The 72,089-nt window shown below is 37.2% G+C and overlaps 2 protein-coding genes and 2 long non-coding RNA genes across 15 annotated transcripts; 3 read left to right on the forward strand and 1 right to left on the reverse strand.

Annotated features, from left to right (window-relative positions):
• Nucleotides 1–1,896: 1,896 nt before the first annotated feature.
• LOC110918417 lies at nt 1,897–4,880 on the forward strand. 3 transcript variants are annotated; one of them, XR_004883149.1, is made up of 4 exons: nt 1,897–2,035; nt 3,368–3,452; nt 4,309–4,464; nt 4,618–4,880. It is a non-coding gene; the product is annotated as an uncharacterized LOC110918417 (long non-coding RNA). The 3 variants fall into 3 exon arrangements; XR_002581293.2 differs by having other exon boundaries at nt 2,021–2,035; nt 3,396–3,452; XR_004883148.1 differs by lacking the exons at nt 1,897–2,035; nt 3,368–3,452 and having other exon boundaries at nt 3,459–4,464; nt 4,618–4,870.
• Nucleotides 4,881–16,236: 11,356 nt separating this feature from the next.
• On the reverse strand, nt 16,237–17,740 carry LOC110920124. The gene is made up of 2 exons (XM_022164358.1): nt 17,650–17,740; nt 16,237–16,943 (listed from the first exon to the last, which is right to left on the reverse strand). The coding sequence occupies exons 1-2, from the start codon at nt 17,738–17,740 to the stop codon at nt 16,237–16,239; spliced, it is 798 nt and encodes a 265-aa protein (XP_022020050.1).
• Nucleotides 17,741–19,352: 1,612 nt separating this feature from the next.
• Nucleotides 19,353–31,563, forward strand: LOC110918413. Of its 10 annotated transcripts, none has more exons than XR_004883154.1 (5): nt 19,353–19,668; nt 20,986–22,888; nt 26,925–28,829; nt 30,195–30,749; nt 31,341–31,563. It is a non-coding gene; the product is annotated as an uncharacterized LOC110918413 (long non-coding RNA). The 10 variants fall into 10 exon arrangements; XR_004883156.1 differs by having other exon boundaries at nt 30,195–30,715; XR_004883158.1 differs by having other exon boundaries at nt 30,195–30,279; nt 30,645–31,563.
• Nucleotides 31,564–55,408: 23,845 nt separating this feature from the next.
• LOC110918410 (glucan endo-1,3-beta-glucosidase 14) lies at nt 55,409–58,780 on the forward strand. The gene is made up of 3 exons (XM_022162736.2): nt 55,409–55,610; nt 56,213–57,288; nt 58,387–58,780. Exons 1-3 carry the CDS (start codon nt 55,475–55,477, stop codon nt 58,459–58,461), a joined length of 1,287 nt encoding a protein of 428 aa, XP_022018428.1. The 5' UTR covers nt 55,409–55,474; the 3' UTR covers nt 58,462–58,780.
• The last annotated feature ends 13,309 nt before the right edge of the window (nt 58,781–72,089 follow it).

Consider the following 72,089-nt stretch of genomic DNA (forward strand, 5'->3'; position numbering starts at 1 on the left):
TAAGGGTTTGAAAGGCAGTCTCTTGTGCGTTTCCCCACACGAAAGGCTTGTCCTTATGGGTAAGAGCGGTGAGCGGTACAACGATCTTGGAGAATCCTTCGATGAATCGTCGATAATAGCCTGCTAGTCCGAGAAAAGAACGAACTTCTGACGGGTTCTTAGGCGTAATCCAGCTTTTGACAGCTTCAATCTTCGCAGGATCGACATCGATACCCCGACTATTCACTATGTGACCCAGAAATTGAACCTCCTCCAACCAGAATTCGCACTTGGAGAATTTGGCATAGAGTTGGTTCCCCTGAAGTAACTCGAGAACCAAACGTAGATGTTGCGCGTTTCGGCTTTCGATTTGGAATAGATCAAGACATCGTCGATAAACACGATGACGAAGCGGTCAAGATAAGGCTTACACACACGATTCATAAGATCCATGAAAACCGCGGGTGCGTTGGTTAAACCAAAGGGCATGACAACAAATTCGTAATGGCCATAACGAGTTCGAAAAGCGGTTTTGGGTATGTCTTCCTCTTGAATCCGTAGCTGATGGTATCCTGAACGCAGATCGATCTTAGAAAAACATGCTGCACCTTGTAGCTGATCAAACAAATCGTCAATTCGTGGCAAGGGGTATCGGTTCTTGATGGTTAGCTTATTCAATTCCCGATAGTCGATGCACATCCGGAACGACCCGTCCTTCTTTTTGACGAAAAGGACTGGCGCGCCCCAAGGAGAGGTGCTTGGGCGAATAAAGCCTTTTTCGAGTAATTCCTGGAGTTGGTTCGAGAGTTCCCGCATTTCGGATGGGGCGAGTCAATAAGGGGCTTTGGCAACGGGGTTAGCTCCAGGAATGAGGTCGATACGAAAGTCGATATCACGACTTGGAGGTAGTCCGGGAAAATCATCAGGGAATACCTGAGGAAATTCACGAACCACTGGAACATCTTTGACTTCAACTTTCTTTTTCTTTCCCTTCTCCGCTACTACGATGTTGGCCAAGAAGGCTCGGTATTCCTTGCGGAGATACTTGCTGGCTTGAATACATGACATACGCTTAAGACCTTTCGACGTTGTTTCACCGTATACACATAGGAGATCACCATTCGCGAGCGAGAATCGAATCATCTTTTCAAAGCACACAACTTCAGCATGGTTTTCACGAAGAAAGTCCATGCCGATTATGACATCAAAACTTCCAAGTTGCATCGGAATAAGGTCGATCGGAAAGATGTGATTGTTGAGTTCGAGAGTAAAATCACAAAGTACTGAGTTAACGGCAATAGTTCTCCCTGTAGCAACTTCGACTTCGAATGACGAGGATAGATAGGAGCGCTTACGACTAAGGAGCTTCTCGAATTCAAATGACACAAAGCAGTTATCGGCTCCAGTATCAAACAAACATGATGCATAAATACCATTCACAAGGAACGTACCATTAACCACGTTGTTATCCGCCTGAGCCTGGCGGGCATTGAGGTTGAAAGTTCGGGCATGGGCTGCTTGCTGCTGCTGCTGAGGCTGCTGTTGTTGCTGTTGCTGCTGGGGCTCTTGCTTGACTACCCTGTTCGGGCATCTATTGGCAAAGTGGTTAGGGTCACCACATGCAAAGCAGACTCGAGCATTGACTGCTGGTGCTGGAGCTGCTGGTTGGCCTTGACGAGCAGGGAGTAGAGCTTGGTTGACAGTAGCTTGAGCTGGGGCTTTGTAACACCCCAAAACTTGTGTGATAGAATATTTTGATGTTTTAATGTCCTACATGATTAGTTAAATTTTAAATGTAAAGGAAGTTTATAAACTTTGAGTAAGTATATGAAAATGATAACAAAGAGTAACCTTGGGGGTTTAATATGTAAAATTTGACAATTTATATAAAAAAAAGGGGAAAAGAAAACCCAGTGTTGGGTGTGGGGGTTGCGACGCAGGGAGAGCAGGAAGGGGGAGAACCCTTCTTCTCCATCTTACCAATTGAAGGCGATTTTGGATGAATTTCGTTTGCATGTGAACAATTTCTCAATCATCTAAGAGTTCCTAACCTAGGGTAAGTTTTATTATGTCATATGATGTTAGATGATAAGATGAGTTTGAGCAATCCATGATAATTGAATGAATTGAACCTGTAAATGAGTTAGAATCATCATGATGAAGATGAATTTTGCATAAATCCGGTTGTATTAAACACTTGTGATAAAACCCACTAGTAGTAGTAGTAAGAATGGTGACATGGGTGAACCATTCATGTCTAATCTTTGTGCTAAGTTGATGAACTAGGTAGTATGTGATGCATTCTTATGTTAGCTAGTTGGGGTATGGTATAAATTTATTTGATTTTAGTAGTGATGATTAGATGAATGCAAGAAGTGGAAAGTTAAAGCATATAAATACTTGTACATAATGTCTTACAAATGCGAAACCCGCCAAGTGTTTGATAAAATGCCTACAAAGTTTGTGTAAAATAGTTACTTTTGACAGCCTTAGATAGTCACCTTGTAAAGGCCGTATCTCATTCGTTATAAGGAGTTAGACAACGAGCCTTATATCGTTGAAAAGGTTGTTTCACATATTACATTTCATATTTGGTCATAAGAGGCTGGTTATGAGATTTAGTGGGTCAAAACAACATGAAAAGTTAGTAAATTCGTTTTGACAGCAAGCTGTTTGGAAGCATTTCAGCTTCTGTGCTGATTTTGTAAAAATCATATAAAATCATAGGAATGTCCGATTTTTACGATCTTTATATGCTTAGAAAGATCTCTGAGTGTAGATCATTTCATATTTGAACATGAAGAACTGAATCAGAAGATAAATGGGTTAAAATGTGTCGTGAACAGCTGCTGCGCAGAAAGTTGCTGCACATTTTTTAGTATAAATATTAAGTAAAAATAGTTGTATTGTTATGCACACTTGTATGAATCATGAACTACTGATTTTAATAAATTATTAGTAAGTTATTTGATTGTTTTAAGTGTCTAAAACACTTACCAACTAGTCTATGCATATGATTGCACCAACGGGTCGAAACGGGTTGTTGATAGAAAATAGTAGAATGGATGTGTAAAAACCAAGGTGTTAAGAAATGGTATGAAATGTTTAATGTATGAAACAAGTTGCCTAACTTAGAAAATGTTATCATTCTAAGTATGGAATTTTGAAAGAATAATGAACATGATGTAAATACATAATTATGCATGCTAGAAGCTCATGTATGACTTTTGTGATGATGGAATGATAAATTGTTAGATTGATTAGCATTGTAGTATTGTGATACATGTTGAACTCGTTAAGCGATTGACACGTGAATAGAAGTGTGATTAGTGATGCGTATGATTACGTATACTAACTATTGAATGGATGTAATGGAATGAGATAATAGGAACGTGTCAAGGAGAGCTCAAGCATAGGAGGATAACGGGTCAAGATAAGGCAAGGTGACAAATACACTTATTGGAGTACTCAAGGTAAGTGATTTCTATAATCACTTCTTTAGTTGTTTAAGTAATATAATGTTTTAATTATTAAGTTCATATGAAGTTGAGGTCAAATCAATAGATTATTTTGATAAATGCACGAATGGGTCGAATGATTCATAGATGAATAACAAGCCGAATACGTATAAGTTAAGAAATTCCTTAACTCGGATGTTGGACTTCAAGATCACATGATAGAATATTAAATTACAATCATATAGGAAGTAACGTGACGCAAAACGGATGAAAAATGAGAGAGTTATGTCCGTTTCGGTAAGGATTAATGGCTAGGAAAAAGTGCAGAGTTGACACGGCCGGGTGGTGAACTGACACGGCCGGGTGAAGGTTCTATCAAAAATATTATTTATGTGATTTATGCACCGTAGGCTTCGGTATATTATCCGTGAACTACGACGGGCCTCCCAAACATGATTTCGAGTGTTTCCTTGACGATTATAAGTTGTAAACCCAAGTCTAAGCCTCATGTAATTTATATAAGAGTGTGATAGATGTATGTAATGAAGTTGGACATGTATTACATGTAAATGTATACAAAAATACGTACGGAACACGTAGGTATGAATACATGATTGTAGGTATGATTAAATGTATATTAGGTATGTAGATGTGTATGATTGTAAGTTTGTATGTGTGCAAGTATGTGCGAATGCATGATTTGGATGCATTTGAGAATTAGCGTTACTAATAATGCCCTTGGGTTTGGAATATAAGTTAATTGGATGCATTTAAATGGTTGACGTTCTTTTTATGAAGATGTAGTAAATGAATATGTTGAGATTACGGGTTTGGCTAACCAAGTTATTATTGAGTATGTTTGAAAGTGCAGGTTATGAATGTCGGACTTTCGAAGTGTTGATATAATAATGAAACGGTTGAATGTTGAAAGGATAATCGGATTGAAGTAACTTATGCGGTTAGAATATGCTATGGACGTTTTAGTTTATACAACATTTTATGTTTGGTCGTCATCATCTACCAACGGGTTAGTTGTTTGAAAATATATATCATACCCATTTAATTGGGTAATCGAATGCGTGAGAGAAATGAAAGTACATGCACGAATGGAACTAAAGTGACGGTTTTATAAGTAAATAAGTAAATGACTAGCTTTTTAAAGCTTTGTTGTTGAATGTAGGTAAATCCTCAATTCAGGCGACTTGGAGAATCGGAGCGAGCGCGTGTTCATGTTATGTCATACCAAACGCTTCCGCTAGCTTGTTCAAATGTTTTTAGTCCAAAATTTGTTGTTTTGGTTCTTAGTAGTATTTTGTCGAATGAATCGTAGAATTGTATCTAGTTTGTTTATGTTTAAAACAGGGGTATGCTTGTTTTATGGACGGGTCATGCCCAATTTTTGTTAAATTAATGCACCTGCGTTATTGATATTATCATTTAAAATTCCGAAAAGTTGGACACTTTTAAGAAAATTTTTATATTTCTAGTGTCCTTCAGTCGTCTTTTATTAGACGCAAACGCGGACGTAACAGGCTTGGCGAGGACCATAGCGACAGTTCGCAGTGAAATGACCGTAGAGGTTGCAGTGAGCGCAAAATCGACAAGCTAGACCCACTGGATGATGATACGAACATGTCGGGCAGAGTGGGTGAGGGCCTGTGTATGCACGCTTTGCTGGCGGTGCATTGATCACTGGAGCTGAACGCTGGTGCTGCTGCTGTTGAGCTGGTACAGATTGTAGGGGAGCAGCATTTGTTGCGGCAGCACAGCTCTTGTTGCTGGAGCTGTTGTTGTTGTTGTTCTTCTTCCTTCTTGAAGACTTGGAGGATTGAGCAGATGAGTCGGTGGGTGTTGTAGTGGCTTGATGCAGAGACTTGGTTTGCTTATCCCAAAAACCTGACTTGACTCGCTTATCGTTGATCTCAGCGGCGAGTAGGTAGGTTTCCTCGATTGTTGCCGGCTTGGCGGCGTGAACGAAGTCGGCTACACAGTCAGGTAGAGCTCGGATGTACTTCTTGATGGCTTGATCTGAGGTCTTGACTTGATCAGGACAGATAATGCTAAGCTGCTTGAAGCGAGCAGTGAGAGCAGCGTTGTCTCCGTCCTTCTGCTTGATTCCCCAGAACTCGTCCTCCAGCTTTTGGCGTTCATGAGGAGGGCAGAATTCTTCGATCATAATCGCTTTCAACTCCTTCCATGATAGCCCGTAAGCTGCATCATTTCCGCACTTGTTTCGTTCGGCCGTCCACCAGTCTAGAGCACGGGACTGGAAGACGCCTGTAGCATTGAGAGTACGGAGATGCTTAGGACATCCGCTCTGGCGCAGAGTGACTTCGATCGAGTCGAACCAGTGAAACATGGCTGTCGGACCATCTTCGCTAGTAAACTCCTTTGGCCCGCATGCTTTGAACTGCTTGAAGCTGAAAGCAGCCTTGCTTGAATCCTTAGGGATTTCAGCTCGTGATTCTTCAGACGACTTGCTGGCGTTCTCATACACCTCACTCACAGCTTTCGCCACAGTTTTGGAGATGATAGCAGCGAGACGTCTGTCCCTCTTTTCCTGACGGGTAAGTGGGGCTCGAGGTCGGGATCCAGACGACGACATGGTCTGCATTAGACATCGTCACGAGTCTCAACACAACGAAATCGAATCTCACCTCACACGTCTACTACTATCTAAAGCTTAGAATCACGTCGAAACACATATCACGTAAACACATATGCACAAAACCACAGATGCACGTAAGCACAGAAGCACATAAACACAGAGGCACATAAACACGAAAACACGTAACCATTTAATCACAGAGCAGTCAGAAAACATAAACCTATCCTTCAAAGTTCGAGTGCCGTTCGAATATTGCATCGAATAACCTAACTTAGTCGTATAGCATAGTATAGTATGATATCGTCTAGATTCGCGTTGGCTGGGTGTCAATTAGGGATAGAATAACAGTACGAGTCGTGTGATGTTGATTAAAACGATAGCAGAATCGAATATCATCCCAAAATAAAACAGAGAAGCAAATATAAACACAAAGCAGAGAAAGCACACATAAACACATAAAATCAACAAGTGTACCAGACGACTTTGTCAAGTTCGAAACATATAAAATTGAGAGATAGATTGTCTGCGGCTACTAGACATCGACTAACCAAGGCAACTCAACTATTCACAGTAGACTTGTCATCATTTCCGACTCTAGCGGTTGTGTTTCTGCCTCGATTCTTGGGCATTCCACACGCGCCTCCTAGGTCATACTTGTGAGTTCAGGTCGTTGGAGTCCATCGGAGCCTTGGTGAGATTAATAAAATCCAGAACAAACTGCCAAGGTCAGGGTTTCACCCTTTGGCTTAGCAATTTCTTAAGCCCCTTGGTTTGTTGGTAAAAATAACGAGATGAGCATAAATAAACGAATAGAATCAGCATAAGTCAGGCAGCTCGGTCAGGAGTTTGCGGCTTTCACACCTATTCCCAACCAAATCTACTGATTTATTTGGAAATTCGAGGGCAGTGATAGGGAAGAATTACAGAATAAGGCACATAAACTGGGTCTGATGGTTCCCAACTATAGTCTAGGTCTCTAAGACAGCGACCCGGACTAGGTCGTGTCTGCCTAATTCCCTATAGTTATGGCTCTGATACCAATCTGTCACACCCCAACCGATGGCGGAATCATCGGGGCGCGGCACTGAGCGAAACAGATTGTCCAGAAGTTTCCACAACAACTATTATTACAAATTCAGTTAAGTGATACGTCCCATACCGTATCACAAATAAATAAACAATTTATCATAGAATACAACTAAACAAACAGTACTGTTTCGACAACTCAGATTCAATTTATTACAGACCAAATGTTTAAAAGTACTGCCCAGAGTCATTAAGACTCATCCGGACAAGATCTACAGACAACAAATGCCATAGATGCTTGATCGAACAACTCCAACGGCTCCATGGCTAGAGTTTATTCGCTTCTAGAGAGCCCTAGGTAGGCTACGACCTACAACTGCTAGATGGGCTCTAAAGCTTTATTATTGCCTCGCTTTCCTAGCAAGCTAACACCTTAAACACCTGTCACATACGTTAAAATAAAGTCAACACATAAAATGTAAAGGTGAGCACACAAGTTTAGTAATAGCATATAGAGTTCGAATAGTTTACACATAATCAGGCACGTATACAGAGGAAAACGATGCATGTTAATTATCGACATGAGACCATCGATACCAACGACTGCGGGTTGACCGTCCGAGACGGTTCGCAATACATGATTACCACCGTAATCCATGCAAGTATTTGTCCTTAACAACCCCCATGTGAACGGGTGCTGAGTCCAAACTATAGTACTATGTTGCTAAGGCAGGTAGATAGCATTCCACGTGTAAACATAATAAACAGCATACATTTAGTCAAGTAGCACATGCAAATGGTCAGCGTTCAAATAGTTTGTGTTTGATTGTGATTTGATAGGTAACGTATGTAACACCCAAAAGTGCTAAAAGCAAAAAGGGATCGAGTATACTCACAGTGATTGTTTGTGGATTGAAGGGAGCGCTGAGAGTAAGATTAGCCTGAATAGTTCGATAGCATAACGATAAGTAACGCGGAAAAGTAAACAAGTATGGATGGATCGAATGGGCTGGTCGATCGAACGGCAAGTTCGATCGGACGGCCTGTTCGATCGGCTGGTATATCCGATTGGACAGTCCTGTTCGATCGGCCGGTTGGCTCGATCGGCTGGACCATTCGAGTGGATTGTTTCTTCCTCTAGTGTGTTTGTGTTAGAGGATTTGAACTTTGGAAGTTTTTGTTGCAGTATTTGAGAACACTGAAGTGTTCCTACCTTTCAAGTCGGTCGATCGAGCGGTTCGCTCGATCGGCTAGCTCACTCGATCGGCTAGGAGTTTCAGGATTAGTCCTCAACTGAATATCACTCGATCGAATAGTCTGTTCGATCGGCTGGCATTCCCTACTACGAACAAGTTGTGAAAACGATTAAGTGTTGAAGCATAGTATCTCATGATCCGAACAGTAATGTTTACCCATCGAGTGACCCATTCGATTGAACATTACTTCGTCAATACTATTCTTCAAAAGTTTGGAAGTGTGAGACCTTGTGCTAACCGATCGGCTGGCCCGGTCGATCGGCTGGCATGTCCGATCGGCTGGGCTGTTCGACAGCCTAGCCGTTCGGCCAGCATTTCTGACCTGGTCGGGCTTTCGTCTAACACTTGGTTGTTTGTTTATTTGTCATTCTTTCAAGGTATCTTGACAACGTGTTGAACTATGATAACCTTCGTTCCTACCCGTTCCCTTGGCTCGAACAGGAATCACCCAAGTCCGGCCGGTTGAACGGTTTGGAATGTCGGTTTAGAGTTTAACTCGAAATCGGTGAACCTTGTTCATAGAACCCGAATCTTGAACCTTTTAATCCATTTGAGTGATTGATTAGCCGGTTCAAGCTCCGTTTCTACCGGTTTGAAAACATTGAGTGTAAAAGAGTTGAAAGAAAGTTGGAAATTCCTTCTTTCAATCCTTCACAACTTGTGGATGTTTAGATCTTTGATAGATCTTAACTTGTTTATATAGAAATCGGTTAGATCTAAGCTAATCATAGTGGAATGAGGCCAAAACATGATGTTCTTCAAGAACACCATGATGACATCACCCAAGAACACTTAGATCTTAGTGATTTCAAGGTTAGAATCCAAGTTTTGAAAGATAGAAAGGTGTAGAATCAAGTAATGACTACGAACGTACAAGAATTAGAGTAAGAACTTACCGGGATTGAGAGAAATCTGAGAAAAGGTGAAGAAGATAGCTGGTTCGGTCAAAGCTTTCCAAAAATGGAAAGTATGATAGTGACAACCCTATTTATAGGCTTCCAAAAGAGGAAAGTGGCAGCCGATCGGCTGGGAGATCCGATCGAGTGGGCTGCTCGATCGGCTGGAAAGGTACTAGCCGATCGGCTGGCCTGTTCGATCAGGATGCTTCCTGTTCGATCCGCCACGCACTTCGAGCATTTTGCGACGATTTTCGACGTTTCGATTCCGATGTACGATGATACGATTTCGATAGAGTTCCTAGTCAAATTACTTTTAATCCCAACCACTATATCTAACATACAATCTTCGTTAAGTCACGTGTCGATGTCGGTTTCGATTTAGTTCGATTGCTTTTCGAGTTTCGATTCGATTTTTCGATTGATTTGCTTGAATACCATACCAAACATAAAGTAAGCACGCACAAGTAACACATAAGGCACACACACACGTATAACAATACCACAATTCAATAATTCGAGTCTCGAGTTTGATTGATTGTTAGATCGGTTTGATTACTGATTAGGTTAACTTTATCGCATTGTTACTTCCTATCATTCACAGTCGTAGATCGGTTCGCATTAAAACACGTTCGATTACTTCGATTCTTGCTGATTACAACACTTACTCCACATAATACAACTAAAACACAAAATCGACTATCTACAGTCAAAGAAAGTCAAAGTTGACTTGGACTTTGACTTTGACTTTGACATTCGAAAACACGGGGTGTTACAGCCTCCTCTTGTTTAGGGAATTTCATCCCGAAATTAGGCTCGAAGGCTACACGACACCGTGATTTACAAATTTGATGCTTCAGATCTATTTATTTAAACAACTGCGGGTACTTGGCCTTCATGTTGCTTTCGAGTTCCCAAGTGAACTCAGCACCTCGTTTGCCTTCCCATCGGACTTTCACGATCGGGATGCGAGAGCGCCTGAGCTTCTTGGTTTGGCGATCCATGATTTCGACAGGCCTTTCCACGAAGTGTAACGTTTCGTTGACCTGAAGATCGTCGAGTGGTACGATTAGATCATGATCAGCAAGGCATTTTCGGAGGTTAGAGACGTGGAAAGTCGGGTGGACGTTACTGAGTTCCTCCGGTAATTCGAGTCTGTAGGCGACTTTTCCGATTCTTTCCAGAATCCTAAAAGGTCCTACATATCGAGGCGCGAGTTTCCCTTTCTTGCCGAATCGGACTACACCCTTCCAAGGTGATACCTTTAGGAGTACGTAGTCACCAACTTCAAATTCAAGGGTTCTGTCTATTCCGAGCTTTTACCAAGTTGTCTCTTATCTGGTGGATTTTGTCAGTCGTTTCTTGTAGAATCTCGGGACTGGTTAGTTGCGAGTGACCGATCTCGTGCCACACAATAGGCGATCGACATCTTCTACCATACAAGGCCTCGAAAGGTGCCATTTGGATGCTGGCATGATAGCTGTTATTGTACGAGAATTCCACCAATGGCAGGTGTTTGTTCCAACAGCAATTCCATTATGTTGAAGCAAACCACTGTTGTCTATTAACTGTTAAAAACTTATGTTGCTTTCCAACAAACTTTTCTAAGAACTGTCATCCATTATCTCCAACAGAGCTTGCCAGATGGATAGATAGTAACTATTAGATGTTAGTCAACCCATGTTAAAAAAGTCAGTCAACAAAAATTACAAAGGTTAGTAAACAGATGTTAAGAAAATAATATTATTAACAAAGAATTTAGTACTCTCATTAAAAATGAGAGCTGCAAACTTGTTACTACAACGCCAGATATAAACATTTTTCACAACATGTGTTCTCAGGATATAGGCTTAATGCAGAGGAAATATCAGATGCTTTCAAAAAGTTGTATTGCTTTCCAACAAACATTTCCTAACAACAGTTCCTCCATTATACCCAACAGACATTGCCAGGTTGAGAGATGTTTAGTATCATCATAGATTTTGTAAAACTTCTTTGTAAACCACATTAGTTGTGGTTGTACAGACTCGTTTCTCTTAATCACAAATCAAAATTTTCAACCCCTTCCTACTTTTATAGAAAGTATAGATTATATTTAGTTGAACTATTATCCTTATCTAAATTATATTTAATTAAACTGTTGTTTAATAGAAAAAAAACGAAATTAAAAAAATAAGATAACGAGACATCAGAGATTGACACGCGACATCAGAGATTGAGACGCGTCAAAAGAAAAAGGATTTTTATCTTAAATTTTAAAGTTTCATTGATAAACAAAATCACCAAGAAAGTAGATATTTAACATAAATTGATATTAAAAAAATACTTAGATATTGATGCTAAAAACACATAAGTACTAAAAAAGATATTAAAAAAATACTTTGATATTAATGCTAAAGCCACATAAGTATTAAAAAAATCGATGTGAATAATACAAATCTTACTAAACATTTACGTGATTGATATTTTGTATTAATATAACTAGTTTTTCCCCCGCCCGCGTTGCGGGGCAATAAGCCGAATATTTCTCTCTCATAACATTTATGTTTGTACAGAGGGCAAAATCATAATTATATTTTGAACTGGAGGCGAAATCATAATTTTAAACTGAGAGCAAAATCATAATTTTGAGCTACGGGGAAAAACATAATTTTATTTTGAACTGTGGGCAAAAACATAATTTTGAGCTGAGGACATAATTGTAATTTTGAGCTAGAGGAGAAAACAACATTTTATTTTAAGCTGGAGGCAAAAACGTAATTTTAAACGGAGGGCGAAACCGTAATTTTAAACTGGGAACAAAATAAAAAAAGAGTTTTTGACCCGTGGGCAAAAACGTAATTTTGAGCTAAGGCCAAAGTTATAATTTTATTTTGAGTTGTGAGTAAAAACGTAATTTTAAACGAACACCGAAAGCGTAATTTTAAACTGTAAACAAAATTAAATTAAAAATGATATGGTCCAATAGGGAAGTGCCACACAATTATGTGCACTATTCCCCCCAACTTGGTTTTGTATACGTAGGGTAATTTGTATACGTAGGGTATAAGAGCATTCTCATCCAAACCATCAAAATATGTGAGGGGTAGTTTTTATATTATAAAGGGTATAAAAAATGGTTGTGAGTGGAGGAGAGAGAAAATGTTACTGTTCATCTGTATATTTGGGGGGACACTGTTCACCCAGTATAATTTTTTTAATATATATTGAAAGTGGTTGTGAGTGAAGGAGAGAGAAAAATATAATGATAATATTATTTAATTGAAAAGGAGAGAGAAAAAGTATTTGTTTTTAGTGAAAATATATTGATATAGGAGTTGTTTTTTAGTGGAATGTATGTATAATGGATTGGATGAGAATGCTCTAATATGTTAAATTTTAATGCTTCACCAATATTAATGAATGCTGAAATTGAAAATTGTGAGTCGGGTATTTTGATCATGTTATCGTTTTCTTTGTATGATGTTGACCAAAAGTCATGACGTTGACTAGAAATGCCTATTTAGATGACTCATCGGTCTAGCAAACAGGAATTTGGCGGCTTAAAGTCTTCAACGGAATTACGCAACTCTTCTATTCGTTACTAGATTATATGAATGTACACAATTTAGGATCGAATCTTGATTAATTCACCCTACACATTTCTTTTTCAAACAACTCCATTATTGGAGCATCACTATACATACCACTTCTATAAAAAGTCATGATTAGTTAACATCAAGTAAACATCATAAACTTCAATCATACATAAACCAAATTTTTAATTTTGTAGATCATGATCAACCGTGACGAATCAAATTCGTTTTACCGTACATAGACCGCCACCACTAGCCAATCGATCACCTAACTATACATTGCATTTAATACAAAACCTGAATCATTGATCAAGACAAATCAAGGACCAGGCTCTTCTAATAAAAAGTAGGAAAATACGACTTATAAAAAGAAGCTATCAAGACTGGTATAGAGAATATGACGGGAGTATTCCGTCCAACTGATCAAACATTTCAGAGCTAAAAACGTCATCTAGTAAAGACTCTGAGCTATCGAACATAGCTTGTTGCGTAAACTCAACTGTTTTTGAGTCAACACGTTGTGCATCTAACGAACTACTAGAACCACCTTGTGTGCTAGTGGATGTAGTGGTTGGTGCCACGGGGTCGTCAAAGTAACCCGCATTGTAGCGTGTAATATCAGAGTCGCGACCAGTGAGCTCCTGGACAAGCGATCTAAACCGTGAGGCACTAGTCTTGACCTTCATAGGTGAAGATATATAAACAACCTTAAGGTTGTTGTTGTTGTTGGTGTGTTTCTTCGTACGACAGTTTTTGGTAGGTTTAACGGCTAGCATGTCCATATTAGGGTTGAGTTCGTTATGGAGGAAACGAAGGATGGATAATTGGGTATAAATAAGGAATGTAAGAGAAAAGATTTGGTTAAATGGTTTGAAAAAGGTAACCTATGAAAAGATGTTTAGAGAAGAGTAGAAGGTTCGGTTGACGGTGATGAAGATGCTTGCATGACCCGTAAGTGGGATTGATGGTGTAAGCACGTGCGCAGACATCAATGACTGCCAAATATTCTTTGTTGTAACCATGGGCTGCAGGAACCAGGAACGATAGCAAGTTAATAAAGAATAAGTTACAAGCATCATATTTCATCTCAAACTCACACGTGTACGCTAGTTTATGTAAAAAAATGAATAAAGGATCCTCAAAAAATATCTAATTAATTACCAAATCAGACAAACAAACAAACCTTGTACTTTACATTTGTTGACAATAGAAACATACACTTTCATTCAATGCCGCCTAAATTCACCTCAATACACATATTAAGGTTTGAATCTTCATTGATTGAAAAGAATTCACCAAAGCTATTGATACAAATGCCTCTTGGCATTGAATACCTAAATATATGATTATGTTAAGAGACAATATATACTGATAATAAATATTGTTTATTAAAACATGTTTAAAATGGTAAGTGTTTTGTGATGTTCTTTGAAAACTTTATGTTTTATCGTATATAAAAAAATATATAAAAAAGATTGTTGTTGAGGAGTTATTACTACATTTTGTTTTGATTCGGGTTAACAAGCCAAACCATGAGATGGCCACGTGTCCATTTTTTATTGGGTATCAAGGAAGGGATGTTCAAAGACTCATCCCATGCATGATGCCCCGTATCAAGAGGGCATGAGCTAACCATTTTCACAAGTCATTTTTGTCTTTGGCCATTTTAGTAATTTTCCCTTAAAACAACTCAATAATATTATCAGGACTTCATAAACCAATTACAATTTTAACTGTCTTAACTTAAATCAGCTACTTTGATCCATCTTTAACAATGAAACAGTTTAATCAAATGTATTTAGTTCGAAAAATTTATTTTGGAGAAATTAACTCAAATAAAATTGGAATTTAAAGAAATTAATCTTGTTAACTATAAACAAAATTGGAATTTGTTAATTAAAATGAATATATTAATGCATTAGGTGACAAAAGTCAATCATAATGGAACTAAAATCTATCATTGTGAACACCTCCTACATGTTTTCGTACTACTTGAGGAGCGGTGGAGGCTTCAATGGCAAGGTTGGCTAGGGGTTGCAGCTATTGGAGGAGCCCTATCCCACATCGAAAGAATAAGACCTTCCGGTTATATTAATAAGATCTTGGGTTACTCCCTCTATCACCAATTGGTTTTAGAGTGGAACCCCATAGACTTCAATATGGTATCAGAGCCACGGCTCTATGTCAGCTCCGGTTAAGGCCACGTGTACACCTCTTGATAGACCGGGTTACACGTGCGGGAGGGTATTGGAGGAGCCCTATCCCACATCGAAAGAATAAGACCTTCCGGTTGTATTAATAAGATCTTGGGTTACTCCCTCTATCACCAATTGGTTTTAGAGTGGAACCCCATAGACTTCAATAGCAGCGACGGTGACAATAATGACACAAACGACAATGGTGAAGATCACTGTCGTGGGGTTGCAATGAAAAAGGTGGTAGGGGTTGTAATGATGAGGTGTGGGTGATGACGATCAACGGTCGTGGGGTTGCAACAGGGGTGGGGGTGGCAGCAACAGATAGATGCAGTGACAATGAGTAGTTAAATCCCTTCACAATTTGTGAGGGACATTGGATTTATTTAGGAGGAATTTGGATGGAAATAATTTCATTTCATGTCTAAACAAATTGTGAAACAGGAATTAGATTTTAATTCTATTAAATTTCCAAAAGACTTTTTTTTTTCTGAACGGACAACAAAAAAAACTTTCTTAAATACACAGAGTCAACAACGAGTTAGCCCAACATTACAGTCACCAAAATGTACATTACACGCTCATACAAGATAACTCAAACATATACACCAGTTATCCCAAGTTTGCGATATTGCCTTCGCTCTATGCTTTAGCCACCAGAAGCCCAATACCTTTATCTCTTCAACCATACTTTATCCGCCACCTGAGGCTTATTGTCAAAGACAGCCTCATTTCGAAATTTCTATATGCACCAAATTGTGGATTGAATTCCAGAAAGACTTTTAATTTTAATTTAATGTTTTATAATAACAAGATAGAAATATTTACCGAACTTTTGGCTGCTTAATTAGTGTAAGTTCTGTCCAAGTTCGATTAATGAAATTAGCAGCCGCACGAAGTGAGAGAGAACCAATAAATAATATGCATATTTCATATTACTCACATGTGATCATTAGGCTATGGGGTATGGGATAAAGCCTCTAGGGGTTTTATCAGGACACATCAGCGCCATCTAGGATCCACGTCAATCAGGGGGCTTTATCACGCTCTCCCTTAAATTGCAGGGTGTGGGATAAAACCCCGTCATCATTACCTAATTATTTTTTTATTTATATATTTTATTTTTTTAAATTAAATGGCAATTTTAATAACTATAAAATTAAAAAAAAAACCATAATTTCATTAAAAAAATAAAAACATTACAAAGTCATTAAAAAAACATAAGGTACTAGAAAATAAAAAACTATATATATTTCGCTTGAATTTGTGCCTTACGAGCCTCCAAAATGACTCGCTCCTCCTCCGCTAGATTTGACAAATCTCTTGCGAGAAAATCCATGTCTTTCTGGATTTGTTTCTCCATTTTCATTTGTTGGTCTTTTTCCCTAATCGTGATTATTTTGTTGAGACTTGCCTCAAAGTCGTTCAACTTTGACGGGCCATCCGATGGCGTTGAAGAAGACTTTCCTTGTGCCGCTGCCTTACTTTTATCCCTACCATTTGATCGAGGCAGCTCTTCTGGTTCTTCAAATTCGTCAACATCGTCGTTTAGATTAATTGTTGTACGAGCATCGGACCCGGATGGTTCGATAGCGGATGTCGATTTGGACCGTTTAGACCTAGGGCGGGTTGGGTCGAACGGTGGTACAAGATGCCACTTGGGAGATTTGCGAAGAAGCTCCCATGTAGTTACCATCGTAAAGTAATGCCCATGGTATAATCTATAGTCGGTGTGGGCTTGGATCATAACATCCACGTCGCTCGAACCACTTTTTCTTCCAATATTGTTGACGAGATTAGTATATATATTGTTGAAATTGCTAACCTTCGTCCTCATAGCCCCCCACTTTCCCGGCAAAGAGTCGTGCGTTCGATATTCGCCACGACCCATTGCGGCGAAATACTTCTCACGTATACGAGCCCAGAATACCTTTATGTCTTGGTCGTTTCCTATAAAAAATATATTTACAAAAGTATATGTTTAATTTAAAAAATATATTTACAAAACTATATGTTTATAAAAGTATGTAAAAAAATATGGAGATAAAATTTACCCCAACAATCTCGTCTTCCGATACGTCGAGCCATGCTTTTGCCAACTCGAATTCTTCCTTAGGCGACCAAAATTCGATCTTCTTAGTAGCACGTTTTTCGGACTCATCCTTCTTTCGATGACTTCGCTTTTTTGAGGAAGTGGGTTCGGCTTGGGTTTCGGGTACGAATTCGGTTTGGTGTGTTTTAGGTTTGGGGTATGTTTTGGGGAAAAATGGAGGTTGAGAATAATATCTGTAAAAACCGGGCATCGGTGGAGTGGTCGGATGAGAAGTTGGGGTGCTAGGTGGCATCGGATAATATCCAAGCTCACCCGTACGCGAGTCTCTTCGATAACGGTCCTCTTGCTCGTTGTTTTGCAAACTTTGCCAAAACGGATTGGTCGGGTCCACGGGTTTTGGTTGTTGGAAAACATTGTGGTAGAAGTGTATAAAAAAGTATAGAGAATGTGTATAAAGATTGAGGTAGAATGATATAAAAAAGTGTAGAGAATGGTATACAAAAGTGTAGAGAATGTGGGGTATTTATAGGTTAAATTTATAAAATTGGAAATTATTTTTTTTTAATTGTTACCGTTCAACGGTAATATTTTGAAATAATCAACCTCGATCATGCCAATGGAGCTCGTTACCATGCTGGAGCCGGAGCCATAGCGCCCCTCCATAAACCGCTCGGTGTGGGGGTGGTGGCGCCATCAGGCGCTATCGAGGCTGAGTTGGCATGGATGACGCCTCCACACTCTCCAGCCTTAAAAAGCCAACCTTCATATTTTATTTGGATTTCATAATACCTATGTATATAAATTTTGACTATGATTTATTGATTTATAGAGTGCCCAAATAAATTAGCTTATCCATGTTAGAATACTTCCTCGACTTATTATTAGTTTTATATCCAAATTTCGAGTTTTGCTTGTAATTTTTTTTCAAATTCGGGTTCAATTTGTTTATTATTTTATTGTTTTAGTTTATTTATATATACACTTATATATACAGCTTTGTGTGTTCAATTTATCCATAAAAAATAAAAAAAGATTAACATCTAAATAAATAACATGCTTGGTCTATGTCTGTATGATGCATGGGTTCAGGCTTGTTTAATAAACAAGCTTCAAGAGTCGAGCTCAAGATCTAACTGTTTTAGCTAGAATCTATTCCAACTAATTAGCGAGTTGGTCTAAAATAGTTCACTAGTGGCTCTGTTCGTTCGCACCTCTAATCTAAATTGACCCCCGTACACAACAATCTTTTTCTAATATATCAAACTATAGTTAATCTAAAAAAATCTCGGTTTTTCTAATATTAGTATGTTACATATACTATCATTTTATGTGTTATCAGGAACACCTGATCTTTTAGTGGATTGTTCATGTATTGGGTAGTGAACCAGGCCTGTTAGTGAATTGGGTCTTGATCCGTATCCCACCCAGTCCATTCAGTCCATTTATATGATGATCCAATGGATGAAAAAGGCATATCCATCATCAATAAGTAATCCAACAGATTGATCCATTTAAACAATCAATATGGATCAATTATGATCTATTTGCATCATGTCTCAAGTGTGTCTCTAACCCCATACACCCTCCTAAAAAGGTATTTATTTTTTATATTCTATAATCTCGAAATGTAAAACTCACCTTGATAGAACCCTTCGAGCAGGTTAGATTTCAAGAACGATAGATAAGAAGAAGTGATACTAGTTGAGACAATTTTCATCTAATTCTTAAGAACGTCTCTACTTCTTAAATTAAACAACGCTTACAACTGCAACGGACATTACGAACAAAAAAGATTGGAAACATAGTACCCACTAACGCACCACTCTAGTTAATTGGGACACTAAATAAACGTCAAATTTTTATAGTGTTATATGTAATAATTGTTGGAACCAATGAGGTGGTGGTACACTGGCAAAGATAAAGTTTTTAAATACTTTAGAAGAAAGAGGTCTTGGGTTGAAGTCCTACAGAAAGCAGGGAATAAAAGAAATGTGCCGTTAAAAAAATATAATTGTTGTAAAATATAAACAAAATTAGCAAAAAAAGTATAAGAAATAACATCCACATATCATATATGGTGTGTACTAAGGGTGAAGGGGTGCTCACCTAATAGGTGAGTCCCCTCTCTTACGCCAAACCAATCCTCGTGTGCCACGTCAACTCCCCTCTTAAACTCTCCTAACACCCTAAATTGATGGCGGCACTCCCCTCTTAGGTGAATTGTGTAACACCCCAAAATATAAAATTTACATATACATATGTAAATTATAAATTGGTCATAACCAAATGTAACATAACTAGGAATAATTAACCTAGTTAGTAAATTGAATTGGAAAAAAAAAAAAAAAAACAATAAGGAAAAACATGAAATAGATAACCATTTTACAAAATATGGAACTATAGGGACTAAAAGGGGCAAAAGGAAAAAATGTTTTTAATTAAAACAAATAAACACCAAAACACACACACATGTGTGTGTTTGGTCGACGTATACACAGAGCCAGGAGAAGGGTTCTTTTCAAAACCCTAAACTCACTAAAATCCATCAAAATCTAAGGGAAATCGAGTTGGAAATTAGGGCTTTAACTAAATTCATGATCAACCATGCTAGGAGATCACAAGGTATGTCGAATTTTATCATTTGGTGATATCTTGAAATTTGGATAAACATTCATGAACGAAATTCTTGTGTGCATGATGAATATTATAGTTGAATTGATATGAGTATGAGTCTAGGAACAAACCCTAGATGAGAACTTGATAAATTAGTGTCATAAATTAGAGATTGAATGATTACCCATATATGTGTTAAGTGGATTTTTATGATATTATGATGAACACTTGAAAAGTGATGGTAAATCTGAGAAAAAAATTGATGATGAGATATAAGTTCTAGATGTGCTTAATGCACACAAGACATAGAGGTTTGATTTTGATGTTAAAACTTGGTTAATGGTTAACCATGAATTGGATAATAGATGCGTATGAATCTCGCCTACAAGGTGCTCGTTAAAATTCCTAAGTGAAATCGTGTTGTCTACTAGTTTGTATGTAGAGTTTGATTTGATGATTAAGTAGTGGGTTTATGACATCTCTTAACCTACAATCATTGTGTTATAGGTTTCTAACCATTAACAAATAGTTTAATAAGGGTTTTAGCCATGGAAAAGTGTTGCGTTTGATGATTTGGGTCGAATTCGAAAGAACCCTAAACATGATTTCCGTAGCTTTTTATATGGGTTTTTACTAATCTTAAAAAAATCATATAAAATCAACCGTTTATCCGTTTCAGGTGTTCCATACCTTTTCGGAAAGCTTATGAAGTAAATTTTTACTGTTTTCAATCATAAGAAACAAATGTGGTTGTTAAATAGGTCAAAAAGGCGAATTAAAACTGCTGTTCAGAACTTGAAAGCTGTCAAAAAATGAAAATATAGTTGCTGAACTGATTTTATAAAAATCATATAAAATCATAGAAAATTCGTTAGAAGGTGTACCTTATATGTTTGCGAAGGTATTGGAGTGTTCTACGATCCATCTTTGAACATGTTGATCTAATTCAGATTTTAAACGGGTCAAAATGGTCAATTACAGCAGCTAAATAGAAAATCGCTGCACATAAATAATGTTTTTATTAACCAAGAAAAAGACATAGGATTGTATATACTTGCTTTAGGCATGAAGTATTGATTGTTGGGAACAAATGGCACTTTATGTGACATGCTTAAAGTGTTTAAAATCACTTACTAACTAGTTGTATAAGTAACTTCACTAACGGGTCAAACGGTTAGTGAATGAAAAGAATTATGGTATGAAACTAATTGTTGAATATATGGCATGTTTTGATTGATAAGTGTGTAAAAAAAAGGGGGGGTCCATAGGGTGTTGGCCATTATATAGAATGACCAATCTAACCATCTTATGGATGTCGTGATATAGTTGACTCTAAACAAGCTAGGTGGGAGCTTGGAAAGGAACGGGTCAAACGGATCATGGATGCGAAGAATGTTTGCGCGAACGCGAGGTAAGTAAAGCTTACGCCCAATTGTAGTAAACGTATGTATTTTATAGATGATAAATGTGACAACCGATTACATTCGAAATTGAAGTTCCGACACTAAGCGATGTGAGTCGGAACGAATAAAAATGATCAAAACCATGGTTAATGGTAAAATGGACAAAAGGGTAATTTAGTCGTGAATCGACTAAGAATTTATAAGATTTCTTTAAGGTTACCTTATAGCGAAACTTGAAATGGGTCGGATGTGTGAAGGGGATATTAAAAGTCATGTTTTGACATAAGTATAAATGTTTGGTCATAAATACCAAATGGGTCAAATGGTGGTGATGACACCATTTGACAATATCGACTAATGTTTGGTTGTTAAGTTAAATGTTCACAGGAGTGAACGGGAAGTGGATTATTGCGTTGCTATAAAGTAGCGGCTAATAAAAGAAAGGTACAAAACGGGTCTATATGTTGACTCGAGCCAGGTACGCATTAATTAGATCATGGCGATATGCGTAGTTGTATTTTAAAATATAAGTTACTATGAAATATAGCGATGATATCGCCACATTGAATATTTGGTCAAAAGATGGTTAGAACTCGTTGGTAGTCGTCAAAAAGGAAGGAATTCCGTAGACGAGCCAAACGGGTCGAATAATCAAGTAAGGCATGGTTATTGTTTCGGATTATGATGGTTTGATGGTTGATTTTGAATATTTTATAACATATTAGAAATATGAGGTTTTAATGAATTAGTATCATAGAAAACTGAAAACCGAGAGTCGGGTCTTGGAGTAATGATCAAACAAAACAAAACCTGACATTCCAGGTACTACCGTAAATTACGGTAGAACCGTAATTTACGGTGGTTGTGATATGGTTTACGGAGCAGATCTCCTGGTTTACGGTGACCAGACATTTCCAGGTCTCACCGTAAATTACGGTGATACCGTAATTTACGGTGGATTCAGAATCACTTTTTATATTTTTGTTATTTCTAATGTGGCATTAAGCCTTGGGATTATGTTATTATATAACAACGTCAAAACTAATGATTTTAACGGTTTTGATCATAGGTGAATGCCAAGAGTGCCCGGATGAAGATCAAGCTCGATGAGGAACCGAACACAATAAAATCTAACACTCGGGATTAAAGCTTCCGCACGGCGTTACGCCATATCTTTTAAACGACGAACTTATTTATATTACGTTGGAAACTTTTAAGTTGTAAAAGTTTTTTTTTTTTAGATTACTTGTATTTTCTAAGAATACTTAATCGCAATTTCATGTTTATTTTCGATATTTATACAAAAACCTTAAAAATTATAACATGGGTGTTACAAGTTGGTATCAGAGCCTTGGTTTAAGAGATTCAAGTATGGTGGGGAAAACCATGCTTGGACTTAAACCTTACGCTCTTGATAAAGAATAGTGTTCGGTTCGAGGCTTGATCGCAAATCCGGTAAGTGCATGTATGCTGATGGTCTAGTGTATTAAAGTATTGTAAATAACACATAGGGTTACCGTGTAATACACATTACCCCAACTAAATGATTGATATAGTTGACAAAAATACGCGCGTTGACGCTTATAGTAGAAAAAGCCTTGTATTATAATACAGGGGATTATTGAAGTTGACATTACTAACTTTTGTGAATGTCTTGATTTAAGGACACTTGCATTTAAAGATGACAAAGGACAAACAAATTAAGGATGTGATAGAGGAATAGTCCGAGGCATGACAAGAGGAACATGCTCACTAAGGACTAAATCGCATAAAGACCGCGAACAAGGTTAATGGCAAGAGACGCCCGTCGGGGCAAGCATTATCAGGTGCGTGCTTTTAAATATAATCGCGCAATTAGCAATATGCAACAAACATGTAAAGAATGATTGTCGCATATGTAAATTACAAACTTGGGAAACCTGAATAGAATACATATCCAGGATATTATTTCCAAGAAAACTAAATAGAGGTGTTACTTACATGGGGTGTGATGTGAAAACTATAATAAGGTCGTGTATGTCATGTGTTAATCGCTTACTCTGGCCAAGTAAGCAGTGGCATATGATACCATGAGTTTCTTATAGCAGACACATTTACATCTGATGTAGTAAGGACGGGATAAATGGGACAAATTAAAAAGGTACCCAAAAGAATCAAATGAGCAAAATATTTGATAATAATGTAAACGCACAGCCGAGAGACGGAAGCGTACTACATTAGGAAAACGAGCCCAAGTGAAGGGACAAAGAAACATGTAAAATGATTTAGACATGAATTGGGAGGGGGTGTACTTACACTCGAACCTGGAAAATGAAAGCATGTAAAATGATTTAGACATGAATTGGGAGGGGGTGTACTTACACTCGAACCCGGAAAATGAAAGCATGTAAAATGATTTAGACATGAATTGGGAGGGAGTGTACTTACACTCGAACCCGGAAAATGAAAGCATGTAAAATGATTTAGACATGAATTGGGAGGGAGTGTACTTACACTCGAACCCGGAGAACGCAAGCATGTAAAATGATTTAGACAAGTGTTTGGGAGGGAGTGTACTTACACTCGAACCCGGAAAATGCGGATGTCTCTAAACGAGTCGTTTTTGTAAAACGCCAAACTTGAGAACAAAGTAGGAATATAAAAGCGAAACGAAGTCATAATGCGTACCGTAAGGGTTGCAATAATAACGACTTCGGTAAAACACCCGGTTGGTGGGTAAGGATTTAAACACATGCGTAGACCGAGAAACGGGAACTCGGATGGAAAGTTAAAAGACTTGGATTTTGAGTCATTACTAAAAGATGACAAGATAAAGTAAATAGAAGTTTTGATAAATCATGTTCAACTATTTTAAAGTTGAACGGGTCGAACAAATATTGAAGTTTGACATTCATAAGTGACGAATTTTCACACGAACAAGTTAAACGGGTTAGATAAAACGAAACATTGGAAAAGATAAAGAACCCGGTAATGGGACGAGATTGAATGCAAATATGAGCGCAAACCGAAGAAAGGAAAGCGCGAGATATTAATGAACCCATGTAATGGGTCGGAATTAAATATGAGATGATTGTGGACACGAATCACAGTCGGCATGAGCGAAATTTTGATGCAAAAAAAAAAAATAATTTTCAAATATAAAAAGGAGAATCTACGGGATCATTATAACCTTCGGGTTAGAAACAATGTAATGGTCTACGGGACTAAACTGACCCATGGGTCACGAATAGAAAGGGAAGGAATCATAAAGGCAACGCCCTAAAGAGGTGAAAGCCTAAATAAATAGCCTACGAGGCCAAGTAAAAGAATCTACGGGTTACGTAGACGAGCGGGGGAACCAGTAGAGAATTCCCACATAAAACTAGACTGTAAAAAGAATAAATTACAGATTGTCAATGTCCTGGTATGGATAATTGACAAAAGATAAAGAAAAGATCCTAAACTAAAACTTTGGTTTTAGTAAGAAATAACGTTTTTACAAATATGTATGCTGATAGGAAATTGAATATTAAGCATGAAAGGTTCAAGTTTTGACACTGATAGGCGCAAGACGTTATGTTTGAAAAGTAATATTTTCGAAAATGAAATTTTGATATAAATTAAGTATGATATGACGCGATCACGGTCAAGAACTGCAATGTGAAGTAGAATCACATTATAACCAAGCAAGCTGTAAAAAGTAACTGGACTAATAAGTCTAGTTAGCGAGACCGGTTAAGGTCAGCAATTAAAATCAAGAAATTTGGTTTGCTTGTAAGCGGTGGATTCGGTATAACTAAATCGAATGAATAAATTTGAAAACAAAAGAAATTGTTGCTAAAAGTGAAAATTCTCACTAAAGACCTTTAAACGGGTCAAAGTAATGGATTCATAAAGAATTCCATAGTATATGAAAGCGATGGATATCGCTAAGTTAACTAAACTAGTGGAAATAACAAAATTACGTTATTTCAAGTTGCATTATGTCGTATGAGATGTGTAGACAATTAGTAACCAAAAAGATGTTACCATACTTTTCTGGTACTAATAACGATTGGTTAAAAATATAAGTAATGTTTAAAAGAATGCTAGGATCGAATACATTGAGTTTAAACTCGATGAATTATGTAAGAAAAGGTTTCGAGGACGAAACCTCTTTAAGGGGGGTAGACTTGTAACACCCCAAAATATAAAATTTACATATACATATGTAAATTATAAATTGGTCATAACCAAGTGTAACATAACTAGGAATAATTAACCTAGTTAGTAAATTGAATTGGAAAAAAAAAAACAATAAGGAAAAACATGAAATAGATAACCATTTTACAAAATATGGAACTATAGGGACTAAAAGGGGCAAAAGGAAAAAATGTTTTTAATTAAAACAAATAAACACCAAAACACACACACATGTGTGTGTTTGGTCGACGTATACACAGAGCCAGGAGAAGGGTTCTTTTCAAAACCCTAAACTCACTAAAATCCATCAAAATCTAAGGGAAATCGAGTTGGAAATTAGGGCTTTAACTAAATTCATGATCAACCATGCTAGGAGATCACAAGGTATGTCGAATTTTATCATTTGGTGATATCTTGAAATTTGGATAAACATTCATGAACGAAATTCTTGTGTGCATGATGAATATTATAGTTGAATTGATATGAGTATGAGTCTAGGAACAAACCCTAGATGAGAACTTGATAAATTAGTGTCATAAATTAGAGATTGAATGATTACCCATATATGTGTTAAGTGGATTTTTATGATATTATGATGAACACTTGAAAAGTGATGGTAAATCTGAGAAAAAAATTGATGATGAGATATAAGTTCTAGATGTGCTTAATGCACACAAGACATAGAGGTTTGATTTTGATGTTAAAACTTGGTTAATGGTTAACCATGAATTGGATAATAGATGCGTATGAATCTCGCCTACAAGGTGCTCGTTAAAATTCCTAAGTGAAATCGTGTTGTCTACTAGTTTGTATGTAGAGTTTGATTTGATGATTAAGTAGTGGGTTTATGACATCTCTTAACCTACAATCATTGTGTTATAGGTTTCTAACCATTAACAAATAGTTTAATAAGGGTTTTAGCCATGGAAAAGTGTTGCGTTTGATGATTTGGGTCGAATTCGAAAGAACCCTAAACATGATTTCCGTAGCTTTTTATATGGGTTTTTACTAATCTTAAAAAAATCATATAAAATCAACCGTTTATCCGTTTCGGGTGTTCCATACCTTTTCGGAAAGCTTATGAAGTAAATTTTTACTGTTTTCAATCATAAGAAACAAATGTGGTTGTTAAATAGGTCAAAAAGGCGAATTAAAACTGCTGTTCAGAACTTGAAAGCTGTCAAAAAATGAAAATATAGTTGCTGAACTGATTTTATAAAAATCATATAAAATCATAGAAAATTCGTTAGAAGGTGTACCTTATATGTTTGCGAAGGTATTGGAGTGTTCTACGATCCATCTTTGAACATGTTGATCTAATTCAGATTTTAAACGGGTCAAAATGGTCAATTACAGCAGCTAAATAGAAAATCGCTGCACATAAATAATGTTTTTATTAACCAAGAAAAAGACATAGGATTGTATATACTTGCTTTAGGCATGAAGTATTGATTGTTGGGAACAAATGGCACTTTATGTGACATGCTTAAAGTGTTTAAAATCACTTACTAACTAGTTGTATAAGTAACTTCACTAACGGGTCAAACGGTTAGTGAATGAAAAGAATTATGGTATGAAACTAATTGTTGAATATATGGCATGTTTTGATTGATAAGTGTGTAAAAAAAAAGGGGGGTCCATAGGGTGTTGGCCATTATATAGAATGACCAATCTAACCATCTTATGGATGTCGTGATATAGTTGACTCTAAACAAGCTAGGTGGGAGCTTGGAAAGGAACGGGTCAAACGGATCATGGATGCGAAGAATGTTTGCGCGAACGCGAGGTAAGTAAAGCTTACGCCCAATTGTAGTAAACGTATGTATTTTATAGATGATAAATGTGACAACCGATTACATTCGAAATTGAAGTTCCGACACTAAGCGATGTGAGTCGGAACGAATAAAAATGATCAAAACCATGGTTAATGGTAAAATGGACAAAAGGGTAATTTAGTCGTGAATCGACTAAGAATTTATAAGATTTCTTTAAGGTTACCTTATAGCGAAACTTGAAATGGGTCGGATGTGTGAAGGGGATATTAAAAGTCATGTTTTGACATAAGTATAAATGTTTGGTCATAAATACCAAATGGGTCAAATGGTGGTGATGACACCATTTGACAATATCGACTAATGTTTGGTTGTTAAGTTAAATGTTCACAGGAGTGAACGGGAAGTGGATTATTGCGTTGCTATAAAGTAGCGGCTAATAAAAGAAAGGTACAAAACGGGTCTATATGTTGACTCGAGCCAGGTACGCATTAATTAGATCATGGCGATATGCGTAGTTGTATTTTAAAATATAAGTTACTATGAAATATAGCGATGATATCGCCACATTGAATATTTGGTCAAAAGATGGTTAGAACTCGTTGGTAGTCGTCAAAAAGGAAGGAATTCCGTAGACGAGCCAAACGGGTCGAATAATCAAGTAAGGCATGGTTATTGTTTCGGATTATGATGGTTTGATGGTTGATTTTGAATATTTTATAACATATTAGAAATATGAGGTTTTAATGAATTAGTATCATAGAAAACTGAAAACCGAGAGTCGGGTCTTGGAGTAATGATCAAACAAAACAAAACCTGACATTCCAGGTACTACCGTAAATTACGGTAGAACCGTAATTTACGGTGGTTGTGATATGGTTTACGGAGCAGATCTCCTGGTTTACGGTGACCAGACATTTCCAGGTCTCACCGTAAATTACGGTGATACCGTAATTTACGGTGGATTCAGAATCACTTTTTATATTTTTGTTATTTCTAATGTGGCATTAAGCCTTGGGATTATGTTATTATATAACAACGTCAAAACTAATGATTTTAACGGTTTTGATCATAGGTGAATGCCACCAAGAGTGCCCGGATGAAGATCAAGCTCGATGAGGAACCGAACACAATAAAATCTAACACTCGGGATTAAAGCTTCCGCACGGCGTTACGCCATATCTTTTAAACGACGAACTTATTTATATTACGTTGGAAACTTTTAAGTTGTAAAAGTTTTTTTTTTTAGATTACTTGTATTTTCTAAGAATACTTAATCGCAATTTCATGTTTATTTTCGATATTTATACGAAAACCTTAAAAATTATAACATGGGTGTTACAAGTTGGTATCAGAGCCTTGGTTTAAGAGATTCAAGTATGGTGGGGAAAACCATGCTTGGACTTAAACCTTACGCTCTTGATAAAGAATAGTGTTCGGTTCGAGGCTTGATCGCAAATCCGGTAAGTGCATGTATGCTGATGGTCTAGTGTATTAAAGTATTGTAAATAACACATAGGGTTACCGTGTAATACACATTACCCCAACTAAATGATTGATATAGTTGACAAAAATACGCGCGTTGACGCTTATAGTAGAAAAAGCCTTGTATTATAATACAGGGGATTATTGAAGTTGACATTACTAACTTTTGTGAATGTCTTGATTTAAGGACACTTGCATTTAAAGATGACAAAGGACAAACAAATTAAGGATGTGATAGAGGAATAGTCCGAGGCATGACAAGAGGAACATGCTCACTAAGGACTAAATCGCATAAAGACCGCGAACAAGGTTAATGGCAAGAGACGCCCGTCGGGGCAAGCATTATCAGGTGCGTGCTTTTAAATATAATCGCGCAATTAGCAATATGCAACAAACATGTAAAGAATGATTGTCGCATATGTAAATTACAAACTTGGGAAACCTGAATAGAATACATATCCAGGATATTATTTCCAAGAAAACTAAATAGAGGTGTTACTTACATGGGGTGTGATGTGAAAACTATAATAAGGTCGTGTATGTCATGTGTTAATCGCTTACTCTGGCCAAGTAAGCAGTGGCATATGATACCATGAGTTTCTTATAGCAGACACATTTACATCTGATGTAGTAAGGACGGGATAAATGGAACAAATTAAAAAGGTACCCAAAAGAATCAAATGAGCAAAATATTTGATAATAATGTAAACGCACAGCCGAGAGACGGAAGCGTACTACATTAGGAAAACGAGCCCAAGTGAAGGGACAAAGAAACATGTAAAATGATTTAGACATGAATTGGGAGGGGGTGTACTTACACTCGAACCTGGAAAATGAAAGCATGTAAAATGATTTAGACATGAATTGGGAGGGGGTGTACTTACACTCGAACCCGGAAAATGAAAGCATGTAAAATGATTTAGACATGAATTGGGAGGGAGTGTACTTACACTCGAACCCGGAAAATGAAAGCATGTAAAATGATTTAGACATGAATTGGGAGGGAGTGTACTTACACTCGAACCCGGAGAACGCAAGCATGTAAAATGATTTAGACAAGTGTTTGGGAGGGAGTGTACTTACACTTGAACCCGGAAAATGCGGATGTCTCTAAACGAGTCGTTTTTGTAAAACGCCAAACTTGAGAACAAAGTAGGAATATAAAAGCGAAACGAAGTCATAATGCGTACCGTAAGGGTTGCAATAATAACGACTTCGGTAAAACACCCGGTTGGTGGGTAAGGATTTAAACACATGCGTAGACCGAGAAACGGGAACTCGGATGGAAAGTTAAAAGACTTGGATTTTGAGTCATTACTAAAAGATGACAAGATAAAGTAAATAGAAGTTTTGATAAATCATGTTCAACTATTTTAAAGTTGAACGGGTCGAACAAATATTGAAGTTTGACATTCATAAGTGACGAATTTTCACACAACAAGTTAAACGGGTTAGATAAAACGAAACATTGGAAAAGATAAAGAACCCGGTAATGGGACGAGATTGAATGCAAATATGAGCGCAAACCGAAGAAAGGAAAGCGCGAGATATTAATGAACCCATGTAATGGGTCGGAATTAAATATGAGATGATTGTGGACACGAATCACAGTCGGCATGAGCGAAATTTTGATGCAAAAAAAAGGGGGGTCCATAGGGTGTTGGCCATTATATAGAATGACCAATCTAACCATCTTATGGATGTCGTGATATAGTTGACTCTAAACAAGCTAGGTGGGAGCTTGGAAAGGAACGGGTCAAACGGATCATGGATGCGAAGAATGTTTGCGCGAACGCGAGGTAAGTAAAGCTTACGCCCAATTGTAGTAAACGTATGTATTTTATAGATGATAAATGTGACAACCGATTACATTCGAAATTGAAGTTCCGACACTAAGCGATGTGAGTCGGAACGAATAAAAATGATCAAAACCATGGTTAATGGTAAAATGGACAAAAGGGTAATTTAGTCGTGAATCGACTAAGAATTTATAAGATTTCTTTAAGGTTACCTTATAGCGAAACTTGAAATGGGTCGGATGTGTGAAGGGGATATTAAAAGTCATGTTTTGACATAAGTATAAATGTTTGGTCATAAATACCAAATGGGTCAAATGGTGGTGATGACACCATTTGACAATATCGACTAATGTTTGGTTGTTAAGTTAAATGTTCACAGGAGTGAACGGGAAGTGGATTATTGCGTTGCTATAAAGTAGCGGCTAATAAAAGAAAGGTACAAAACGGGTCTATATGTTGACTCGAGCCAGGTACGCATTAATTAGATCATGGCGATATGCGTAGTTGTATTTTAAAATATAAGTTACTATGAAATATAGCGATGATATCGCCACATTGAATATTTGGTCAAAAGATGGTTAGAACTCGTTGGTAGTCGTCAAAAAGGAAGGAATTCCGTAGACGAGCCAAACGGGTCGAATAATCAAGTAAGGCATGGTTATTGTTTCGGATTATGATGGTTTGATGGTTGATTTTGAATATTTTATAACATATTAGAAATATGAGGTTTTAATGAATTAGTATCATAGAAAACTGAAAACCGAGAGTCGGGTCTTGGAGTAATGATCAAACAAAACAAAACCTGACATTCCAGGTACTACCGTAAATTACGGTAGAACCGTAATTTACGGTGGTTGTGATATGGTTTACGGAGCAGATCTCCTGGTTTACGGTGACCAGACATTTCCAGGTCTCACCGTAAATTACGGTGATACCGTAATTTACGGTGGATTCAGAATCACTTTTTATATTTTTGTTATTTCTAATGTGGCATTAAGCCTTGGGATTATGTTATTATATAACAACGTCAAAACTAATGATTTTAACGGTTTTGATCATAGGTGAATGCCAAGAGTGCCCGGATGAAGATCAAGCTCGATGAGGAACCGAACACAATAAAATCTAACACTCGGGATTAAAGCTTCCGCACGGCGTTACGCCATATCTTTTAAACGGCGAACTTATTTATATTACGTTGGAAACTTTTAAGTTGTAAAAGTTTTTTTTTTTTTAGATTACTTGTATTTTCTAAGAATACTTAATCGCAATTTCATGTTTATTTTCGATATTTATACGAAAACCTTAAAAATTATAACATGGGTGTTACAAATTGGTTTTTTTTTTTTTTAAAAAAAAAGAAAAAAGAAAAACATTGATTGGACAAGGCCTCTCTCTCTCCTCCCTCTCTCCTCGGTGAGCCGCCACCGTTTCTGCACCTCTCTCTTGGTCACCGCATGGTTGGCGGTGTATACCTAATCGGCAAAATGGGTCACCGATGGGGGTCACCGATGACACCCCGTATGCCCTAAATAGCGCGACCCTTTTTACTTTATTTCCTGAAATAGTCTCCATAACCCATTGGCTCTCCATATCCTGAAATATAAATGGCCTTTTTTTTTTTACACAATTTCGGCTATCAAAATTGTTAACACCAATAACCATTTTTGTCTTTTACACAATTTCGGCTAACAAATGTAAACACCAAAAACCATTTTTGTCTTTCAAAAAAAAAAAAAAAATCTTATCTTATCCTAAATCTTTTTGTTAAACAACTTTTTGGCTACAACCCGACATTCATCACCAAACCCGCTTTACCAAGCATGCACGACCTACTTTAACTTTGCTTGGCAATCCCTAAACAACGAGATTTTATAAGCGGATGTGGATCAAACTTACCTAGTCAAACATGCATTGCGTTAACTTTCAAAAATTTTGAAGAAACCGTTCTAGGTTTAATAGAAATTAGAGGCTTGTATTTGAACGGAAAAAAAAAAGGTTTATGTCGATTTTCATACTATTCTTCTCCGTTAAGGGTTGTCGCCTATGACAAAGATAATTAATGTCGAAAAAACTTTCTTTGCCATCTATTTTTGTGGAAACAAGCTTTGTAATACATGGGTTTCATATACGTGGAGAGAAATAAAATCATAGTTGTGGATATTGTGTTAATCATGACACGATGTTTTTAAGTATAAAAATAAATTGACATCATATTGTTTCTTATGATATTTGTTTTTATCAACGATTTTGACACAATAAAATCTTAAAAACTAAAACTTAATTAACTGATACAATAACAATCTAAAAAACTAAACTCGTTAACAAGTCTGTTGAGTCGACATGGATATTTCATATAAATATGATACAAACCCGGAAAAAAAAATAGAAAGACATAGATACGTTATCATATCCGCTAGACGTCTTTATTGTCTTCTGTTTGGTTCTTGAACAATGGCAATGAATATTGAATCTATGTCGTTTAGTACTTTTGCATTACAAACATGACTTTCCATGTGAGTGGTTCTTCCTTTATACAACTAAATCCCTTTAGCAAAAGCTTGTATAGTTCTGAAATCTATTTCAATGCATATCCTTTCATTATGTACATGCTAAAAGAAAAGTTTTTATTATACATGTAATTGAGAACTCTTTAGGAGTCGGGTTTCTTTTTTTTTTTTTTTTTTTTTTTTTTTTTGTTTTTGTTGCCAAAATTTGTCCTTTATGTGTTTAAAATTTAACATCATGGCACAAAAATTACAAAAAACAATGGTTTTAAATAGACTAAATTTCCGTTTTGCTCCCTATGGTTTGGTCGTTTTTACGGTTTTGCCCCAATCCTTTAAAAATAATCATTTTACTCCCTGATTTATGAAACTTATCTCTATTTTACTCACTGTCCCTAACGCCATCCAATTCAACTGTTAGATACTAATTCAGATCTGGGATGAGAAAAGACTAAAATGCCCCTCATGTGAGGGGCATGTGACCAGGATTTAACAGTTGAATTGGATGGCGTTAGAGACGGGGAGTGAAATAGAGATAAGCTTCATAGATCAGGGAATAAAATAGCTATTTTTAAAGGACTGGGGCAAAACCGTTAAAACAACCAAACTATAGGGAGCAAAACGGAAGTTTACTCTTTTAAATATCTAAGGAACTCAATATTTATTTAGATATATGTTTCGGGTATAGTATCATCACTCAAATAGTATAAACATTTGCTTATCAAAGTAATTTTTAAATGATTTTCTCAGATGTTAAAAGAGTTTGAAATGCCAAACAAAACAAACGCATTTTGAAATTATAAACCTTAGCTTAATATGTTGTAGAATTAACGTTGTGGTAGAATATCAATTGGGCCTTGTACCAATGCCACAAATAATGTGACTCTCATTTGGAGGAGGAAGAATAATAGTTTTTCATATATAAAATGTTATTACAGGAAATTTTCAAATAATAAAAATAGGGTATAGATATGTTAGTTTTGATGTGGAGTAAAAATAATGATTTTTAGACATTTACCTTAAATTTAAAAAATGGAAGAAGGTATGAGGGAGCTATTGTGAGTGCTAATGTTATATAATTAGTATTTAATTAAAGAGTTATATTTTAGAAAAAAAAAGTATGTGATGTATGATTGAATAAACTCATGTATTATATTAATAGAATAAAATATATTGTAATTTGTTATCATACACATTTTGTTAAGATATGTATTTAAAAAATGAATATTGACGTGACAGTTAAAAATTTTGTTAAATTAGAATTACGACCTGCCGCAATACGGCGGGAATTCTTTAGTTATAACTAAGTCGATTTAGGACGCACACATTATGTTGAACCTGTCAAACAGGAAAAAAAATAGACAATGTAAAAACGTTCACCCATACACGCACGTTGCGTCATGTTAACTCGCAAAATTCAGAACGAAACGTAAAAACGTTAAACCAAAGACGCACGTTGCGATGTGTTAAGTCACAAAATTTAGAACGAAGCATAAAGCGAAAAATTTGCGAAAAATAAAAAATTCAAAGGACCAAAGTTGAAAGTAAAAAAAGTTGTGAGGATAGATTAAAAAGTTTTGTGTTAAAAGTAAAAAAAAAAAACAAATAGTTTTGGGTTAAAAGTAATTTATGAAATACTTTTGGATGAAAAGTAAAAAAATCATTTTTTTTGAAAAACCACCAAAGCCAAGGTTACAACAACCATATGCATAACCATTTTTTCGTTGAAAACCCCTCAAAGCCAAGATTACAACACATAAGTAAAAAATGAAAGTGGTTAAATCGCAAAAGATGAAAACTTTTGAATTAGAAGTGAAAAATTAAATTAATCAAAGAGGTTAAATTGTATAAGATGGAAACTTTTGAATTTGAATTGAAAAATTAAATTAATCAAAGGGGTTAAATTACTAAAGATTAAAACTTTAAACTTAAACTGTCAAAGATTAAAACTTTAGGGTTAAAAAGGAAACAAAGATTAAAACTTTAAACTTAAATTGTCAAAAATTAAAACTTTAGGGTTAAAAAAGAAAATTCTATTTTTTTTTAAAACACTCTAAGCCAAAGTTACAACTCATATATGCATTAAAATGTTGTTTTTTTTATAATGTTTAATTAATTCTTAAAACATTATTCTTTCAACAGAGTATTTTTTAAAGGCTCTTTCAACTGGGTATTAATTTTAATTTTTTAATACCACCTATTTTTTATCATTTAACATATTGTATTTTTACTATTGCTGATTTGATGAAAATTGGGGGTTAGTAAATGTGCTTCCCATTAACAAATATTCAAGTCTTGATAGGCTAATCATGGGTGGGTCGTGGCTTTGGTCATCCTAGTTTCTTCAGAGAATGATAATGAGGGGATGAATTTAATCAAGTAACTAAACACGTAGAAGAAATGAGGTGGGGTAGTTTTATTAAATAAATATGATGTATTATGTATAATTTAAAAATTGTGTGCTTTTACTTGTTATTAGACTTTATGCATGATTTACGTGTTGTGTCATCACATGTGGGTTGGTCTAACCATGTGTACAGGCAATAAAGTGGCAAATGTTAGCAAGCAGTCAATCGGGTGTGTACTTTGTAGATGTTCTCTGAACCAACAAACAGTGACGAAACTTGAGATTTCCGATTGAGAGGTTGAAAACATATATACTAAAAATTTCTATAAAACAGGGGGGTCAAAAACATATATACCAAAAAATTTCTATATAAAAACTACATATTCTTCACTAAAGAGTGAAAAGTTCGGGGGGTCGGCCGCCCCCTCCCACCCCTACAAAGGTACGCCATTGCCAACAAATCCATAAAAATCATTGAATTTAATGTTCTGGTTAAAGTAAGGGTGATGGTGTAACAACCCATAAACGGGTTTGTTAATCAAACCACGTTAACAATGACGGCGGGTAAAATACCATTAGTGGTAAAAAAAATCAAATTAACCTGGTAAATATTAGGATTTAAATAAAAAAACTTGATGTTAATCAAAAGGAGGATAAATACTTTGAGAAAAACAAAGTATATAGAAGGCCCGGGCTAACTGTCATACCCCGATTTCCACGTGTCTCACCGGTGGGCCCGGTGGGGGGATTACCGTGACGTAGTTGGCAACATTATAGTCAAACCACACAATATAAATGAATGCACAGCGAAAGCATAAAGATAATATATTTCAACATTAAGTGTAATATCAATGTATCACCATTGTTGAAATAATAATCCACAGGGGATCAAATAGAAATAACAAAAGTATTGTTCAACAGAATTCAGGTATCTTAAGCTTGCGAGACTTCTAGTGATGCTAAGGAGAAATCCCAGCCAATTACGCATAGTACCTGCATTTAGTCTTTTTGGGAAAAATACATCAGTTTACACTGGTAAATACATTCAACTGACACTTTTGTAAAAATGTTTAAGAAAATTGGTTTGAATGCTCAAGGCACAAACTCTTTATAACTTGTGATAATTTATAATCAAATCTTGTAAAGAATTACATGTTACTATGCGTTCGGTCGCCCGAGTCGTATCGGGTTAAAGTTTAATAGACACACCACATAGTATAAAACCGTGGCGGGTAACCAACGGCTACACTTTTATAGTTATAGACATAATGCCGGGTGTACGCCTACACCGGGATGTCAAGGTCGTGGCCATTCATAAATGCTGCCAAGGATATCCGGGACATGGTCATTAAGCCCCCAAAGGCGTAAAGCCAACAAAACAAGTTTTTAAACGGGTCACATTGATAATACCCAACTACTAATGAGTTGGGGTCAATTGCCCGACCAAGCGGTATTTTAAATACTGTAACCCAAGCCCGTATAACGGAAAATAAGTTAAAAGTATTTACCTTTGCAAGTATAATTCCTTAAATTGAAATAAATTGCAGATAGCTTTTACTGGTCCCTTAATTTGGAACGAAGGTTTAAATTAACCTATTAGAATCCTAACGGGTCTTTAATTTAGCCGTAGCCTAGACCGGTCAGTTTCGAAGGATAGTTATGGTTTAATCGCGTGAAAGGCGAAAACCGTGAATGGAGTGTGACTTTGACCCAACAAGTTTGAAGACTTGTTTTATATGGGTATAATAATCATACTCTGGATTTTGGGGTCAAAACAATATGGTTTGACCCGTTTCGGCTAATTTATGTAAACTAGTTACATAAGTCGAACCGTGCGCGCAAAAGGCGCAACGGGTAACCGTAAGAGTCCTACACTGTTTTCCTATGTCAACATGCTTTAAATAGGTTGTGGTATCAGTAGGATACCTTCCATAATGCCCGTAACGAGTTTAAGTTCATATTATGCCCCGTAGGGGTATTTCGGTCTTTTTAAAGATTACAAAAGAGGTTTCTCAGTTCTACAGGAAATCTGAGTTTCCCGAACAGTTTATCAAGTCTAAAATACTTTATTTATTATTTAAAATCAGTGGCAACTGGAATCGGGTCAAAAGACCTTGTAGAACTCAAGTCATGGCCGAAAAGGGTATATTCGGTATTTACCGAACCGTTGCCATAACCGCAGGTTATGAGCAGGTTAAAAATAATTAAAAATCTTTAAAAATCCCAAAATATTATTTTACATCAGTGAGTAAAAAGGTTTGGTGTCGAAATCCGGGTTTAGATAGGCGTTATGCTAATTGTGCTATTTAATTACTAAAGTTTCGCAATTTGCGCTATTTAGCATAACTCCTATTCTGGACCGTGGATTGACATGAAATTTTAGGGACATACTTAGAAATCAGTAACCAAGGTTATGATCCTTTCACTTGTCCGAAATTCTCGTTTTAATTTAAAAAGGGCGTTACGGTCAACTTTTAAGCATTTAACGGAAATGTGTAAAAGACTCGGACAAACAATGAACCGGTCACAGAGGGTTATACCATCATGTAACCTGGTCCTAAGAGAGTCCTAAGGCATATCTAAATCAAACTTTAACGGGTCAGAACTGAAGTCAATGCAAAAGTCAAACTTTTGCGACTTTCGGCTCCGAACCGGGTCAAAACAATAATTGGTCGGATCAAACAAGCTTAGACTAGTTTATATACTTATTATCATGTTTTATGAGTGTTCAAACAGGTTACATATCATCTACATTACAGATTATGCAAGAAATCGCAAAATGACATTTCTGTTGACTTTTTCTAAGCACGTTTGACTCGATATTTGATCTAGTTAGAGTGGGAATCAGAGGGTGCCCTTTTAGGGGTTTAATGCCCACATGATTACCATCATATAACTATCTTTGACTCGACAAACCACTGGACCATTCGTGATTTATCGCAAAGTCAACCGTTAGTTACGACGGATTGACTTTTAGGCTAAAACTATGGAAAAACGAAACCACAAAGGGTTAGGCAACTTACAGAAGCTTGGTGCACGACTTAGGATGTTAGAAGAAAGCTTGAGAGCTCCAGGAATGATCAGAAGGCAAGTTTTGAGGTGTGTTTCACTTATGCACAATGCCTTGCCTTTTATAGTGAAAAAATGGGCTTAAGATCATTGCACATCACCCTACCATGGAGCATGGATGTTCAGCAGGTGGCCCTGGGTGCTAGGGGTCATGTAGAGGGCGCCCATGCTTCATTTATTGCTCAAATGGTCGTTCACAACTTCAAACAACAAGTCTGTCCAAAGTTTCTGCATCTGGGACTTTCACACGGCCCGCATGAGAGATCAGGCAACTTGTACGCGGGCCGCCTGAATCCTCAAGTCAGAACGCGTGTTTGCAGGTGGCTCGCGGCCCGCATCAACTCATGCATAACCTTTACGCGGCCCGCATTAGACTTAATTTTCAAGATTTCTAAATCTTTTGTAATCATTAACCAAATCTTTGGTAATTAATAACCTAACCTTTCGGTTTCGAAGGGGTAACTTTGCGATTTGGCCCTCGATTATTTACCGTTAAGGGCCTCGTGACCTTTACTCGCATTATTAAGTCCCCGGTTAGTTTAACTACTATCCGAAAAGCCTTAGCTTTCATTGTTGACGCTTTTAACCCCTCCCGTACGAATTTGATCATAACTTTCTCGTTTTAAAACGGAACTTCACGAAATTTATATAGTATATTCTAGTGAGTATATTTTACTGTTACAAAGCCTCGGGTTCGTCAAAGGGTCACTCAGAGGTATAATAAAACATGTTGACACAGTTAACCCCTGTAGCTTGTAATCTCTCACTTTCTTCCACGTTTCGCTCCGTACGATCCATGATTTATTCGTTTGAAGGTACGAGCATCGTTTAGGGTTACTATACAGTATAATTACCCTTTGTTGACATTTATAACCCTCGAATTTACATACTTTCAAGGTTTGTCAACTTTAGTCCTTTATTTAATATTTAATGCCACGTGTAAACTCATGACACGTGTTAACACATTATTGGACACAAAATTTCGAGGTGTTACATCCTCACCCCCTTAAAATAAATCTCGACCCGAGATTTACTCAAACAAATAAGGGTATTTCTCTTTCATCGTGGCTTCAACCTCCCACGTGAATTCGGGACCTCTACGGGCATCCCACTTGACCTTCACTATAGGCACATGCTTCCTTCGAAGCTTCTTTACCTGTCGATCTTCAATCGACAAAGGTTTCTCCACGAATTTCAAGCTCTCATCTATATGCACATCTGTGTGTGGGATCACCAATGATTCATCAGCGAAGCACTTCTTTAGATTGCAGATGTGGAACACATTGTGAATTCCATTGAGCTCCTCCGGTAAGTTTAGCTTATAGGCAACTGACCCGACTCGTTCAATAACCTCGAAAGGTCCTATGTATCTCGGGCTTAGTTTGCCTTTCTTACCGAAACGCATCACCCCCTTCCAGGGTGATACTTTAAGTAACACTTTTTCACCTACTTCGAAGTGAAAATCTTTACGCTTTGGATCCGCGTAACTCTTTTGCCTATCTCGGGCAGCTGTGAGACGGTCTCGAATCTAGATAATCTTGTCTGTCGTTTCGAAAACTATCTCTGGTCCAGACAATTGGACATCTCCAACTTCCGCCCAACAAACAGGCGATCTACACTTTCTACCGTATAATGCCTCGAAAGGCGCAGCCTTTATGCTGGTATGGTAGCTATTGTTGTAGGAGAATTCGATTAGTGGTAGGTTCTTATCACAACTACCACCCAAATCGATAGCACATGCATGCAGCATGTCTTCCAACGTCTGAATAGTACGCTCACTCTGACCGTCTGTCTGAGGGTGGTAAGCCGTACTAAAATTCAAACGTGTGCCCAAAGATTGCTGGAAACTCTTCCAGAAATGCGACGTGTATCTAGTATCCCTGTCAGAGATAATAGACACAGGTATGCCATGCAAGGCTACAATCTTATCAACGTATAACTGGGCTAACATGTCGGAGCTATAAGTCTCCTTGATGGGTAAGAAATGAGCTGACTTAGTCAGCCTATCAACGATAACCCATATTGTGTCATTTCCTTTCCTTGTCTTGGGTAACTTGGTAATAAAATCCATAGTTACGCATTCCCACTTCCATTCAGGAAGTTCAGGATGTTGTAGCAAGCCAGATGGCTTTTGATGCTTAGCCTTGACTTGCGCACAAGTTAAGCATTTTGCTACATAAGCGGCTACAGACTTTTTCAAGCCTATCCACCAATAATTTGCCTTTAGATCCTGATACATCTTATCAGCTCCCGGGTGAACAGAATATTTGGAACTATGGGCTTCCTGGAGGATAACATCTCGTAGTCCTCCATAAATCGGAACCTATATTCGTACATTCAATCGTAAAATTCCGTCCTTGCTAAGAGTTAACTGCTCCTCAGTTACTCCTAACTTCTCTTTAGGATAGTTAGCTTCCAACACAGCTTCTCTCTGTGCAGCTAACACCCTTTCAATTAAATTATTCTTCACTTCAATGCTCCTGGCATTGATTCGGATAGGTTTCACCCTTTCCTTTCTACTCAAGGCATCAGCGACTACATTCGCCTTGCCGGGATGATATTTGATTTCACAATCATAATCATTTAAAGTTTCCATCCAACGGCATTGCCTCATGTTTAACTCCTTCTGATTAAACAGGTGTTGAAGGCTCTTGTGATCCGAATAGATCACAAACTTGATACCATACAGGTAATGCCTCCACAGTTTTAGTGCGAACACAACGGCACCCAGCTCCAAGTCATGGGTGGTGTAGTTCTTCTCGTGCACCTTTAACTGTCTCGAAGCGTAAACCTTGCCTTTTTGCATGAGCACACACCCCATGCCAGTGTGTGACGCGTCGCAGTAAACTACGAACTCTTCTGTACCTTCAGGTAATGTCAGCACAGGAGCGTTGCTCAGCTTTTGCTTCAGGATATCAAAGGACTCTTGCTGCTTAGGGCCCCAAACAAATTTTATCTTCTTCTTGGTCAGGGAAGTTAAAGGCGCAGCAATCCTTGAAAAATTTTCAATGAATCGCCGGTAGTATCCTGCTAACCCCAGGAAACTACGAATCTCAGTAGGCGTCTTTGGCTCTTGCTAATTCATGACAGCCTCTACTTTAGCGGGATCCACCTGGATACCACGCTCGCTGACAACGTGTCCTAGAAATTGGACTGCTCGTAGCCAGAATTCGCACTTAGAGAATTTGGCATAGAGTTTCTCATGGTGTAGCAGTTTGAGAATACAGCGAAGGTGTTTCTCATGGTCAGCTCGGTTCTTCGAGTATATAAGAATGTCGTCGATGAAGACGATGACGAATTTGTCCAAGTACGGCTTGCAGACGCGATTCATGAGATCCATGAACGCAGCCGGTGCATTTGTGAGCCCAAAAGGCATCACTAGGAACTCGTAGTGACCGTAGCGAGTCCTAAATGCTGTTTTATGTACGTCTTCATCTCTGACGTTCAGTTGATGGTAGCCTGACCTCAAATCGATCTTCGAGAAATAACTTGCCCCTTGTAACTGATCGAACAAATCGTCGATCCTCGGCAAGGGATATCTATTCTTTATCGTAACCTTATTAAGTTCGCGATAATCGATGCACAGATGCATCGATCCGTCCTTCTTCTTAACAAACAGGACAGTTGCTCCCCAAGGAGACGAACTAGGTTTGATGAAACCTTTAGCCAGTAGTTCATCCAGCTGGGTCCTTAACTCCTTCATTTCGGTTGGTGCTAGCCTGTAAGGTACTCTAGCAATAGGTGCTGCTCCAGGGATGATATCAATCCTGAATTCCACTTGTCTATCTGGTGGCAAACCAGGTAGATCTTCAGGGAAAACTTCTCGATACTCCGAAATGACGGGAATGTCTTCTATCTTCGGTTTAGGCTCTTCAATAATCACCTGTGCCATGTAGATGACACAACCCTTCTTTAGACATTTTGAAGCCTTGAGCATAGTCACTTGCTCAGGTAATCCGTACTGGGTATCTCCTCGAATGGTAAGCGATTCACCAGACGGAGTCTTTATCACCACTTGCTTTTTGTTGCAGACGATATGAGCCTGGTTGTGAGATAACCAGTCCATACCCAATACTAGGTCAAAACCGGCCAATTTAAAGGGAAGTAGAGATAGGGGAAAAGAGTGGTTCTTAATGGATATCACACATCCATCTAACACAGTGGAGACGGGTTCTATGGTGCCATCTGCTAGCTCTACCTCGTAATTCACATTTAAGGTTTTGACAGGCATATTCAGCAATTTGCAAAATTTATGATCTACGAAAGACTTATCAGCGCCTGAATCAAAAAGTACTCTTGCAAAAATATCATTTACGAGAAAAGTACCTGTGATCATGTTATCATCCAGCACTGCTTCTTTCGCCTCCATCCTGAAGACTCTAGCATTGTTCTTCTTGGCCTCTTCAGGCTTCTTGGCATATTTAGGGCAGTTGCTTTTAATCTGCCCCTTCTCGTTGCAGTTATAGCAGGTTGCATCTTTTATCTTCTTGCAGTCCACAGTCTTGTGGTCCTTGGATTTGCACAACCCGCAAGCATACGACTTCGACTGAGTCTGCGAGTTGGATTTGAGCCTACACTTTCCAAAGTGATGTCTCTTGCAAGTCTTGCACTTGGGCTTCTCATCAGTCTGTTGCCCATCCTTCCTTGACTCCGACCCCCTCTTGTTATCACCGTTTCCACGGTGTTTCTTGCTCGACCTCCGTGAAGTTTCATCTTCACGCTTTCTCTTTTCAGCTTCTTTGTTCCTTAGCGATCTTTGTCGTACCGCATCCAGAGTAAGGGACAAAGATATATCAGCTATAGATCGAAAGGTCGCTGGCCGAGAGGCCTTCACGCTTGCCTTTATTTCGGGGGCTAACCCACCGATGAAACGAGCGATTCTCTTTGGCTCCGGGGTTACCAGATATGGAACCAACCGGGACATCGTGTTGAAGCTCGTTAGGTAAGCTTGGCAGTCAAGGTTTGTCATCACCAATGATAGAAAATCGGATTCTATCTTTTCCACCTCATGTTGAGGGCAGTAATTCTCCTTGATGAGAGAAACGAATTCCTCCCATGTCATGCTGTATAGAACAGCCTTTCCCAAGGCCTGAACCAACGACCTCCACCAAGCCAGGGCCTCGCCCTTGAATGATTGAGACACAAACTTTACCACGTCTCTTTCTGCACAGCCGCTGATGTCCACCACGGTGTCCATCTCGTCAAGCCACGTCATACAATCGACCGCTCCTTTCTCCCCAGTGAAGTCCCGTTACTCTTTTAAAAATTAAAATTGCATATATCTTCTTCCTTAACTACTAGGATTGTAAATTTACCTATTTTAATTTATTTCATTAAAAACAAGTTATATAATAACTTTTTTACCCTTATTTTTTACTTAAAACTTTAAAAAGTTACATATTTACTCATTTTAACTAGTTTTTGTGGCCTTTTCACAATTCTTTTTATTTTTATTTTTTTTACGTTTTGCTAATAAGTTCTTTTTGTTGTTTTTTTAGCCTTTTTACTCAGTTATTTGTTTTACTAAGATATATCTAGGGGTGTTTGTGATTTTTAGCTAATTTATAAATATATACATCAAAATACGTTTAATGCTTAAAAGAAAAAACACAAAGCAAATAACTTAGTAAAAAAAACTAACTAGAATGATCTTCGGCTGATCTATAAATATATATATTAAAATACGTTTAAAATAAGTTACATTCTTTTCTTTGTTCTATAATCCTCTGATTAAGCTCCCACTTATTCAGAAATTATTTATATTATATGGAAAAATATGAATCTGCGTACTTTATCGGTTTATTTTAGCGTTTAGATTGTAAAGAAAAAAAAACAAAAGAAAACGAACTAGCAAAACGTAAATAAATAAAAACAAAAGGAATTGTGAAAAAGCCACAAAAACTAGTAAATACGTATTTTTTAAAGTTTCGGTAAAAAAATATGGGTAAAAAAGTCATTATATAACTTGTTTTTAATGAAATAAATCAAAATGGGTAAATTGCAATTTTATTAGTTAAGGAAGGGGATATATGCAATTTTAATTTTAAGTTGGGTAAATACGCAATTAAGAAGTTTATAAGGGGAAATATGCAATTATCCCTAAAATTTAAAACCAATCTTTTTTTTAGAAAATTTCAAGCATTAAATCGGTTGTCATATCGGACTAGGGCTGCAAACGAACCGAACAAACACGAACAAGACCTTGTTCGTGTTTGTTTGTTAAGAAATATACGTGTTCGCGAACCGTTCACGAACACTTATCAAACGAGATTTTATGTTCGTGTTCGTTTGTTAAGGAAATGAACTTGTTCGTGTTCGTTTGTGTTTGTTTGTTAATTTTAGGCAACGAATGTTGACGAACACAAATGAGCACAAACTAATGTTTATGAACACAAACAATCGTGCATGAACAGAATATTTAATATACGGACACTTATTAGATATTTAATTTGTCGAAATTTTGAAGTATTTAAATAAATATAAAAACTAAAAACACTAATGAGCTTTCAAACACAAACAAACACGTTACTGAACGTTCACGAACATAAATGAACGAACACGACCTCTGTTCATGTTTGTTTATTTAACTAAACGAACGAAATTTCTTGTTCGTGTTCGTTTGTTTAATAAACGAACGAACACAAACGAACTTCCCGCCGAACGATTCACGAACTGTTCGCGGAACGTTTGGTTCGTTTGCAGCCCTATATCGGGACCACTGGTTAAAACATATTCAAAAGCCGAATAACGTTATATTTAAATTAATAATTAAAAAATTTGGAAAATACAACTTAATTTAGACCAACTTCTTGAAAGGTTTAGGGACTGTTTGACAACTTCTAAATAGCTAAGTGTTGAACTAGTAAGAGGTCTAAATCATTAAGTGCCGAATCAGCAAGAGATCTGAACCATTAAGAGACAGTATAATGCTTAAGCGTTCAGAGGCAAGTGTCTGACCAATTGAGATTAGAAGTCTTAAGCATTCAGATTCAGTATAATGCTTAACCATTCAGATGCAAATGTCTAAACCATTCAGACATCTACTCAAGGAACAAACACTCTGAACCATTAAGTATTGAACCAGTAAAAAATCTAAACAGTTAAGAGCCTCATTAAGATCTAAACAAACAATCCCATAAGCTTATAACTAAAGTGTTCATGGTTTTAAATCCCACAAAGAATTGTATTAGTAAATGATTTATACACTTTTTAGCTTTTACAATTGTTTTTTAAACTTGATTTTGTATGAAATCATTAACTTAATTGTGACCCTTTTAGCAATTACTTCATTATTTTTTAAAGGGGAAATGGACTGTATCACCCCAACTATCCAAAATTGGCCGATAGCACGCCCAACTTTAAAGTTGGCTCCCACCACTCCCTACTGGTCAAGTTGGTGTCACTATCACCCCTTCGTTAAAAAAACACTAACTGAGTTAGTATTTGAAGCCTATGTGGCATTTAAATGATGACTTGGAATCACACGTGGACAGAACCTCATTAAATACCCCCTTTCCCTCTCTAATCAGTTGCATTTCCAACTTACCCAGTTCAGTTCACGTCGATGATGGCGATCAAACCCTAGTTCATTGATAATCGACGATTGCAGCCAACATTCAGACTCTCAAGAGGTAAGATTTATGTTAGGGTTGATTGCATTGTGATTTTACACACTGATTTAAGTTATGGAGCGTATAGATGTTATGCTTTGGTACGGTGGTTGTCTTGATTTCTCTTTTGATCTACCTCAGTATATTGATGGTAATTCTAAGTTAATCCAAATGGATTTTGATCATATCGCATACTTTGAGCTAGTTGATTATGTAATGGAAACCAACGAGTATGAAAATAGGGATTTTTATATGTATGGGATGGATGCGGATAATGGTGATTTTAAACTGTTTCGTGATGATAAAGATGTGTTGGAACTTGCAATTAAGGCTAAAAATTGGAGTGAACCGTTCATTGAAGTGTTTGTTCAACATAAGCCAATTATGTCTGAACATAAGGCCCACCACTGTTCCCAACCCAGTAAACCAGAGGCCCAGCCCAGTTGCCAGTCCAGTACCCAGCCCATTAAACCTAAGTCTAGTTCCCAGCCCATTAAACGACAAGCCCAACCCAAAAAACTAGTACCCAAGCCCAGAAAAAAAGTAGTACACGTGAAAGTGGGTAGGGCATCTGGTAAATGTTTTACAACTCCTGAAGTCCCTAGATCTGGAAGTACATCAGCTGTTAAACAGGTAGTTGAAGAACCAGTACATGAGGCTTCATGGGCATTTGATATAGATAAGGAAACAAATCTTAAAGAGGTTGAGAAAGAATCAGTAAAAGAGGAAGAAGTCTTTGGTAAACATAGTGATAAAGAAGCTGTGTTAGATCAGGACAGTGAAGACAGTGAAGATAGTGATTACAATGAAGAGTCCAGTTGTGATGATGATGAGGATTGTTATTCTGATGAGGAAGATGTTTTGGAAGAATTGGTTGGCTTAGATTCAGACACAGAAGATTTTGAATGGAAACAATCACAAGAGGCAATTAAACAAGCTACCAAGGATGAAGAAGCAGCCACTAAGAAGATACTTGAAGAGTGTATCAAAGAAAATGAAGAAGAAGGTAATTTGCATGAAACTCATGATGCAGGTAGTGCACATGTAGAGGGATACAGTAGTTACGAAGAATCAGATGGTGATATTGCCACACCAGGTGATAGTGAAGAAGATGATGTTCGAGGTAAAAAGTTTAGGGAAACTGCTCCTAGTGTAAGTGCACAAACTAACTGGAAGAAGTTTGTGTGGAAAGTTGGGACAAGGTTTGCTTCAAGGGATGCCTTTAAGGAGGCAGTTAGAAGATATGCTGTGGCTAATGGCAGGAATCTTTTCATAGCAAAGAGTGATAGCAAACAACAAGGTCGTTTAGTAATCAAGTGTGTAGCAGGGTGTCCTTTCTATCTATTTTGTTCAATGCACACAGGGAAAGAGTGTTACATGATTAAAAGTGTGAAAAACCATCACACTTGCCAAAGAAACATGATAAAGAACAGGCAACTAACTGCTAAGTTTATAGGTGATGAGTTCCTACCTTTATTTAAGGCCAAACCACACTGGTCTGCAAAGGAAATCATAACTGCTGTCAGACAAAAGTACAAGGTGATTATAAGTAAGTGGTTGGCTTATAAGGCTAAGAAAAGTGCACATAAGAAGCTTCATGGATCAATGAGAGATCATTACAGTAAGATTGGTTCATATCTGAATGCATTAAGGAATGCAAATCCATCATCAACTTTCAAGTTGGAAACTGCTCCACCAGGTTTCATTAATCTAGATCCAGAGGCCACATGTGAAGCATTCTTCAGACTGTTTGTATGTTTTGATGGTCTTAAAAAAGGGTTTCTAGCTGGATGCAGGAAGGTGTTGTGCTTAGATGGATGTTTTCTAAAGACCTTCCTTGGAGGAATGTTGTTAACTGCTGTTGGGAGGGATGCTAATGACCAAATGTATCCTGTGGCTTGGGCAGTTGTTGAAGGAGAAAACAATGACAGTTGGGAATGGTTCATGCATGAGCTACTGCTATGTTTGGAAGTAAATGATGGTGGACTTTCATGGACATTGATTTCTGACCAGCAAAAGGTTGTCACTCAATTCTGTCTTCTTAAATCAGTTATTTAGTTATGCATTACTTATGTATAAATGCTTTGGCAGGGTCTGTTAAATGCTGTTTCACTGATGTGGCCCTATGCAGACCAAGTGTGATGTAATAGTAAACAACATGGCAGAAACCTTTAATGGTTTTATCATTAATGCAAGGTCAAAACACATAATTCATATGTTAGAGGATATAAGGATTCAGGTCATGAGTAGGTTAGTGACAAAAAGGACAGAAATGGCTGCCAGAGATGTTATCATTTGCCCTAAAATCCAGGAAAAACTTGAATTTTCAAAAGCTGCTTCTTATAGATGTGAGGTGTATCCCTCATCATATCAAGTTTTCCAAGTAAGGGATTTTGATGATGTCTCTGTGGATCTAGAAAAGAGAAGCTGCACATGTAGAAAATGGGATTTAAGAGGATATCCTTGTAAACATGTATGTGCTGTTGCTGGTTTTTTACATAAGAATGCTGAAGACTATGTTGATGTGTGTTATCACAAAGATACATACATGAAGGCTTATGAGTTCTCAATACCTCCATTGCCTAGTGAAAGGTATTGGACCAAGATCAACCAGCCAATGGATCCACCACCAATCAAATCTGCTCCTGGTAGGCCCAAGAAGAATAGGAAGAGGGATCCTCATGAAGATCCAAAAAGGCCTGGGAGACTCACAAAGCATGGGGTTATAATGAAATGTAGTAACTGTGGGTCTAGAGGTCACAACAAAAGAAAGTGCACTGAGAAGGAGAAAACAACTGAAGGTAAATGTGATTAAGTTTAAGTTTATTGTTTTGTTAATTACATTGCTTAAAGTTTGTGTCTCAGGTGGTTCTGCTCCAAAGAGACAGAAGAAGTCAACTAAAAAGGCAACAAAGCAGTCCACTCAAGAGGCAACCCAGCAGTCCACTTATGAGGCAACCCAGCAGTCCACTCTTGAGGCAACCCAGCAGTCCACTAAAGAAGCAACTCAGAAATCTACTCAAAAGGGAACCAAGTCAAGTCAAAAGGGAATCAACAAGTCAAGTCAAAAGGGAAAGAGAAAGACCAATCAAGGCTGAAGTTATATGTGATCTTTTGTGTTTGTGGCACTGTTATGTATGACTTAATTAAGTAGACAATGTTATGTATGACTCTAATGTTATGTGGGACCAGTTAAGTAGTCAATCTATGACTTTTCTACGTTGTTTGACTTTTTCAGTGTTGTTTGACTTTTTCTATTGTTGATTGAGTCACATATTGGTGTACATATTCCATTATGGTCATTGTGTTCACTTTAATAGGTTGACTCAGAAATTGATGACCATGCTTTCTTTTTGGTTTGGTGATTCTACAAGTGCACTTGGAAGTGCAGTTGCAGTTTGACCATGCTTTCTGTTTGGTATATTTTGGTCAGTCTGCAAATGGGTCAAAATTTGGCCAAAATTCAGCTTACAGTTTGGTCTGCTGTTTCTGCAAGTTCACTTGCTAGTGCAGTTGCACTTTGCTTCATATTTGGCAAACTATGCACCTACTAACAGTTTGACTTGCAAATGGGTCAAAATTTGGCCAAAATTCATCTTACAGTTTGGTCTGCTGTTTCTGCAAGTTCACTTGCTATTGCAGTTGCACTTTGCTTCATATTTGGCCAACTATGCACCTACTAACAGTTTGACTTGCAAATGGGTCAAAATTTGGCCAAAATTCATCTTACAGTTTGGTCTGCTGTTTCTGCAAGTTCACTTGCTATTGCAGTTGCACTTTGCTTCATATTTGGCCAACTATGCACCTACTAACAGTTTGACTTGCAAATGGGTCAAAATTTGGCCAAAATTCAGCTTACAGTTGGGTCTGCTGTTTCTGCAAGTTCACTTGCTATTGCAGTTGCACTTTGCTTCATATTTGGCCAACTATGCACCTACTAACAGTTTGACTTCAACAAGGGTCAAACTTGGGCCATTTTGGCTTCATATGCAGTTTGTAACAGTTTGACTGCAAACAGTTTGTTTCAGTCACTTGCAAGTATGGTCAACATGTACATTAAGTTAGATGTCCAGTTGAGTCAAAGTAACAAAACACTTCATTTCATTATCAATAAACACTAAATACACAAATACAACAATATGACAATTGCAATTACAAAGGTTAGCAAATATGGTGTCTTCGACTTCGTCTTTGTGTCAAATCTCATTGCTTTCAACTTCATGTTCTCTTCTACTAACAACATATTGTGTAATTCAAGGTTCTTTATCTTCAGCTCTTTAAACGTCACTTGAGTTGAGGTGCCGTATGAACGTTCAACGAACATCTTATCAACATCTTCTTTCCAGAGGAAGAATTTGCAATCCCCTTTCTACAAAACACAACAACTATAAGTAAATTGCAATGGATTATCTCCTAAACACCAAATTGATATGCAATTTGAACTTACAGGCCAGTGAGAACAGCCGTAAAATTCTTGACCATGTCGTTCACTTTTACGACCAGCTACTCGAAGAACAGCAACAACATCGTGATGACAGTACAAGTTGCCTTCCAAATCGACCTTGAATACTTTAGGTTTTCGAATTAAAGCAGATGTAGAAGAAGACGACATCTTGACTGAGTGTTTCAATGGCCAATTGGGGCTAGATCGGCTATGGGGAGGAGGTATTAGGGCAAGAACGGCGATGACCCAGTATCTGCAATTGATCTTCGTCACCAATTTGATGGGGGAGAAGATGACTTTGTTTAGGAATTAGGGTTAAATGCTTACTGATGTTAAACAGATGATATATCAAGTTCCTGTCCACGTGTGATTCCAAGTCATCATTTAAATGCCACATAGGCTTCAAATACTAACTCAGTTAGTGTTTTTTTAACGAAGGGGTGATAGTGACACCAACTTGACCAGTAGGGAGTGGTGGGAGCCAACTTTAAAGTTGGGCGTGCTATCGGCCAATTTTGGATAGTTGAGGGTGATACAGTCCATTTCCCCTTTTTTAAATTGCATATTTTTAAGAAGATAAAAATAGCACAGTTTGTTTTATATATTTTGTAGAAAGCTAATGATAATGCCTCATCTCATCATTCCCACGTATTTGCCTGCCTTATCCGCTTCATAAAAGTGATAAAACTTAAAAACACTACCAAATTCCACTTTTGAGGCCAAATTACCTCTTTTCATTTCAAGTCAAAGATGTCACGCTCTATCTTCTTTTTTCTTTCCTTTTTCTATTTTTATATGCAATCCACAATTTTATCACCTCTTGGTAAAATAAGTCCAAATTACATCAAAAGTTATATAAGTCAAAAAGTTTAAAAGTAATTAAAAGTCAAAACTGATGAATAAAACGAGTAGTTTGCCCTAAAAGCATCTTAATTGATAAAATTGGGTTAGATCGGATTAATTTGATATGTTTAACCTTAGTTACATTTTGTTTAATATATTAATATTATTTAATTTATGTTGCATAATTTATATATCATGAAAAATAATATTAATATATGTTGTGTTTAATAGTATCATATTTAATAGTAGTGTTTATAGTATCATGAAAATAATGATCTTTAATTGTAGTGCTTATAGTATCATGAATATAATATTAATTACCATCTCTTTTTGAATAATATGATTTTAGAGAAGAATTAAACACTAAAAACAAGAAACTTTATTAAAATATTGTGAGCCAAGAACTTTTTTAAAAGTAAACCTAAGTTTTTACTGAAAGTGAAACAAAAAAAGCATTCAAGAAGAAGAGCCTCTCTAAAAAAACCGCACTTTTTAACACAAGTCAATTCGATTAGCCACCAAACTAATCACGACGAACTACACATAGAAAGTACATTTATTGATTACATATCCAACTAGACCGTGACAATTCAACCTTTCTACGATGATCCAATTCAGTTCGATAGCGTAGGGGTGTTCATTGGTTTGATGCATTCAACACATTAATGTGATAAGACTTTTATTTAAAATACACTGTTGAAAAAATAATTTTGATTATGAAATTATGTAGTTTTTGATATCTTTTTAGTTGAAGTTGTATATCTATTGAATAATAGGGTTGACTACCTAACTCGATTGAATTGTCGTTACAATATTGATTAAACTATTTCTGAGTATGACTTGTTACGATATAAAAACTGGTTTTTAAAAACATCAGATAATATAACAATAGAGAGAATTTCTGCAAACTGGGTCAACATCCAGCCCCCTCCAGATGGTCAGCCATGCGACGTAAATACGTGGATTGCATGTCGCCATGTCATACAAATTTTCCTTTTACTTTATTGACACAACAATGAAAAAAACCGAATTATAATTTATTAACATTTTTATTACTTCTAGAAATCATTAGAAAAACAAGGTTCGAAAAACACATGCAAAATGGTGAATCGAGAATTTATTTTATTAGAGTTTGTTTGGTATGAGGTAATGGAATGGACGAATGAGTGGAATGAAATGGACGAGGTAATGAAATAGACGAGGGAATGCAATGGATCATTACTATTCCATTTCTTGTTTGGTTACCATGTGTGAATGAAATGAATTATTAGTGTATTGTTCGGTAGGCAAGAAAAACGGAGTAATAAAATCAGCGGTAAGTGGTGGTAGTGATTGTGGGTGGTTATAGGTGGCGGTGGTGGGTGTCGGCGGCGGCGATGGGTGGTGGTGGTGGTGGCGGCAAGTGGCGGTGCGGCGGTGACGACGAGTGGTGGTGGCGGCAAGGTGTCGGTGGCGGTTGGTGGTAACGGTGGTGGTGGCGTCGACGATGGTGGTGGACGGCGGCGGCAAGTGCCGTTGGCGGTTGGTCGCAGTTGTGGGTGGTAACGGTGGCGAGTGGGTAGCGGCGGTGGCTATTATGGTGAGGTGGTGGCGAGTGGCAACGATGGCGTTGGTGAGTGGTGGTGGTGGGTTGTGGTGTTGTTAATGAATGGTGCAGGAGGAGATGGAATGAAAAAACACATGAGGGTGGAAGGAATTATTTTGAGAGAATTAGAGTGACTAGAGAATTTAGCCGAACTACTTTTAAGGTAAATAATCAGGGTTTTTGTCTACAAAATATACTATTTTTTTAAGGAGGTGGTTGCCCCACCCTTACATGCATACGTTAGTTTTATGCATATTTTCGTGTTAATATATATATATATGTATAGGATTATTTTTTTGAACGACTAACATATATATGATTACTAGGTTATAATACGTGTATTACACGGGTTGAATAAATATAACTTTATATATTATGGGGTAACTTTGTAGAATAGTAACCAAATTTTAAAAGTGTTACAGTTAGGTCACTTAAGTTTCAAAAGTGTTCTAATTAGATCAGTCAACATTTATTTTTCATTAAAATTAAGGGTTTTTTCATCTATTTCATAGGTCACCGTGGTGATGTGGATTTTTATTTCTTTTTTCCCTTTTATTTGATGCTAACTCGAGTGACGTGGATTGTAACTTGTTTTTTAAAATTTTTAATGTAATTAAAGTGTTTTTATTTTTAATAAATATAATTTCATATATTAAAATAATCCAAGCCCAACATCTTATGCTACATTTTTTCTTGACACATGGAAAAAAAGGACATGGCTCGATTTGAATGTTAAGTTATCTAATTGGGACAAAAACGATATGAATGACCTAATTATAACACTTTTAAAACTTTGTTACTATTCCGTGACATTTTCCCTATTATAGCTAATAAAAAAGTTACATCTTTAAAAACGTGTATTACATGGGTTGATTAAACGCATGTACTACACAGGTTGATTAAATATAATATAATTGGTTAACACATATGGTCGTCAATATATGTTTTTGAAAAAAAAATGAACTTTGATGTATTATAACATTTTACTTTGTTTTCTATTTATTTATTATTAGTTTAGAAACTTGTGTATTACACAAGTTAACATTTTACTTTATTTTTTATTTATTTATCAATAGGTTAGAAACTTAAGTATTTTGCATGCTTGACTCAATGAAATTTTTAATTAATTAGTCATTAATAAGCGGGAAAAGTAAAAGAAAACGTTAAAAGAAAAAAAATATTATTTTTTTAATTTTCATAGCTGTCGGTTATTAAATAGTAAATAAAGATAAAGATTATAAACTTTTATATAAACAATTAAAACTATCTTTATCTTTATAAATAATAAAAACGTTAATATATAGTTTTTAGTTTTATTAGTTAATATATGGTTATCGGTTATCCTTATTCTTATAATCAAAATCTTTTAATTTTAATAATTAATATATGGTTAGGAGAAGGATCCGTTAGAAACCACCCTTTATTGCGAGAACCGCGAGAACCAATGTGAACACAGCAAAAAATACCTAAATATAGCTAAAAAATACACAAAAAAAAATTAATATTTTTTAGCTAAAAATCGCTAATTTTCGTTACCAAAATTTTTTTTTATTTTAAAAAAAGTTTTTTTTTGCTACTAAAAATAGCGATTTTTAGCTAAAAAATATTAAAAAAATGTGTGTATTTTTTAGATTTTTTGAGGTTTAGTTTTTAGCATTTTAGCTTGGGTGGAGTGGAGGGGGGGGTTAGGTTTTTTTTGGGTGGTGGGGGTTAGGGGTTTTTTTTTTTTTTTTTTTTTTTTTGAGAGGGGGGGGGGTTAGGTTTTTTAAGGTTTTTTTTGATGTGTTCACATTGGTTCTTATAGTTCTCACAATAAAGATGGTTCACAAATGAACCTTACCCTATATGGTTATCACTTATCTTTATCATCAAATCTCTTCTACAAATTTAATTGAGACCACATGTGTCCCCAAAGTGGTTTATTTTATTATATAGTATAGATTTTCGTGTTAATACATATATGGGTGTTTATATATGTAGGGTGGAGTTCAGCTACAAAGTCCATTTTTCCTACAAAGTGTACAAAGTCATAAAACGTCACAATTTCAGCCATAAGACACACTCAAAACCCACAAATAACAGAGTGAAGATCACTAAAACACAATATCCGAACCCTAACAGTCCATAAAAACTTCAAACACACCATCGTAGAACTATGAATATAAAACACAACATGATAATCAACATAAAACACATTAATGTTAGTTATTCGAAAATCAAAGGCTTATCATCCAAAACACAACACAAAACCCTTCAAATATGATATTATAGTTATCTCCACTTTGTTATTTGTGGGTTTTAAGTGTTTTTTATGGCTGAAATAATGGTGTTTTATGACTTTGTACACTTTGTAGGAAAAATGGAATTTGTAGCCAACTCTAACCTATATATGTATATGATTATTAATTAAACATTACTACACTAATTTTTAGGCCGAATATAAAATATAGTAGGTAACCTTAATATACATTTTCAAGTTTGATCCATTGGTTGTATTTATTTTTGTATTACGAACCTTTTCTAGTTATTTTATAATACTAAATAAGTTATTTAATTGTTAGTTAATTACAATTACTTTAATGCGAAGAAAGTGATGTTCACCCAAAGACTTCGGTCTCCTCATGAAACAATAAAATATGTATTGATAAAAAGGGGGCTTGCCTTTTAGGACAACTACTTAAGGGGAAAGATAGCCCCCAACCTAAGGCAAACCTCTACGTTTACACTTCTCATTACCTTCAATTTCTATTTTCTAACAAGCAAAGAAAAGAATTCTTACTGCAAAAACCATATATGCGTACATATATATATCACCTTCATCTTCAATTCTCTAAATCTCTCTATCTCTCTTTAGCTTATCATATGGAAATTTGTCTTAGAACAACTCTCACTGTGCAATGTGTTCTTGCAATCCTTCTATCTTTATCAGGTTTGTTTGATTTTGTGGGATCCTATAGTCATAGTTGTTAGGGAAGTTCGGTTATGATTATTGATTAATATACATGGATTTGGTTAGCATAACTCATTTAGACTAATTCGGGTGCCGCCATTAAGGCATTTCTCGTAGTTTGTGAGTTACCAGGTACCCGCGGATGATAGTCCCTATTGGGGAATTTCGGCGTTATGGTTTGTCCACAAGAACGAACTTGAACATGCGCATGTGGGATCGGTGGCGGGCCCAGGGTTGCATTACATATTTTAAAATTTATATTTCAAAACAAAAAAAATATAAAAAAATTATTTTAGTGAAAATATTAAATTATTTTATTTAAATAAAATTTTAGTAACTAAAAATAAATGGAAAAATTGATGATCATATATTACAATGTTTTTATGTGTTGTTGTACCTTCCTATTGAGACAACTTTCGTGTTTCAAGAATAATATTTTTTGTCATGAGACAACGGACTAGAAGCTGTTTTAAGTTTTTTTTTTTTTTTTTTTTTTTTCTCTTTACCTCTTACAATAGGTTTTTATATCGTTTGAATTCATGATGTTAATGCATGTTTTTATGTTATTTGTGTTCATACAGGTTTTAGATTTGTTGAATCGCTTGGTATTAACTACGGTCAAGTTGGCAACAATTTGCCCCCGCCAGACAAAGTTCTTGTACTTCTGGAGTCACTAAGAGTCACCAAAACTCGAATCTACGATACGAATCCGGATATCTTAACCGCATTTGCGGGTTCTAGTATTGAAATCATTGTAACAGTGGAGAACGACATGTTAGGGACGTTAATGGACCAACAACAAGCATTACAATGGGTAACTTCACGTATAAAACCCTATGTTCCAGCCACAAAAATAACCGGTATAGCGGTTGGCAACGAGGTGTTCACCGGAGACGATATGACACTGGTGGATAACTTGGTTCCAGCAATGGTTAGCATCCAACGAGCTTTGAATCAATTAGGGTTGCAACAATATATTCAAGTGTCCACTCCGTCGTCATTAGCGGTTCTTGCTAATTCTTATCCGCCATCCGAAGGGGCGTTTACGCCAAAGCTCACAACGATAATGACGCAACTTTTACAGTTTCTTTCGGCTACAAAATCGCCATTTTGGATCAATGCATACCCTTATTTTGCTTACAAAGATAGCCCTGATAAAATCTCTATAGATTACGCGCTTTTCAACCCTAATTCGGGAATGATTGATCCGCGTACTAATTTGCATTACGACAACATGTTATATGCTCAAGTAGACGCGGTTATATTTGCAATGGCGCGGTTAGGGTACGGTGGGATCGAGGTCAGGGTGTCCGAGACAGGATGGCCATCAAAAGGTGACCCTAATGAAGTTGGTGCAACACCACAAAATGCAGCTATTTACAATAGGAATTTATTAAAAAGACAATTGAGTGGTGAAGGGACACCATTGAGGCCTAAAATGAGGCTCGAGATCTACTTGTTTGCTTTGTTTAATGAGGATATGAAGCCCGGCCCGACATCTGAGAGGAACTACGGGTTGTATCAACCCGACGGTTCCATGGCTTATAATGTTGGGTTAACGGCTCTATCGACAAGCACTACAACCCCGTCAACGTCGACATCGACGCCAAAATCGACCCCTTTGTCTTCTATCACGCTTACTTCGATGGCTACCAAGGTTAGTATTAATTAATATTATCGTCGTACGGTAGATATAATATATATGAACACAAACCTTATATAAAAGTTACTCGTGGCAATTTATTGAGCAAAGAATATGCGAGTAAAGGTGGTTTACGTTTGAGTAAATTGTTTTACGAGATAACCGGCAGAAATAATATATTTTTATTTTTATTGTTCTTTGTTTTGTGTTTATGTTATTTCGTTTCTATAATTAATTATTTTCTTTAAAAATATAATTTTGCCTGTGTTTTTTTTTTTCTTACAATTGTTATGTTTTTAAATTTATTTGTTACACCAATAATAATTTGTAATTAGATTGTCTAATATAACAAACCTTATGTTTTTAATAAAACATAATTTATAAGTATATAATATATATTATATATGTAAATATACGGTGAGGTTCTAAAGTGAACACTACTGTATTTGCGAACTGAGTGAAAAAATCCTGGCTATTGATTTACACACGTGTATGGCTACGATTTTATCACCAAATCGTAAAATACACTAGTGTATTTCATCATCAAATCCTGACAATTGATTTACACACGTGTATGGTCAGGATTAGTTCGCTCAATTCGCAAATACACTAATTTTCACTCTTGAACCTAATCCAGATAGTATTTATATATTTGTTACTTTTTTTTCTTATGAAGATAGGCCCACATTTATCATAACGTCACCATTGTCAATGGTGCATCCAAAAGGAGCAATGCATCTCATGTCAATTCTTATACAAGTATTACATTACAATATATACAAATAATACTATAACAAAATATTATAATTCTTAAATAATATATCATATGAGATTTGATATTATTAAGTTTTCTTTTATGGACTGAATTATACTTTACACTTTGTGCTTTTCTTGGTGCTCCGTAGAATCGACCTGATATGCATGTGAACGCATATGTGCACCTACTATACAAATACATATGATTTTTAACTAAACTAGCTTTCTTTATAAAATGACACATCATGATTTTCCAATAAAATATGGTTGAGATATGTCGGCATTGTATGATTAAACATCTTAGATACTTCTCTCATACGGTATAGTTTTATAATCAAATACATTTTATTGCTACAGATAGAAAGAGTTGCGGATCATCATCTACGGCTGGTGTGTTGGATTTCCGTCTTCTTGTTGGCAATGTCCATTTAGATGTTGTCATTTTAACCAGTCCAAAAGTCACTTATGTACATACATGAAACGCGCTTTGGCCTTTTGAGCTTCCGTATCTTCCACGACGTTGATAAGAGCCAGAGACGCGTTTGTGCTCCATCTGATCTGACGGTCTCGATTCATTCTATACAAACTAATTATTTTTTCATGATGATCTCACGGTGTCACAGAAAATTTAATTAATTGGTAGTTAGAGAAATTGTTACCAAGTTCGTTAGTCAAAAGGATGATAAGTATGATTAATTTATGTATTTTATTTTAATATTTTATTATATTCAATGGAAAAGTATTAGAAATATATTGTTGTGATTGGATTCAAAGAAAAGCCATTACTTTGGACGTGGAATCCATGACTGTTTGCATATAGAATATGTAAATCATAAAGGTTTATGGTCATAGAATTTCGTTAACCCGATAATATATATTATGCATGTATTTGAGTTTTATTTAAAAACAAAAGCTTCTTGCATGCAGTCGCTAAGTTTTAGCTTTCAATGTCATCACTAAATTTTGAAGAAAACATTTTTTTGCGACGGATAATTGTGTCAGTCGCAAATACTTTTCTGAAGCAGTGGATCACTCTCCCACGCACATATATAAGCGTCACCATTCATCACTGCCATCCTTTTCTCAGTGCACCTTCTCACTTTTGAGATTAACAATTAAACGCATGCATCTTTTCTGATAAAGAATCCATAAGATTAAAGAAAATGACAACTTTCGGGAAATACTTACAGATATTTATTTTTTTTAATTAAATTCTAAGCTTATACGTAGTTATACTTTATAACTTACTAAACTTTTATGAAAATAAGTTATTTATATATCACTACTTGAAAACTGGGCATTTTGGACGATTTGTGAGCGAAATGACTAGGGATGAGCTCGGTATCGAAAGTACCGGTATCAAAAATCCCCAAAAGTGGGTACCGGTACCGGTACCGAATATACCCGGCACGGTACGGTTCGGTACCGATACGGTACCAGTATTTGAGGGTAAAACCGGTAAATACCGATACCGTACCAGACCGGTACCGAAAATCTCAAAAGTCGATATCGAATCGGTACCGAAAATATACTCGGTTTGGTAAATTCGATACCAGTACCGGTTCGGTACCAAATAGTAGTTAGGTTAATACCGAAAGAATACCGGTTCGGTAAATTTAAAACTGGTTTAAAGAATTAAAGGTAACAGATTAATAATTATTTTAATATAAATGATAAGTATAATACTATAATTATTTTGAACATGTAATGAGATTTTGACTAATACTCTAAGTTAGGTTAATACTTTATCCCATAAAATGAAGAAAAAGCGTTATTAACCTTTTTTTGTATAAATTACTTTCATGGACCATTTTTTTCATAGACCACTTTTAACGCTAATAGTAGTTTTTGACTTGGTTAAATTAGCATATGTATATGAGACAATTTATATGTATTAAGGAATAATTTACCGTAAATTACGGTGTCTTTAATAAGGTTATTAAAAAATTGCAAAAAAAGGAAAAGAAGTTTACGCAAAGAAAAAGGTAAACCTATCCTAAATCCTAATGATATTTCCATTATAGTTGTTACCTTATCACATAAATAAATTATCGATTATAATGTATTAACAGAACAAAAGTATATAGATATAAAGTGAAACGCCGAACACGTAAAATGTTTGAAACTTGAATGGTCAGGGAGTTTGTGAACATCATCATCAAGCAAAGGTGCTACTTGTTCCACTAGATGGTTCACTTTTTCTTTATGTAAACATTCAAGGTAATATTATAATAAGATGTAATGTAATAAATTAAAAAATAAAATTAACAGGCCTGCATTTTTTTATATACACCTCACGTCTTACATGAATACATATCGTTTTCGGTTTCAAAACCACATGACTCCAATGCGTATGACCTTCAATTTTTTTCTATCATATAGGTTTTTAGTATCTAATCTATTTATAGGCATATCTAAACACGAACTCTAAAATACTCGAATTCGTGTTTGTTTCTTACACTTTTAGTCAAGATTGAGTTTATTAATATCCAATTAGTATATTCATCTTTAACTCAACTCTCTATATTTACTTTGTTTATTGTAAATATGTTAACCTCGCCAGGTCTTTTTTCGGTGTGTATCTCAAGAAAGTGAAATGGCACGTGGGAGGCATGTAGATTCTTTCGCGAATTGTATAATATTTTATAGAAAACTAATTTTTGAAATAGTAGTTTCATAAAACGTTTTAGTCTAGCGGTATCAATTAAGTAAAGTGTGTAGTTAAAATATTTTTTTAATTGGTTAAAGGTTCTAGTCTTATACGAGGCTATACAAGGCTATCTATATAAGCAGGTTTATAAGGTGTGTATCTTTTTTTTTTTTTTGGGTAAAGGTGTGTATCTATATAAGCAGGTTTATAAGGTGTGTATCTTAGTCGTTCTAAAATCAAAAAATTAAAAAAAATGTAGTTTGATGCTTATGTGTATAGATTACGACTTTATAATTAATGTAATATCTTACAGAAACGGAACCAAAACCTTTTAACCAAGAATTCATTATAAGTTCTCTTTTATACTGACTACAGTTAAATACTAACGAGTCAATTTTTTTTCTTTACAAAAAGAACCTTAGACCTTATCTATATATAAAAAAATCTGATGAATTCAACAGGGCCCCTCCCCGGACATTAGGGGAAGTGTTCATAGTTACGAACAAATAATATTTAACTCGTTCAACTTATTTATTGTTGTCATGAAATAAAATCTTATATAATTCACATTTATATAACTAAGATGAAATGGAGAGGTTGAAGATCGAGGATGAGGGCAACATGGTGCATGAACATCCTACCAAACAGTGACGGTTAACTTTCGGGTCGTTTGGTTGCTTTATTCGAACATGCTGCAGCCGTAAATAGACCCAATTGAGGACCCATCACCATGTGCACTTCCACATACTCTTTAACTAATTCGTATTAAATAAATGTCACTTTTTAAAAGACTTGAATCTAAAACAATTTTCCATATAAACAAATAATAGCTCTTATTACTATGACCACAAAAGGTTCACTAACAAATATATTTTTACATTAGCGCTTTTTTACCACTTACGTTCATAATTATGGCAAATTAGCATGCTGTAGACAGAGTTTGGTTTTTCTATAATTTTAGACTGGTAAAACAAGCTAAAGCAAGTCGAGTCGAACTAACTTGAGTTTAAACCATACTGAGCTAAGTTGGCTCTAGTTTAAACAAAGCTAAACTCGAGTTGGCCCTCTCTTAGCTTGTGCTTGTGTCACACCCCGATTTCCACGTGTTTCACCGATGGGCCCGGTGGGGGATTACCGTGACGTAGTTGGCAACAATATAGTCAAACCACACAATATTAAATGCACAGCGGAAGCATAACGATAGATTATATTTCAACCATCGAATGTAATATCCAAGTATCACGAATAGTCGAAATAAATCCACAGGGGATCAAAATAAAAATAGAAATACTGCTCAACAGATAGTGGCATCCCAAGCTTGCGAGACTCTAACGATGCTAAGGAGTGGCCAGCCTATTTCGTACAGAACCTGCATTTAATCTTTTTGGGGAAAATACGTCAGTTTACACTGGTAAATACATTCAACCGACACTTTTGTAAAAATGTTTAATAAAATCGATTTGAATGCACAAGGCAAAAACTCTTTATAACTTGGAATAATTTATCAATTAAATCTTGTAAAAGAATTACATGTTCACTATGCATTCAGTCGCCCGGGTCATGCCGGGTTTAAAGTTAATAGACACGCCACAAAGCATAAAGCCGTGGCGGGAAAACCAACGGTTATACCTTTATAAATATAGACACATTGTCGGGTGTACGCCTAAACCCGTGTGTCGAGGTCGTGGCCATTTCGTAAAATGATGCCAGGGATATCCGGGACATGGTCATTAAGCTCCCAAAGGCGTAAAGCCAACAAAACCAATTTTTAAACGGGTCACATTGACAATACCCAACTACTAATGAGTTGGGGTTAATTGTCCGACCAAGCGGTATTTTTATATACCGTAACCCAAGCCCGTATAACGGAAAATAAGTTAAAAGTATTTACCTGAGCAAGTAATAACCTCAATAAACAAATGCAAGTATCTTCTACTGGTCTCCTATTCTGGAATGAAGGTTTATAACAACCTATTAGAATCCTAACGGGTCTTTAATTTAGCCTTAGCTTAGACCGGTCAGTTTCAAAGGATAATTACGGTTTAATTGCGTGAAAGGCGAAAACCGGGAATGGAATGTGATTTTGACCCAACAAGTTTGAAGACTTGCTTTATATGGGTAATATAACCGCACTCTGGATTTTGAAGTAAAAACGATAAGGTTTGACCCGTTTCGGCTAGTTTATGTAAACTAGTTACATAAACCGAACCGTGCGCGCAAAAGGCGTAACGGGTAACCGTAAGAGTCCTACACAGGTTTCCTTAGTTAATATGCTTTAAATAGGTTGTGGTATCAGTAGGATACCTTCCATTATACCCATAATGAGTTTAATCCCAATATACGCCTCGTAGGGGTATTTTGGTCTTTTTAAAGACTATAAAAGAGGTTTCCGAGTTCTACAGGAAATCTGAGTTTTCCGAACAGTTTATAAAGTTCAAAATACTTTATTTATTAGTTAAAATCAGTAGCAACTGGAATCGGGTCAAAATACCATGTGGAACTCAAGTTATGTTCGAAAAGGGTATATTCGATATTTACCGAATCGATGCCATAACTGCAGGTTATGAGCAGGTTAAAAATAATTAAAAATAATTAAAAATCTTTAAAAATTCCAAAATATTATTTTATATCAGTGTGTAAAAGGTTTGGTGTCGAAATTTGGGTTTAGATAGGCTTTATGCTAATTGCGCCGTTTAATTACTAAAGTTTCCGTAATTACGCTATTTAGCATAACTCCTATTCTAGACCTCGGATTGACGTGAAATTTTAGGGACATGCTTAGAAATCAGTAACTAAGGTTATTGTCCTTTCACATGTCCAAAATTCTCGTGTTAAAGTTAAAAGGGCGTTATGGTCAACATTTAAGCATATAACGGAAATGTGCAAATGACTCGGACAAGCAACGAACCGGTCACAGAGGGTTATACCATCATGTAACCTGGTCCTAAGAGAGTCCTAAAGCATATCTAAATCATACCATAACGGGTCAGAACTGAAGTCAAAGCAAAAGTCAAAGTTTTGCGACTTTCGGTTCCGAACCGGGTCAAAATAGTAAATGGTCGGATCAAACAAGCTTAGACTAGTTAATATACTTATTATCATGTTATATGAGTGTTAAAATAGGTTACACGCCATCTACATTACTGATTATGCATAAAATTGAAAGTTAGCATTCTGTTGACTTTTTCTAAGCAAGTTTGACTCGACATTTGGACTAGTTAGAGTGGGAATCAGGGGGTGCCCTTTTAAGGGTTTAAAGCCCACATAATTACCAACATATAACTACCTTTGATTCGGCTAATCACTGGACCATTTGTGATTAACCATTAAGTCAACCGTTAATTACGACGGTTTGACTTTTAAGCTATAACTAAGCAAAAACTTAACTAAGAAAGGTTAAGGGTGCTTACCAAAGTCCTATGCACGACTAGGGATGGCTTGGTTCTGCTTTGGAGCTCCAGAAGTCTTCACAAATGCAGATTGAAGTTGTGAACATAATGTTGCACATGAAGGCCTTATATAGTGCTTATAAGTCACTAGATTGTTGACAACTAAGGCTACATTTGATCATTGATCATCAACAAGTGTCCCTAAGGGCTCAAAAGCATGTAGGGGGCGCCCATGCTGCATCATTAATGGATCTAAGTCGGTTACAAGGGCTATGGCAGACAAGAATCCAATAAAATCGGACCAGACAGGCCCTCGCGTGACGCTAAGACCCCCCCCCCCTTGGGCCTCGAGTCGCGCTAAGCCCTTCTGCACCAAATCTTCAATTTTCTGATTTTTACGCTTTGGTCCTTGGCTCTTCAAACTTTGAATAGGCATCATTTTCTTGCACTTTGAGCCCTCCAAATTGATGTTTAGGGGCTTCAAGACATATACCCATTTTGTTAAGTCCCCGGTTAACTTTATTGTTACCCGAAAAGTCCTAACTTTCAACGTTGACGCTTTAATCCCTCGCATACGAATTTGATCGCAACTTGCTCATACGATAACGAAACTCTATGAAATTTTTGTCAAGTATTCTAGTGAGCATAATTAACCGTTACAAAGCTTCGGGTTTGTCAAGGGGATTCATTCGTTTGAAGGTACGAGCATCATTTAGAGTTAGTGTACAATATATTTATCCCTCGTTGACATTTTGAACCCTCGGATTCACATACTTTCTATGTTTGTCAACTTTAGTCCTTATTTAGTATCTATATCCACGTGTAAACTTATGACACGCGTCAATACATTATAGGACGCAAAATTCGAGGTGTTACATCCTCACCCCCTTAAAAGAAATCTCGACCTCGAGATTTATTGAAACAAATGAGGGTATTTTTCTTTCATCGTGGACTCTACCTCCCACGTGTACTGGGGACCTCTACGGGCATCCCATTTTACCTTCACAATCGGTATATACTTCCTGCGAAGTTTCTTAACCTGTCGATTCTCGATCGACACAGGTTTTTCAATGAACTTTAAGCTCTCGTCGATGTGTACATCTGTATGTGGTATAACCAGTGATTCGTCAGCGGAACACTTTTTCAGATTACAGATGTTGAACACATTGTGGATACCACTAAGCTCTTCCGGTAAGTTTAATTTATAGGCAACCGATCCGACACGTTCGATTACTTCGAAGGGTCCAATATATCTCGGGCTTAACTTGCCTTTCTTACCGAATCGCATCACCCCCTTCCAGGGTGATACCTTAAGCAATACCTTGTCGCCTACTTCGAAATTGAAAGGCTTACGCTTCAAATCTGCGCAGCTTTTCTGCCTGTCTCGGGCAGCTTTCAATCGGTCGCGAATTTGGACAATCTTGTCCGTTGTTTCAAATATTATATCAGGTCCTGTCATCTGGACATCTCCCACTTCTGCCCAACAAACGGGCGTTCTACACTTTCTACCATATAGGGCTTCAAAAGGTGCAGCCTTAATGCTTGTATGGTAGCTGTTGTTATAGGAGAACTCGACCAATGGTAGGTGGTTATCCCAACTACCACCTAAGTCAATCGCACATGCGCGAAGCATGTCTTCCAACATTTGGATTGTACGCTTACTTGTCCGTCTGTCTAAGGGTGGTAAGCCGTACTGAAATTCAAACGTGTGCCCAAAGATTTTTGAAAACTTTTCCAAAAGTGTGATGTGTATCTGGTATCTCTATCAGAGATGATAGACACAGGCACTCCATGAAGGGCTACAATCTTATCTACAAACAACCGGGCTAATATATCGGAGCTATGAGTCTCCTTTATGGGTAGGAAATGTGCTGACTTAGTCAGTCTATCAACCATTACCCATATTGTATCGTTTCCCTTCTTTGTCTTTGGTAACTTGGTGATGAAATCCATCGTCACCATTTCCCATTTCCACTCGGGAAGTTCAGGCTGTTGTAGCAAGCCTGACGGCTTTTGATGTTCAGCTTTTACTTGCGCACAAGTCAAACACTTTGCTACGTAGGTGGCTATAGACTTTTTCAAGCCTATCCGCCAAAAGTTTGCCTTTAAGTCCTGGTACATTTTATCAGCTCCAGGATGAACGGAATATCGTGAACTGTGGGCTTCCTGAAGGATAACGTCACGAAGACCTCCATAAACAGGAACCCATATCCTCCCATTTAATCTCAGAATTCCATCTTTGCCATAGGATAACTGTTCTTCAGTTACTCCTAGCTTCTCGTTTGGATAGTTAGCTTCGGACACAGCTTCCTTCTGTGCAGCTAACAATTTCTCGTTCAGACTGTTCTTGATTTCAATGCTCTTGGCATTGATCCTTATTGGTTTCACTCTTTCTTTCCTGCTTAAGGCATCTGCGACTACGTTGGCCTTGCCTGGATGGTATCTTATTTCACAGTCATAATCGTTCAGAGTTTCCATCCAACGTCGCTGCCTCATATTCAAATCTTTCTGATTGAACAGGTGCTGAAGGCTTTTGTGATCAGAATAGATCACAAATTTAATGCCATACAAGTAATGTCTCCAAAGCTTTAGTGCAAATACAACGGCACCCAACTCCAAGTCATGGGTGGTGTAATTATTTTCATGCACCTTTAATTGTCGTGACGCATAGGCAATCACCTTGCCCCTCTGCATAAGCACACAACCCATACCGGTGTGCGATGCATCACAATATACGACAAATTCTTCGATTCCTTCTGGCAATGTCAACACTGGAGCATTGCTCAGCTTTTGTTTGAGGATATCAAAAGCTTCTTGCTGCTTAGGGCCCCAATTAAACTTTATACTCTTTCTAGTTAAAGAAGTTAGGGGCGCAGCAATTCTTGAAAAATTTTCGATGACGCGTCTGTAGTATCCTGCTAGACCTAGGAAACTGCGAATCTCCATAGGTGTCTTCGGCTCCTGCCAATTCATGACGGCTTCAACCTTGGCGGGATCCACTTGGATACCACGCTCACTGACTACATGTCCAAGGAATTGGACTTCTCGTAGCCAAAATTCACATTTAGAGAATTTGGCATAAAGCTTTTCTTGAAGAAGCAGTTTAAGAATACATCGAAGATGTTTCTCGTGGTCAGCTTGACTTTTTGAGTATATGAGGATGTCATCGATGAAGACAATGACAAATTTATTCAAATAAGGCTTACAAACGCGATTCATGAGATCCATGAATGCGGCAGGTGCATTAGTGAGCCCAAAAGGCATCACTAGGAACTCGAAGTGACCGTAGCGAGTCCTGAATGCAGTATTGTGCACATCTTCGTCTTTGACCTTCAATTGATGGTACCCTGACCTTAGATCAATCTTGGAAAAGTAGCTTGCTCCTTGCAACTGATCGAACAGATCGTCGATCCTGGGCAAAGGATACCTATTCTTGATTGTAACTTTATTCAGCTCACAGTAATCGATGCATAGACGCATCGAACCATCTTTCTTTTTAACGAACAGGATTGGTGCTCCCCAAGGTGATGAACTGGGTCTAACAAAACCTTTGGCTAGCAGATCATCTAGCTGCGTCCTCAATTCTTTCATTTCCATGGGTGCCAATCTATAAGGTGCACTCGCAATAGGCGCGGCTCCTGGAATGATGTCGATACTGAATTCCACTTGCCTGTCTGGTGGCAAACCAGGCAGTTCTTCTAGGAAAACTTCAGGATAGTCAGAGATGACTGGGATGTCTTCAATCTTGGGTTTCTCCTCCCCAATAGTCACCTGTGCCATATAAATGACACATCCTTTCTTCAAACATCTGGATGCCTTCAGCATAGACACTTGTGCATGCAATCCATGTCGAGTATCTCCCTGAATAGTAAGTGGTTCTCCAGTCGGAGTCTTGATTACCGCTTGTTTCTTGTTGCACACAATTTGGGCTTGGTTATGTGATAACCAATCCATACCCAACACTACGTCGAAACCAGCGAGTTTAAAGGGTAACAGGGATATAGGAAATGAGTGATTCCTAATGGATATAACACATCCATCTAAAACAGTTGAGACTGTTCCCATAGTCCCATCAGCTAGTTCTACTTCATATTTCACATTCATGGTTTTAACAGGCAATTTTAACAACTCACAAAACTTATCATCCACAAAGGATTTATCTGCTCCAGAATCAAATAACACTCTCGCGAATACATCATTGATAAGAAACGTACCGGTTATGACGTTGTCGTTCTGGATAGCCTCTTGAACATTCATCTGAAAGACCCTCGCATTGGTCTTTTTCCCATCATCAGCCTTCTTCACTATCTTTGGGCAGTTAGTCTTGATGTGCCCTTTTTCGTTGCAACTATAACAAGTTTCATCTTTGAGTTTCTTGCACTCAAGAGTCCTATGCTCGGAGGACTTGCAAATCCCACATGCTTTCGGCTGGGATTTCTGTTCATATCTGCACTTTCCGAAGTGGTGCTTCTTGCAAACATTGCACTTGGGCCTATCGCCCGACTGTCGGTCATTCTTCTTGGTCTCCGATCCCTTCTTATGGTCACGATTCCCCCGGTGCTTCTTGCTTGACTTACGTGAATCATCATCTTCACGTTTCCTCTTCTCACCCTCTGCATTTCTCAGAGATCTCTGCCTCACTGCATCCAGTGTGAGAGACAGACATATATCCGCCACAGATCTAAATGTAGCAGGCCTAGAAGCCTTCACGCTAGCCTTTATCTCTGGGGCCAAACCCCCAATGAAACGCGCGATCTGTTTGGGTTCCGGAGTCACAAGGTACGGAACCAATCTTGACAGGGTGTTGAAACTGGTGAGATATGCCTGGCAATCCAGGTTCTTCATGACCAATGATAAGAAGTCAGATTCTATCTTCTCAACCTCGTGCTGAGGGCAGTAGTTTTCTTTAATGAGAGCAATAAATTCCTCCCATGACATGCTATACAAAACAGCCTTCCCTGAGGCTTGAATCAATGATCTCCACCACGCTAGGGCTTCACCCTTAAATGACTGCGATACAAACTTCACCACATCCCTCTCAGCACAACCACTAATGTCCACCACGGTGTCCATTTTGTCTAGCCAGGTCATACAATCCACCGCGCCTTTTTCCCCAGTAAAATCTCGGGGTTTGCAGGAAACGAAATACTTATACGTGCAACCCCTAGCGCGAGGTGCATCATCGACCATTATCTTCTTAGGACGGACACTATTCTTATTTGATGAGTGTCGATCGTCATCCTTCTTAGGTTTAGACTGGGTCGAGGGTGGTTTGCTGTGATGTTCAGAGTGGGTTTTTGGTTTAGAGTGTGGTGCAGATCGGGTCCTGCTTCGAGACTCAGTATACTCTTCGTACTGCCGATCTAAGGCCGCCTTAACAGCGCCGTCTACTAAAGCTTTTAATGCTGCGCCCGTTATATTAATTTGGGCGTTATCATTTTCATCCTCCTTTGATTGACTATTAACTCCATTTGGGTCAGCCATCGAGATCTTGATCTGCTACAAGGAATATGACAGAATTTTTATTTAGGAGTTTATTATGGAATTGTCTTTTATGGCAATTCATTAACCATGGTAAACATAGACCATATTCGGTTAATTTGCTACTCACTTTTATTTAGGATTTGAATATAACTTATCCTAATTACAAACAATATTGTTAGTAGCACAAAAGCCTAGTCACAGGGACGTTTTACATATTTTACTAGCCAGGACTTCAGAGAATCAAGGCATGAAGGCTTGAACCATTGTTCTTTTACCTTTTCTGACAGGGAGTCATAGACTACAACTGTCTGTTGTCTCATATGACAATAAGTATGGCCCGTAGGCACTACATCACTAATGGATGATTTAACCCATGATTTATAAATCATTAACTTAGGTCTTGGAATCCTTTGAAGGATTCTTATATAAGAATGACGCGTGTGATTTTAATGAATCACATCTGCCAAGAATGTTAACATGTTTACAGAGGTTAACAGGAATCTGAACCTTTTACTCAGGTCTCACCATCTTGGCCGGGTCTTATAATGACACCAGGCTAGGTCTCACCATTAAGATTCTTTATTTAGGCAGACTTAATTGAAAGGAACGATTTTTAATTTATTTCATATAATAATGTATTAAAATGACAAAAATGAAATTTATAAGCTTAACATTCCATTAATCATAATAATGATTACACACTGCCCTAAACGGGACTTTCAATAGACAAATACCTACGCAGAGGTCTACAGAAAAATAAGTCCACGCAGGGACCAAATACATGGATAGATGACCGCACAGGGACAAAAGATAAGTCCACGCAGGGACTGAGAGGCAATTGTCCACGCAGGGACTAAACACAATAAATGTCCACGCAGGGACTAAAACAAATAGATGTCCACACAGGGACTTGATTAAAATAGGAAATACAATAGAACATAAAAAGACTAATGATCTCGCTTCTTCTTCCCTTTTAGCAGGTTTGCTAGGCCTTTAAGGAATCCACGATTGTTCTTACGTTCTTGCTCAAAGTCTCGTTCTACCCTATTTAAACGGTGAAGGATCTCTTCCTGCTCCGGTGGGGAAAATCGTGGCTGCTGTGACGGTTGTTGAACCGGAGGTCTAGTAGGTGTTGGATACCCATGAGTTGTATATCCTAATCCCCAAGGGTTTCCATAAGGTCCTTCGGGATGGAGGGCGTTGTAATTGGCCGCTACCACGTATGGGTCGGCATCCGCATAATTATAGTTGTAGTGCGTGTGAGCTGGCTGCTCAAACGGGTTGTACGCTGTGGAACCGGCGTACGCAGGTATAGGGTTATCATACCTAAATGGTGGCGGAGGTGGTGCAACTGGTGCAGAATTCACCTCTGCAGGGTGGCTCGAAGGTTCACCCATTTGTGGTTCTTCAGGCAATGGCGGAAAATGACTCGCACTCGAGTGGCGAGAGGTGCTAAAGTGGAATTCCCCTCCTCGGGTGGACATTCGCGCGCCTGATCTCCTACGCCTTGGCGGATCTGGAGGTGCTTGTTGAACTGGTGGCGGTGGAGGCGGTGGTGTAACTGCCACGAAACGCGAATCCTCGAAAGGATCCTGTTGCTGCTGCTGCTGGTGAGGTGATGAATGGTGAGAGGGTGTAAAATACCACTCGCACTGGTTAAAACTCGCCTGGTAACTGTCGGGACCTTGATAGGGTGTTCCATGAAAGGATGACCCATCAGAGATCTCGATAGGATGGTTTGGAGTACCTCTTGCAGGTTCTATGGGATCCGTGTCCTCGTCCATATCTACCGCATTATCCTCGGAGAAATGGTCTTCAGGTCCTAAAGGGTTATAACCCATTGGTTCTTGGACATAATCAGTCGGGTTGAACTGGCCTTGGAAGAAAGGAGTGGGATAGCCATAGGAACGGTGCGAAACAGAACGCTGGAGAGGTATAAACGAAGGTTGAGGGTTACTGGGCTCGTTCTCCGAATTTGGTCCAAAAGAGTGACGGTATGAAGGTGTCGAACTGTGTGAGGTAGACCGCCTTGCGGGCTCAAAGAGGTTCCTCCTACGCCTCTGAGATTCTTCACTTCTTGTGAAGGTCCGGCCTCGTGATCATTATGAGTAGTGATCGGTCCTTTGCCTCTTCCTCCTCTTCTAATTGCTGGTGGCATATTTCCTGCTTAACAAATTTTTAAATTACAATAAACAATAAAAGACAAACTAGAATGACAATTCGAATTTGTCCTATGTTCTTGTCTAGACCCGAGTATGTGCAATTGTGTCATTGAGATTAAACACATAGGGATGGTGTTTAATTCACTCAACGTTGGCTCTGATACCAACCTGTCACACCCCGATTTCCACGTGTTTCACCAGTGGGCCCGGTGGTGGATTACCGTGACGTAGTTGGCAACAATATAGTCAAACCACACAATATTAAATGCACAGCGGAAGCATAACGATAGATTATATTTCAACCATCGAATGTAATATCCAAGTATCACGAATAGTCGAAATAAATCCACAGGGGATCAAAATAAAAACAGAAAT

Source organism: Helianthus annuus, chromosome 16 (assembly GCF_002127325.2).
Source record: "Helianthus annuus cultivar XRQ/B chromosome 16, HanXRQr2.0-SUNRISE, whole genome shotgun sequence".
Classification (NCBI taxonomy): domain Eukaryota; kingdom Viridiplantae; phylum Streptophyta; class Magnoliopsida; order Asterales; family Asteraceae; genus Helianthus; species Helianthus annuus.

Coding starts and splice junctions, on each gene's coding strand:
- LOC110918410 (XM_022162736.2), top strand. CDS start 55,475: ATGCGTACATATATATATCACCTTCATCTTCAATTCTCTAAATCTCTC. Junction 55,611..56,212: donor AATCCTTCTATCTTTATCAG/GTTTGTTTGATT, acceptor GTGTTCATACAG/GTTTTAGATTTGTTGAATCG. Junction 57,289..58,386: donor TTACTTCGATGGCTACCAAG/GTTAGTATTAAT, acceptor TTATTGCTACAG/ATAGAAAGAGTTGCGGATCA.
- LOC110920124 (XM_022164358.1), bottom strand. CDS start 17,740: ATGGCGCCACCACCCCCACACCGAGCGGTTTATGGAGGGGCGCTATGG. Junction 16,944..17,649: donor GCTCCATTGGCATGATCGAG/GTTGATTATTTC, acceptor TATTTTTTATAG/GAAACGACCAAGACATAAAG.